Source organism: Dendrobium catenatum, unplaced genomic scaffold (assembly GCF_001605985.2).
Source record: "Dendrobium catenatum unplaced genomic scaffold, ASM160598v2 fragScaff_scaffold_898, whole genome shotgun sequence".
Taxonomy (NCBI): domain Eukaryota; kingdom Viridiplantae; phylum Streptophyta; class Magnoliopsida; order Asparagales; family Orchidaceae; genus Dendrobium; species Dendrobium catenatum.
The window spans coordinates 185,168-257,256 of record NW_021319360.1 but is presented as its reverse complement, the minus strand read 5'-3'; the positions used below and the strand labels follow the sequence as shown (position 1 = coordinate 257,256).

General features: G+C 34.1%; 2 protein-coding genes across 6 annotated transcripts in view; both read left to right on the top strand.

The window, feature by feature from the left end:
- The window catches only part of LOC110110491 (PHD finger protein ALFIN-LIKE 3), a 28,574-nt gene extending 4,681 nt beyond the window's left edge, over positions 1-23,893 (top strand). Inside the window, exons 4-5 of one of the 5 annotated variants that reach the window (XM_020841993.2) lie at positions 15,709-15,826; positions 23,320-23,893. In XM_020841993.2, coding sequence (XP_020697652.1) covers positions 15,709-15,826; positions 23,320-23,592 — 391 coding nt within the window. In that variant the 3' untranslated portion in view covers positions 23,593-23,893. Of the gene's footprint in view, positions 1-15,708; positions 15,830-23,319 lie in introns of all 5 variants that reach the window. The other 4 variants (XM_020841990.2, XM_020841994.2, XM_020841992.2 and 1 more) reach the window with 4 other exon arrangements.
- Positions 23,894-58,739: 34,846 nt separating this feature from the next.
- LOC110110502 (zinc finger protein 8-like) lies at positions 58,740-60,127 on the top strand. Its single transcript, XM_020842007.2, has one exon. It carries the CDS (start codon positions 59,318-59,320, stop codon positions 59,978-59,980), a length of 663 nt encoding a protein of 220 aa, XP_020697666.1. The 5' UTR covers positions 58,740-59,317; the 3' UTR covers positions 59,981-60,127.
- Positions 60,128-72,089: the final 11,962 nt, after the last annotated feature.

The window sequence follows — 72,089 nt, the reverse complement described above, 5'->3', positions numbered from 1 at the left end:
TGCTCCTCGAATCTAGGCGTACGCCCAAATGCCTTTTTAAATCATGGTCTGTACAGTACTAATGGTGGTTTGAACTTGATTACAAATCTTTTGTCTTTTCTTTTGGGATTTGATTATTTATTTTCCTCATTGATGATGATATCAATGTTCTTAGGTTTACCTATTAAAGTGTCCATCAAAAGTTTCTTTATATTAACGTCTATGAAGAAATAGCATAAGAATATACTTTTTTATTCAATTTAAAGTCATTTGTACTGATAATGCTTTTAGTATTGTCCTTAAATCACAATGTCTATATTCATTTTAGTAAAATGGATTGGTTGAGCATAAGCATTGACATCTTCTTAATATTGCTTAGACTTTAATGTTTTACATGCACGTCTCTTGATATTTTTGTGGAGATGATATTCTAACAACTTGCTATTTAATTAATCATGTGTTCTTTATTGTTTTGCGATGTGTTGCTCCATTTCAATTCTTTATCCTAACAAAATTCCTTTTCATCTTATTCTTAAAGTTTTTTGAAATAATTTTTTTGTTCTTTCTCTTCGCCCAAGTTATGAACTTTTACTTCACGCCATTCAGTGCATCTTTCTAGGCTATTCTTATGCTCATAAAGGTTATCAATGTTATGAACGTTCTGCACGTTGATTATAAGTCTATGTTGATAGTACCTTTCATAAGGCATCTCCTTACCTTCTCTCCTACTTCATCTCCTAGCAGTAGTGCTCTGTTAGCTATTCTACTGCCTATAGTTACTATATGTGCTCTTCTTTCTTTAAGGGTTTATACTTATAGAGCTATAAGGCCATTTTTGTCCTTTGTTTAAACACCCCTCCATCTTTATTCTATAAATGAGTATTTGCCTAAAGCTGAACTATTATATTTACATCTTTCTTTTGAACTGCAAAAAGGTAAACACCAATATATTGACCATTAGTTGCTTTTTTTGTCTTTTTATCATTTATCCTATTCCTTTCATCAATTTGCTCCATTGTCTCAATTCCCTGAAGATTTAAGAGGCTCAATTCCATTGTCTCAATTCCTAGGACATATTAGGAAGCTCTACTCTGACAACTTAACTTGATGCACACAATAGACTCTAAAATGGTTACTCTTATTAATAGTCATACTTGGGATTTGGTTACAACTCCATTTCGGGTTAAAGTCATTTTATATATTTGGATTTTCACTGTTAAGTTCCATCTTGTTGGATCTATTGAATATTACAAGGCTTGATTGACGGCGAAATGATATAAATAGGTCCATGGCATAGATGACTTTGAGAATTTTCTCCCTTGTTATTTGACTTATTTGTTAAACTTCTTCCACCTATTGCCATTAATCAAGGATGAACTCTTTCATCTATGCATTTTCTACAAATTATTTTCAGTTTTAAGTATTTGATCTTGTATGTTTGCGAGTTCTTTCATCTACATCCTTTGTATTTTTTTTTTTTTTTTTTTTTTTTTTTTTTTTGCTTAGTTTTAAGATTTTTAAAAATTTTATTGAAGCTCAGTTTTGTGTTGCAATCCTCAATTTTTATTAAAGGAAACTTTATTTATATGTTATTATTATTACAATAATATCAAGTCTTTATCCCACTACGTGGGGTTGACTACATGAATCCTTTTTCTCCATTGTGTCCTGTTAAGAATCAAATTGTCATTTAAATTTATATGTGATATTATTGGTTATAAATATTTTTAATTTGTGAAATCCTAATTGATCTTTTCTAGATGTATTGTGAAAATATTTCTTGATGTTGATTGTTTGAAAAACATTAGAGTGACATTGATGGGGACATCAGTTGGAAAGTCTACAGTCGACGTGGCCGTAAATCAACGGCCACGATTTACCCGATGTACTTTTGATTTTATTATTGTCTACTTATTGATGTAATCTTTTTATTTCAGCATTTTTCGTTTTTACCCTTGCTTGAGGGATTGAGTCTTGTAGCCCATTAAGGGTATTTGAGTCCATTTTGCTTTAAGTCATTGTATGAGGCTATTTATAGCCTTGATCTTGTTATTTTGTAGTTAATGAATGATTAAGAAAATTTTCCTGCATTTGTCTTCCTGCATGAGCTCTTGTGAGAGCTTGATTGTTTGATGGAGAGAGATCCCTAGGAGAGGGAAGCTTGCGCACTACCCACCAACCTTGGAGACGGCCGGGTTTGTGGTCTTTCTTTATCTTTGTCTTTGTTTTTCCTCCTTCCACCACCACCACCGGACATCTTTATATCCAAAACCCTCCTCCATCTCCAAGCAATCGTCACCCCCCAATCAAACTTCCCCTCCCACATTCTCCACCATAAGCCGCCGGTCACCTCACTCGACCCCTCCTCCTCCCTCAACCCACGGCCAACACTCCACCCGACCCCTCATACCCCTGGCCCAATCTCTAGCCGCCGGCCACCATCCACCTCCTTCTCCCTATTGAAATCCTTGCCAAATTTGGGTGATTTAATTTTGGACAGATTTTCAAAATTCAAATCCAACTAATTTGAATTTGAAATCTTTCCTAATTTGTCATTTTATGTTTGGAAAGTTCTTAAATCAATTCTTTTGAATTTCAAATTCAATTGAATTTGGTTAATTACTTTCCTAATTATAAATTTACATTTATGCAAGCATGACACCTCATCCCCAAATTCCCTCTTGCCCATTAATGCCGCCGGCCCCTTCATTGGCTTGGATTTAGATTTATTTCCTTAAGCTAAGTATCTCTTTTGGAAATATTTCAAATTCCCCAAATCTCCTCTTAACCGAATTTTCCCCAAAGTCCTAAGCCTTAATTTTATTTCCTAAAACCTTAAATCAGATTTTGGAAATAAAATTCCCTCTTCTCAATCCCGCCTAGGGGTGCAAGTGAGCCGAGCCGGCTCGCGAGCCGGCTTGGGCTCGACTCGTTTATGGGCTTGCGAGCCGAGCTTATCGAGCTCACGAGTCGAGCTCGAGCTCGAGTTCGAGCTCGTTTGGTAAACGAGCTCGAGTTCGAGCTTCTGGTGTGTGGGTTTACATCTGACGCCCGGGTGTGGGGGGGGGGGGGAGCCGGCTCGAATAATTATTAAATATAAAAATAAAAAAATAATATTAAATGTTATTCAACTCTGTATTTCAAAATTATCACCTCACCCAAAAATTTTTCCCGCGTGCCTCTCTCTTTCTCTTCTCTCTCATGATATAAACAACTGTTACAGCACTGAACATCTGACATTTTTTTTTGGGAAAACAAACAGCTGAATAATAATAAATGATGATGTAAAACAAACAACATTTAGTAGTTCTGCTATCTCTCTCTCTTTTAAAAAAGCTGCGCCTCTCTCTCTTTTTTTTCTCTCGTTTTAAAAAGCCGTGCCATCTCTCTCTCTCGTTTTAAAAAGCCACGCTACACTTGAATAGTTGAACTCGGTGAACCGGAGTTCGGACTGTGCAGAAGGTTAGACGAGCGGCTCGAACTCGATTATAATGGAACGAGTCGAGCTCGAGCTTGGTATTTGACAGTTGAGCTCGGCTCAAACACCCCCTAGCTCGAGCTCGACTCGACTCGTTTGCACCCCTAATCCCGCCAGCCCTCTCTCCCACCCATCTCCCCCCTTATCTCCCACCCGTCTCCCCCCCCTCTCTCTCCAAGCCCCTCTCTCTCACGTTCACCTCTTGCTGGAGGAATGCTTGAATTCCCCTTCCAATTTTCTTTACTCCTAAGCATAGAAAACTGAAGGTTTTCTCAGATTTTGGGCTCAGATTTTGGTTCCAAAATCTGAAACATTTTTCTGGATTTTGGAAGAACACTTGGGACGTAACCTCTCTCCGCTTATAAAAGAATATTCTTTCTTTTGCTATCATCCGAGAGGTGTATTAAGACGATTTTCCTTTCCGCAAAGGTGATACTCTTCATTGATTCGTGTACTTTCCTATTCTACTACCTTGTAGAGAGATTGTTCAAGTAAGAGATTTTGTTTCACTATCACCACTCATTAGTAATGTAGGATTGCTACTTCTTTGGTTTTAGACCTCTTGTTAGATCAAGGTTGTAATGAAAGCTACTTCGTACGCATTGCTTTAATTTTCTTAAATATTTTGACTTTGTTTAGTCTCTCACATAGTTTAGCCTAAATGGAAGTGACCATTTATTAGTTTTACTTTGTTGTTTTAATCGCTAATAACGAAAATCTGAAATTGTTCTTTAACTATTTTGTGCAAGCTTCCTACTTCGCATGTAGTCTTGCATCAGACATTATACTGTTTAATTTTTGTGGGCATCATTCATTACTTAAAAACAGTTGCATTAAAATGATTTTATATCAGTTTCGTGATATTTAAATGAAATCGAAGAATTTTTTGTCATTTAATGAACAGCTGCACTAATGCAGGAATCCTCCAATCAATATTTATTTTTCTAATTCAAAAAAATCACCTAATAAAGCTTTATTCGGGACAGTTTTTGCTTTTCTATTTTAACTTTTATAAGCTTCTTTCTCAACCACTGTTTCAAATATGCTTTCTCAAAAACAACTTTTTTAAGCCAACTTTGAAACTATGAAAAAGATGCATCCAAATGAACATTACTTTCATTGGCTGATTTTCCTAATAACAAAAGTAATTAAAAATTTATCCTAAATGATGCCTAAGTTGAATCCAAAGAAAAGCTTCAAAAACAACTTCTAAACTTAGCTTTTTCCACAACTGACATTGGGCTCGTGTAGGGCGGATCTAGTTTTATATTGAAGTAGTTGTTAAGTTGTTGCAGGAAGAGTAAATTTTTTGAAAATTTGTTGGTGCCATAAGTATTTCCATTTTTGAGAAAATTGAATAGTATCTTTCTTACAACTACTATGCTATAGTAGATTAGGTTATAAAAGCAACTTTCTATCATAAAATTTTTTAAAAAATAGCACAGAAAATAAAAGCCAAACGACAATGTTGCAACAGTCTGAAATGCAAATCAGTGAGAATGTTGCCTCAAACAAACCCTTTATAACCCGTCACTATTTCCCCAAATGCACTCTTAGCCAAAGGCTTACAAAACTTTTCTCCAAACAACATTTCATCTAGAGCAAGTGCAAATAATGCAAAGCAAAATTTTAATTTAGGGCATTTTTGTAAAGGTGGTTATGAAGCTATTATGAGGAAATTAACTTTTATGAAAGCTGATGTAGATAACTAGATATTATAAAGATATTCTTTTTTAAAAAAAATTGAACAACTGGTTTATTGAAGTCATCGCGCATTAGCAATTTTGATTATAAAAAGTAACTTCCCATTGTAGAAATTTCTGAAAAGCAATAGCCAAGCATAGTTGTAAAGCAAAATAGTGAGGAAGCTATCCCAAATTTCCCTTAGTCATGACCTAAAAAGTTAGTTTACCACAAACTTTTAAAGTTTCTTGCACTGCATGTCTTTCAATGCTTATAATTACGAGTGCCTTCATCAATGTGTTGCAATAACAAAATGTCCTTAATAGCATGACCATTGATCAAAACAACAAAGATAAAATCTATTTTTTTCCTCGAGCATATTTTAAAATAGGGATTTTTACATAACACTTAAAACAATTCAAATTACATATCTAACACCTAAACTATTATATTTACTTACATACCACTTAAAACTCTCTTTTACATCATTTCTAACACTCCATTAATATAGCGTTAGAAAATCACATCTTCCGTCTCCCTGCGACAATGGAGGCAGACTCCCAGTTGTTCGTGCACAAATCGTGTTCGGTTCCCCTTCGCGAGTTGTGGCATTCTCATTGAAAAAGCAATCAGAAAAGCATTTCAGAACTGAATGACCCACAGTTAAGGGTGAATCTCAAATCTACATACAATCACAAAAGCAAAATGACCTCCAATTACGGCACCCGCTTGCGATTTCTGCACTAGTCGGCCGATTAGACGAGTCCCATTCTCCGCCGAAATGAAACTCGACGCTGCAGAAGGAAGCCAAACCCAGCTTCTTTTCCGATTTCTCCTCCGCCTGGATCTTGCATTTGCCTATAAGCAGAACCCAAAGAAGACCCGACTCTTCCTCTTGCATGCTAACAGAGCCTCACGCCTTACCTCCCTCTCATTAATTCAAACGGACCTCACCAACAAGCCGCACGTCCGCCTGCATTCGTTCTGCCATTTCTTGAAACGTGGGTGAGCAAAGCAGCATAAGAGGCTATAACAGTCGGTAAAGTAAAATTATTGTAAAAAAGTTGTTTTTTGATATTGCTATATAGCAGGAAGAATTTAATATGGCCTCGCAGAGTAAGCTTTTGAACAGGACGCTTTTGATGGAGAAGGCATTTCCTTCGGACGGGAAGACAATCCTCGCCAAACGAACGGGAGACGAAAGGGACGAAAGGAAACCTCGCACACGAACGAGAGACTGAAGAATGAAAGGGCAGCTCGCACACGAACGGGAGACGGAAGATAACGCTTATTAAATAGAGTGTTAAAAATGATGTAAAAGAGGGTTTTAAGTGGTATGTGTGTAAATATAATAGTTTAGGTGTTAGATATGTAATTTGAATTGTTTTGAGTGTTATGTATGTAAAAATCCCTTTAAAATATGGTGCTTTTGTTGGATTCAAGAAAGAACAAAAAACCCTTTAAGGCGACTTGGGAATAAAATCATTTTGTTATTATTTTATTTCTGCATATCCTATGCTATACTTGTAATACATACTCATCATCCATAACACTTTTGTTATTAAACAATTAGTCTATTAGAGAAGGGGGGTGGGGGGGTGGGGGGCAAAATATTTTGGGTTTTAATTTTTGGTGAGCTTTTAAAATCAGCTCATTAAGGCTTGAGTTGTTGTTTTTCAGCTTATTTTATGGGTAGTTTACTTCCTTAAAAGCTCATAAAATTAGGATTTATTTGGTTCATCCCCCCTAGCCTTTGGCCCTTTGATTCCCTCCCCCTGGTTCTCCTTCCCGTGGCCTGTTCCGATCTCCCTGGCTGCTAGTTCCGATTCCCTGTGCTGCCCCTTTCGGTTCCTCCTTTGGCTGCTGTTCCGCATATTATTTTTGGGTGCTATTTCTGGATTGACTTATGGCCTTCTATATCCTCTATTTTAATTGGTTTATATGGAGGTTATGGTGGCTGTTTGGCTTCCCCCTTTTTTCCTATATATATGAGATGTTTTGTAATAAAAAAGAGAGCTTATGATGAGATTTTTGGAGCAAAAAACTGAGGGTTTTTCTTCCTTCTTTGAAAAAGCTTGCAAGCTTGTTTTATGCTTCCTCTCCCTCTAGGAAAGCTTACGAGCTTGTCCTCTCTTCGTCACGACTTCTAATCTCTTTCTTCTCTCCGCAAGTTCGACGCAAATTGTATCTTTCTTCTTAAGGAAATGCAAGTTTATGAATTTTATGTCAAAGTTTGTATCCGTAGTTTTATAATATGAAAATTGTCTTTTGTTCAAGTGTTGTGTAATTTTAGTTAAGTTTTTTGTGTCGTTGTATAGTTGTAAGTGTGAAAGTCTTAGTTTTTACTATTATTTTCTTGGAAGTTTAAATCTTGTAATTTGCTTGCAAATATTGGGGTCTCCCTATATTTTTGCTTGCATCAATTTGGTATCAGAGCCTAGGTTTGTGTTTTCCTAGTTTTTTTCATGTTTTTTTTAAATGTTTTAAAAAATGGGAAAGACAAAATTGCTTTGAATCACATTAATTTAAATTGCTTGAGATGGGAGGGCATTGCGTAATTAATTTAAATTAATGAGGAAAATTCAACCTCGTATTAATTTGAAATTCAAATTTTGAAATTCCTAAATTGCTTTGAATCAAATTAGGAAAGTAATAAAAGGATGATTGGGAATTGGAGCCTTGGAGAATTGGTGGGGTGGTCTACGGCTAAGCTAGGGTGCATGGCCGGCTGGTAGGGAAAGGGGAAGGGGATTGGGCCTGGGGTTAGGTGTGGGAATGGGACTTGGTCGGCGGTGGGGAATGGGTAAATGTTGGCTGGCGGTTTGAGGTGGCGATGGGGAGGACACCGACGGTTGGAAGAAGGGGAGGGTGGTGGCCAACGTTTGAGAGGAAAGGGGCTGGGCGGTAGAAAGCCGACGGCTAGGGGAAGATTTAGCCGGCGGTTAAAGGAGGAGGTGGGGAATTAGAGGAAGAAAATAAACCGTGAGCCCGGACACTTCTTGCGGCTGACGGGTGATGCGTTGTTCTTCACCAAGGGACTTCAACTACGAGCCCGGACACATCCTGTGGCTGGTGGGTATTTCATTGCCCTCACATAGGAATTCCACTCTCCTAAGAACTCCCATCGCTCTCAAGAACAAAGTGTAGAAACAATTTTTTTATTAATTCATCATTCATCTAATACAAGAGCAATGACCTCTATATATAGGCCTTAAAGGAAATTAAAAGACAACTTTGCCCCTTAGACTTACATAAGACAATACCCTTAAGTAAGGGTAAAAACGGAAAATGTATAATTAAATCAAAAATACAATTAATAAACTAAGATAAAATGATGGGATCTAAGCCGTCGATCTTCGTCTATTCCTTTGATTAACGTCCACCGTCAGATGTCCGCATCAATATCATAAGTTTAGAACAAGTGGTTGGTGAGGGGATTGGTTGTTACCCTCCTTTATGAGGATTGGCTGTGTAAGTGGTATGCTACATTATCAAGAATTTAAAATCTTCCTAATGTCTTTAACTTCAATATGTCTCCATATATATTATTTTCTTTTCACACTTAAGAAAAAAAAAAACGTTAAAGGAATGCAGATATGCTATGGGAAACAATGACCATTTTCTTGATAAGGAAAAAAGAGAAAATCGGAATTTATTGACCATTGTCAATTTTTTTTATTATCCACTGATAACTGATAGATCATAGATGATATCTCTCGTTGAAAATATGCGGAAACTAGCTTTCTTGCAAGTTTTAACATAAAGAAACAGACTTCTGGTCGCACACAGTTGATAAGTTTTGCTGTTGGGTCAATGAATTAGCAAAGGATAAATTGCTAGCGGAACAGTAAATAATCCCATATTTAAATAATATGAAGCTTGAATAAACATAGAAAACGTTATGAAAATTATGATGTTCTTTGTTGCCTATATCTTAGCACAGAAAACAAAAATCAAAGTGGTTGTTTGGGTCTATTGCATCTCATTTGCATTTATTTTAAACTTTTTGTCGTTTGGTTTAAGGCAAAGGAAACAGAATAAAATTTGGTGGCATTAGAAATACCTCAAAAGTGTCATTTATCTTAAAATTTAAAATCGTCTGATTGACAAAAATTTGGAATTCCATGTTTCTCCTGATCTTGTACCTCTGTGATTCTATTCCTCTGGTGATCCTATCATCCCATGTCTCTTTCCTGATCCCTTGCCTTTCTGATTCCTTTTTTCTTTCATAATCATATAATGCTAGTCACAGCTCCCATTGACACCATCGTTTCCTAGCCTCCTGACATCAATGTAGCCCCCATTACCGCCCTAGCCGGTCATCTATCAGCTTTGTTTTTTTTTTTTTTAATTTCTCTTGTGATGAAAACTATAAAGGTGATTGGCTATTGGTGTAGGATTTATAATCTCATCGATAAATTGAGGACCCTAAGTCTTTATTTTAATGTTCTTAGCATAGCAAAGCATTGCGCTAGTACTTGAAATCATCCATCAAAGTTGTAAAATACTAAGTGTTTATACCTTCGCTGAGAAATAGGTTCAAATACAGATTTGCAAGTTGAAGTGCCACATGAAAAGGGTATTTTTTAGCATTTCTATAAAACTTGTTAGTTTATAATCTAATAGATGAACACCTTGCTTACATTTGAATCTAAATCTTATTGTTAATGATGGTTTTATATTAGTTCAGATAATCTTTATAATAGATATTCTTGTTTTAAAAAATATTTTTTTCAATTACATGGGTGTGTAAAGATTATTGAGTGGTTACAAGATAATGAACGATCATCTGATTAGCATGAGTTTTGGAGTGACTCAAAATTAAGCAGAAACCAAAGTTATTCAATTGCTCATGGAATCATTATTGTTGGACTGTGTGGTATATTTGTATTGTTAGATGAATTAAAAAAGGAAAGATAACGTAAACCTGAACAAAATATCTAAAGTTGATTGTACCTCTTTAGAGTATATCTTGAAGTTGATCATGACTGTGTTTATATCGTCAAAATAAGGAGAGAACTTTTCTTTTTCAAATTATGTGATTTATAAAATCTAAGGAAATACCTGTAAACAAAATCAATGCAAACATTGTAGAACAAGAAGTTACTTAATAGCCTACTCATGAGTATAGTTTTCATAATTGGGTCATTCTATTTAACTTTTAACAATATAGAGAGTGCAAGTCAATGCTTCAATGTGTAGTTATATGCCATGAGATTATTAAGCATCCAATGCTGTGAACTCCATATAAGATACAATCAAACGATAAATTCATGGCTTCTTAAAATGAAACTCTAACTCACATAATTGTTCTTATTAATATAGTCTATAAAATTGGGATTGTGTTGGTGCTAAATGTGAAACTCACACCAAAATGAGGGTCCTTGGAGCATGAGTATGCTTTTAGAGGAAGAAAATCATACTCACATTAGAATGTGTTAGCATCAATGTAGTTTAACTTTAGATTCACATATGTCCTAAATAGTTGGAAGGACAATACATGATGCAACGGTGCTCCAAAATGCATTAGAACTACATGAAGCTTTACGTGTTTCAAAAGGTATAACATCGTCTTTGTCACGACCCGACCCGGATGCTCGACTTAACGAGGCGGGAACTCAAAGTTGGACGGTAGAATTAATTCAGTACAATTCATAAGCAATATAACATACAACTTTCTCGTTTTAATTGAAGAGCCACTATATATACTTAGTCCAAAAATCTATTCATTTCACCTTTTGAAAAAAAAAAACTTAAAATTAACATTAGTCGATTTACCTTTTTTTATTATTGTGTTGTCTTCTATAAATAAACTCTTCTCTTCCAATCATTTCTAATTCTGGAATTTACCTGAAACATTAATTTGGTGGGTTGAGTTTACTAAATAAATTCAGTGGGTAATTTTTACATATAAACAATTTAACATGGATAAGTACAATACATATAATCTTTGATATAGGTTTATTCATTTAACATTTGATATACATTTTCTTTCTTTGTTTCGTTTCATTTTATTTATTCATTTGTACATATCATATCACATTCATGTATAACATTTATAACACTTTAATACATATTCCTTTTCCACTTTAAAATGTATTCATTTTTCCAATTTCATTACTACAGGAGCAGCGTCTAAATATACCAAATGTACAACCATTTCTATTTTACGTGCATGGGTATGTTGCTTTCCCAGCAAGTATCATACGTGGGTGAACTCCTGTAATTTGCAATACTTTTTCCTTGTTATATTTATGTCTATTTATTTTCATATATGTATAACTTTTGTCTTTCCTTTTCTTTTTCATTTTTTCATTTAATCATTATTTATACATTTGCATATATTGCATATGAATATCTATAAATATTACCTTTCACTTTAATGAAACTTTCAAACATTTGTAACGAATGCAATTAATCAAAAGACTATATAATCATGAAATATTTATACCTTCAACATTTGTAATTTATGCAAATAATTAAATATTTAGAAGAATGTATGAATAAAATATAATCATGAAATAACATCATTTACCCACTTCAGTTTTCTCTTATAATCTTCGTCTTGTATTGAGGATATTTAATTGTTTAAAATAATATAATAATTTAATTAATATTATATCTCAATTTGAATGCCTCAACAAATATTTGATTCCTTCTATAAGATTACCTCACAACAATTTTGTCTTCCTTTCATGCAATTTCTTTCCTTCTCTATTGATCAATTGAACTAATGTTTACATTAATTAAATCCTTCCTACAATAATATTTTCTTCAAATAGAAAATAAGAATATAAATTCATATCTAAATCAAACTCAATTAATAGTTTACTTACTCGTTATTCCACTTTTAGAAGAAAAGATTATCGAATTCTTTCATCTTTCTTTCCTGATCTCTTCCTTTCCGCTTTCAATCTCTACTTTTATCTTCAATTAAGTATTCCTCATTGATTAGATGAATAAGGAGGGATTTATACAAAAAAAAGAGAAAGAATTAACAAACCTTCGTTTACTTTCCTCTCAGCCGTTCCTCTCGACAGAACTTTCTTCTTATTGCGTTTCCTTCCAAATCTCCACTTCTTTAGCGATAAGAATGAGGAGTTGGAAATTCTTATCCCTAAACACAATCAATTTCTAAAAATAGTGAAATGATTCTCCAATTCTTCTCCACGCATGCCCTTCGATTCCGCCTCTGTCCGTCTTCTGTTTGGTTCACGAATGGGGAGTGTAGTTACGATGGGGCGTATTAAAGATTGGCCGGCTCAATTGAACTTGCCAGACAGTGACCCAAACTGGTCTGTTACAGTCTTATTATGTATCATTTCATTATTAGTTGTGATATTTCAAACATACACATATGAATCAAACATCACAGGTAAATATTATTCAATGGATATAAGTTATTACTAAGAAGAGTTTTTCATTTACATATTCTGCTACAAGATATCATGATTTCATGGCATCCAACTTGCAAATTATGAGTTATTTAATCTTTGACATTCATTGATACACCATCGTGGACCATGCATTCAGCTCTTTAAAGAATTGTTTTACAATCATAAAGTATGATCCTTATTTTCCATTTGAAATCAAAGTTGATATTGTGCGTGATTTTTATATAGTTGGATTATTATAAAAGGTAGTGATGGTTTAATCCTCTTAGATGATGATTGGGAAAAAAGTCATGACATGAGAGGTAAAGAAAATTCAAATAATTCACAAGTATAGTTGGAAAAAAGACAACACATTAATTAGAGGTGTCAAAGTGAATTTTTGGGACGGGTTTGGATTTAACTCGAAAATGACCGGCCATTATTTGACCTGAAAACGGGTTAGAAATCTGAACTCGAACCCTACTCGACCCAAACCCGGATCAACTCGACCTAACACGTTGACTCAGGCGTAAAGTAGTCGAGCGAGGGCGAGCTATGGGGTGTAGGGTCTAGTGCGAGTGCGAGGCTAGTAGCGCATGCTGGTGTAAGGTTGGCAATGTGCGCATGGGCCTCTGGTCAAGCGCTGGGGGCCCCAGGGCGAGACAGGTCTTAGGCGAGGGTAGGAATGCGGGACGTAGTGCAGGTTGGGCTAGGGTTCGGGGATCCAGGTCATTTCTGGGTCACATTCAGGTTTTCGGGTTAGCTCGAACCCAACCCGTTTGCCAATCAGGTTAACCCGAACCCAGAATTTTTCGAGTCGGGTCTGGTTCGAGTTTCGGGTCAGATCAAATATTGAAACCTTTAACATTAATAATGTCATGTGGAATCATATGAATAATATTGTTTATTAATTGTCATTGTGATACTTTTTTTTTGTTATAGAGCCATATGCTGTATGTTATATATTTTTATGTATTAACTTTATAATAATTATTTATTAAAAAAGTACTAACTATGCTTTTTCACATGGTCCCATCACACTATGTGATATTTTTGCTCATTTGAACCCAAAAAATAGTATAAATAATACAAACATATAGTGCGTAAGTGATGTTGAACTAAAAAATAAATATGACGTTTTCAAGTTTACTACACATGCACTATATATTTTTACGCATTTTTCAATAAAATTTTTGTAATGTGAATAATATTTAATTTTTTGTTGATGATATTTAAGTTTTTATCTAATTTTATTTATTTATATAATATAAAAATAAACTTTTAATAATAAATGAAATAACATGAATTTATAGATGTAATTTTATAATATAAATTTTGTATACAAATTATAAATATAAATTGTATCTAAACCTATAACATAAATTAGAAATTTTTTATATTAAATTTATAAACTTACATGTAAACTAATTTTATGTTAAATATAAATTAAATTTAAAGATTGAATATGCTTATATTTAAAATTATATAATATATTATTTATGTATGTGTATTACATATTTTTTAGTCACGAATTTTATTATTGCATAATTATGATATTTATTACGTCATCCGGTTCAATTCCGGTCAAACCATTGAACCTTGAACCTCTTCTTATTCTGGTTCCATATCCGATTCGTTTTTCACAACCTTGGCTTAAATGTTTTGGCGATGTGGTGCAAGTGAAACTAAGCTTACATGGACTCACTTAAAAAAAAAAATTAAAAAGAAATATCTATCATTTGGTAAATATATGGATCAACTGCATGAAGAAGCTAAACATTATAAAACAGGTGAAGATGGTGTATATGAATATTATGGTAGATTTATGAGTCTTGTAGTAGGGAGGCACTATCAGTTTGACTAAATATCAGTTCTCTTAGACATGTTTGTAAGTAGGTATTTAAATTGCATAAAAAACTGTTTTTTTAGTTTGATTTTTCCATTGTCCATGTCCGCTATTAAATTTGGTTAGAGAACTATCTTGTAAACCTTGTGAGTTTCCTAAATCTTTGCACAATATTTGTATCTGTCGGAAACTTAATATTACATCTGAGAATTACGAATCTGTTGAAGATTGTGCATAAATCTGTTCAAAATCTGTTCAAAGAAGGTTTCATGGTTTCCGTGCACCTACATCACGAGAAGTTTCCATTAGGGCCGCTCAAGAAAATTGGAGCAGAAATACATGCTCGTACAAAAAACATGGAGCATTGGTGCAAATGCATACAAGTTGGATATGTGCATCAGTATCATCTCTTTTGAAGTTTGCTCTTGAAATCTGTCTTGACAATTTGTTACGAGCCAGTAGTAGGTTCCTTGAACTATCCTTCATCCAGTATTCTTGTTTCTGCATCCACATTTCTACCTCCGTCAATACCTCACTGGCTCACTTCTTCTACCATTCTAACAACATTGGTTGCAGACTGCACATCTCACTTCACCCTAACTCCACTTTGTCCCATAAGGAGTTTTATTTTGTCTTCGTATGTGTAAGTTTTATTCATTATTTGCATGTTCAAAATGCGAGCTACTTTTTAGCCCTTAATTGTATGTTGCAGTTCAGAAGTCCTTGCTGAACATGAGAAGTGGCTAAATGATGTTCTTCTGTGAAACCTGCAAGGGCCTGTGGATGTTTGGAAGACATTTATTCAGCAAATTTATTTTTATTTAATTTTTTTTCTTTCTTTTAGCTTCTCAGGTTTGCTATTTTGAGACTAGAGCTTAGAGCTTAGAGAGGGTGATTATTTTGATGTTAAGTGCAACATATAGTGCCTAATTAGTATTACCATGAGGAGCTTCCTTCCATGGCCCCAAACTTATCTCGTATGACTTTGAGTATAAAATTGCTTTAAAGGGACTATTCCTGAAGTGATTACCTTTTTATGATAAAAAATATCAATATAAACTAATTTCAATATAAGTTAAGAAAGGATATATATACTTCATCTTCTTTTATCTTCTTGTGTTTTTTCAATTGTCTTGTGTGTAGTTTACAATATGTTATGCATGTATTAATTTAAAAGAAATTCATAATCATTTTCATATGCATTTGCTTCTTGAGTTCTGTTCCTTTACATACCTCTTTTATAGCTTACTATTGTAGATTTTAGTATAGTTTGTTAGGATAGAGCTATCCCAACAGTTTGTATAAGGCTGTGGTTGCTGCTGCTGCTTCTGATGATGACTCTCATGCAGGAAGCGCCTGTTTAGCATGATAAACGACCTGCCTACAGTTTATGAAGTCATGAATGGGAAAAACAAAGCGGGGACATCAAATAACCACCACAGCACCAAATCAAAATCGAATTCCAAAGTGGTGCACAAGATATTTCCCTCTACATATTTGTGGTTTTTTGCTTTATCTATGTAAAATCTATGAAAGTTTCTGTATTCAATACCTTGGCCATATAATATCATTTCATACTTTTGTTTGCTATTTACCATTGCTAGATTTCTCAAAGCTGATTAATAGAATTGCCATATAGTATCATTTTTTAGTTTTTACATGTTCCATCTAGTATCATGCAAGTTTCTTTATCTTCAATATCATGGCCATATAGTAACATTTCATACATATTTCCTATGCTACCAATTACGGTTTTTTGGCTAGGCATCAACAATAAGCGATGCACCATAATTTAACATGAGCGTGATAAAAAAGTGAACAAGGGTTGTCTGGGGTGTGCGAGAACTTTTATTTATTACGATAAATAGTAGGCTAGGATTGTCTGAGGATGCACTTGCAAGTGGCATGCCACAATTTATGACCCAATTTTGATGAAAATATGAGCAAGGATTGAATAATTCTAAATTTAAGATTTGATTTAATACGTGAATTAGGGGATTTTGAATGTGAAGTCCATAGAATGGGTGGACAATAATTAGAAGAAGGCTAAATATTCTTATTTGCTATAAAGTAATTGGAGTGAAAAAAATCCAATGATGTTGAGGAATATTAGATGCTATTGTGTGTTTGAAATGTCAAAAATGAAAATGCTAAAGGGATAGTTGATATAGAGTTGAAAGGTTTGTTGAAGTTAATAGAATTCAATGATGGGGTATTTGCCCAAGTTTAATTATTGTTGAGGATATTATTATTGTATAGTTATTAGTTATGTTCTAAAGTTAGATTAGAAGGTAAGAAGTTAGTTTTGGGAAGATAGGGACTATCTATTATATTGTATACTTGAGGGAGAAAGGAAATTTTCTGGGTGACTTAAATGGATATATAGGCACAATAGGATAGATTATGAGAAGCTTTATGGTGGATATGAAATTAGAGATAAAAACGCAATTTGAGAAAACCATGGCTTGATTTCGTTGTAACCTATGATCTTGCAATAACAAATACATACTTTAAAGAATGAGAAAAGCCACCAAATCTCAAGTAGACATTTTTTTTTACTTAGGAGGAAATAATTTTTTGGTTTTTTAACGAATATTATAAGGTCATCTTTGAAAATGTTTGTCTACATCACACATAATATTTATGGATAATATAAAAAAATTATTATCTTTGGTAAGATGGTGGAATTTGAATGTTAGAAATTGTTAATCCCTTAGGATATGTTTCTCAGAGCTGCAAATTAGAATTCCATGTTTGAGTCAAATTGATGTAGGGATAAAATGACTAAGTCTCATTGAGAAGATTGCGGTAGAAGCTTGAAAAATCTAAAAATAGACATATAGTGATGAGTTTTGGTGGATTGATGTGGCATAAAAGGGCGTGAAGAAAAAATGTGCTTTTAAAAGATGAAGAAAGATAAATATTATTTGAGTTTTATTATGATTATAAGAAAGTTTTAAGTCTTGCAAAGAGGTTAGGGAGCAAATCTAAACCTGTAATATCTGATGACCTATAAAATATGCTTGATACTAAGGAAAATGAGATATATAGAATAGTTAAGGTAAAATATAAGTGCTTTATGGAATTTGTTAAAATCGGATGCATTAGAAGCAGAGAGAAAGATTTTAGTTAACGATGATGGCATTAAAGAAATATTAAAAATTGACTTGAGAAAATGTTAAATGAGAGCTTTAAAGAAATTAATTTAGAAGAGAATAATAAACAAAATGATGTGTTATATTATAATTAGATTAAAAAATGAATTGGAGTTTTCTATTAAGGAAATGCATAAGCATAAAGCTTTTATTCCATATGGATAAATATTGTGACTTTGATAATTTTGGGGATTACTAGATTGTTGTAAAATCTTTCAAATGAAAATTTGAACACTCAGTTGATGCCCTTGTAATTGAAAAATTATTTTGTTATCAATATTTAATAACATAAGAGATATTACTATTTTGATAATTATAGAGGAATAAAATTTATGATATATATGATGACGATATTGGAGTAAGCAATGAAGCGTAGTCTTAAAAAATTTATGTTAGTTTTAGGGAATCATTTTGATTTCATGATAGGAAGATTCACCATAAAAGTGAATTTTGTATTGAGCTGACTAATGAAAAAATATAGAAATCTGAGAAATCATCATATGTTTTTTATTGTTCTTGACAAGGTGCATATGATTTAGTATATGGGAATTGATTTAATGCGTACTAAGGAAATATTTGTCTTAAAGGTATGGTGAAGTTATTAAAGTTATGTGTGATGGAGCATTTGACTAATATTAGAGGTAATTTTGGTGTGATCACAAAGTTTTCAATTATATTAGGGTTTTTGTTAAGGATCAACATTGAGTCCATATTTTTTTATATTGGTTATTGATGCCGGAGCTGAGCCATTAATTGTATTAACTTCAGGATAGTTTAATCCATTTCATAATTTATATGGCTACATAGGATTAGTGTTTGACTATGTTGTCTATAGCCTAGTAGGTTGCTATGATTTGTCTATAAATACATAGCCATTAAGTGTAATGAGGGGATTTTTTAGAAATGAATAAAATTTGAGTTTACTCTCTGGTGAATTTCTGTATCCTAAGATTTGTTCTTAGGTGGTGGGTTCTTGCTCCAAGGAGTTCTTGGAGTGGTGTCCGGCAACCGTCACCGGATCGTCGACGTGGATTCGTCGAGCCCCTCTGGTTCAGTGTCATTTGGTATCAGAGACGGCAAGATGGCGGAGAGAATTTTGCCCTTTTTTTTTTTTTGAGAGAGAGATTTCTCTCTTCCTGTATCTTGAATTTATTCAAGTGGTGGTTTCTTGGTTTTACGTCTCTACCCAATAGGTCAAGAAAGGGAGGAGGCTTCCGGTTGTTACAAACATGTTTTTTGATTATGATTTTGATGATAACAAACAAATATTGTTTCACTACGACTACTTTTTTCTACTTACTTTTCAGGACTCAAAGATCGAACGGAAATCGGAATCAGCTCAAGATGGGGTAGATTAGGGTTGAGTCATTCTGTAATTTTATTTTTCCCTTCTTGAGTCAATTGTAATCTTTGGTGTGACTGATGCAAAGTAATCTTACACACACACACTTGAGAGACTTAGAATTTCGATTTTTACTCAAATCGGCCAGGACGATATTTACATCGGCCTGGACGATCGGGCTTAAAACAGGAAATCTAATCAGGGGTTCTTAATTAAGGCAACCGTCATTAGCCAATCGGCCGGGACGATACTTGTATCGGCCTGGACGATAGGCTCAAAACAGAAAGAAATTGCCGCCATAAACAATTAAGATATTCTGTATTTTTGGTAATCGGCCAGGACGATGTAGGATCGGCCTGGACGATATTCACAAATTATGCCTTAATTGATCAGACAATCAAGACAGTAATTAAGGATGATTGATACGATCACATCGTCCTGGACGATATCAGGATCGGCCAGGACGATCTAGTCAAAAAACCTTAGTTACTCTTGGACGATCTGAATCGGACAGCTTGAATTCTGGGCGATGCTCTGGACGATTTTCCTCTTATTTGAACTGATTGGCCGGGACGATCGTGAGATCGTCCTGGACGATCAAGCCAATTTTCAATCGTTCAGTTTGCATTCAGGGCGATGCTCTGGCCCATCTCATGGGATTTGTACTGATCGGTTACATATCGTCCTAGACGATAAAGTCGGCAACTTGCAATTAATGAGCTCCTTTGAAGCTCTTCTTTAAGAGCTCTTGTTCAACGTTTTTGAACATTCTTGACTGCTGTCTTGACCTGAGAAAACCTAAAGGAGAGAGAGAGAGAGGAAAAGAGAGAGAGGATCTTGTGAGGGGGAGCTTGTGGGGGGATTCACAAGGGTTGCTCCAAGCATTGTTCCACTTCTTCTTCCCTAGAGTCTCTTGTCCTTGGAAGAGTTGGGAGAGGTAAGTTCCAGCAAGCAATCGAGATTCTCTGCCTGCTTCAAGAGGAAGCAAAAGGAGGAAGGTTCTCTGCCTTGCCGGGTGTGGCAAAAAGAGGTGTTTGTAAAGGCTTCTCTGCCTAGCTGTGGGGCCTAAAGGAGAGTCATGATTGTAGTGCAATACTCGGAGGGCGCCTCCGGGGAGTGGACGTAGGTCGAGTTGACCGAACCACTATAAACCCTTGTGTTCTTGTTTTCTACTGCTTCCGCATTTATTTTCTTCCGCACTTATTTTTTGTGGTGATTTGGTTTGTATTCGTGCTTTGCCTAAATTAGTTTTTAAAATACCAATTCACCCCCCTCTTGGTTAGCCTTGGGCCAGTTATATAGGGCTTAACATCCCTAACGAACTTTCACCGGTGACATCCGTGACTGGAAGGCAGAATCGCATCACCGGCTAGGAGCGAGCGAAGGCGGATCAAGACTGGGTCGCTTGTTAAGCGATTGCACATGTCTGTAGGCGGGAGTCGGGCCTGGAGCGGACATCGTCGGCCTCGTAGCTGGTGCTTCTTGATTCAAGATTGGGAACAGATCAGAGATCTCAGGCCTTGTTCGCACAAAGTAGACCGAAGGCAGGGTGGAGCGGCACGACGCCAGAGCCGAAGTGGACGTGTACGGAGAAGGTGCAGTCCGGAGGCGTGGCAGGAGTCGCGGACATAGTCAGGATTCTTGTTCCCAGCAGCCAACCGTTTCCGCCCATGGAGACTTCTGATCGCAAGCCTGGGACGGTGTTCTCTCACGTTCTGTATCTTGATTCTTTTCATGTGGTGGTATCGCTACCTTGTTCTTGGATCAGCCAACCGTCTCAGCTAGTGGAGACTTCTGATCGCAAGACTGGGACGGTGTGAGGTGGTATCACATAATAGCATATCCAGTAAGAGAATTTCATAGAAGGAAGAATACAAAAGCTTCTAATTGGCTTTCAGACATTGATCTTGGCAGAATACAAAAGCTTTTAAAAGCAGGTGGCCTTTGTATTGGAAGAAATGACAAGGAAGCAAAAAGAATAAGCAGAATTTCTCCGCTCATATTGTCCACCCAAAGAAAAATAGAGCATGTTCTTCTCGATGGACGTTGCAGGGACCAATTCAAGAAGTCGAAATTGAAGATCTTCAACAAGAAATTATTAGACTCAAACAAATATTGTGAAGGCTTGAACGAAGGACAGACTGGAGCACCGTCAGCCAAAACTTTGATGGTTTCCAATCGTGGGATAATTATGCTTCCATGATGGATTCAAGATCCTTTGTTCCAACAAAATTCTTACGAACTGCGACGATGACGAGGGCATTGCAGATGATCAAATCTTTTCCACCCCACCCTCGATCGAGTTCAACTTCGAAGAATTTGAAGATCAGTTGCCGAAATCGTCGTCTTTGCCTATCTTTGATGAACCCGTGTATGACGTGTACGATGACGACATGTTCTTTGAAGTTCTTGATGTTGATACGCTTGTGAATAATGATTATAAGAGCAAGCCAATTCAAGAGGTCATTGTTGAAAAGAATAATGGTGGAGACAAATGCACGGGAAATGTTAATGCCATGGAGTTCTTGTTAAAGTCTCTTGGATTTGCAGATTGCAAGGACGCGTTGCCTGTTTATATTGGTGACGATCTAACAGATGAAGATGCTTTCTCAATCACAAGTATTCCATCTGCTTATGCTACTCTTGAGAGATTGAAGATTGGTAGGCAAGTTGATACCGGATGGACCTATCCAGACCGATTTAGCTAACCAAACCTGCCTCCTTCTTGTGGCCAATCGGACATCTTTCCACGAGCCTGAAGTTCCTCCTACCCCGATAAAATGACGCCGGAGCTGAGCAATTAATTGCATTAACTTCAGGATAGTTTAATCCATTTGGTAGTTTATATGGCTACATAGGATTAGTGTTTGCCTGTGTTGTCTATAGCTTAGTAGGTTGCTATGGTTTGTCTATAAATACATAGCCATTAAGTGTAATGATGGGATTTTTTAGAAATGAATAAAATTTGAGTTTACTCTCTGGTGAATTCCTGTATCCTAAGATTTGTTCTTAGGTGGTGGGTTCTTGCTCCAAGGAGTTCTTGGAGTGGTGTCCGGCAACCGTCACCGGATCGTCAATGTGGATTCGTCGAGCCCCTCCGGTCCGGTGTCAGTTATGTTAATGCTTGCAAATCATCTTCAAATTAAAATGCATTGGCATTTACTCATCACAAATGATATAGTTCTAATTGATGAGACATCTTTTAAAATAAGTAGAGAATTGGAACATTGGAGACATGTAATTTATTTACTATAAAATAGAAGATGAAGGCTTAGAATTACTAAAATAAAAGTTTAGTATATGTTATAATATTTAATTGACGTAATATTAAAAATTATTAGTCAATATAATTAGTAGGTAAAACAATATCTATATAAGTTTGATTGAAATATTTTTTATCCATAAGACAACAAATTAGGGATATAGATGATGATATAGCTTCTAGAGTTAATATTAAGTTAAAATAGAGATGTGTCTTAGCTCTATTATGTGATTCATGAGACTTAAAGGTGAATTTTATAAAATTATAATTAAACATGCTATGTTATTGATCCAGATATTGGATAGTAAATGGTTGTTGAAAACTTAGTTGAGTATGTTAAGATGCATGCATGCCATGAAAGATAAATTAATAAATGATTATATTAGAGGGATGGTCGGAGTAGCATCTATTGAAGATAAGATTATTGAAAAGTGACTTTAGGTGGCTTGTGCATGTCAACAAAGGGTAAGCAATGCATTTATTATATAGATCAATAAAACTAATCTCGAAAGATTACGAAGGAAAACCACTAGAAATTAAGTTAGCATGGATGGAAGTTTTTAAAAAATATTTGCGAAGTTTAGATTTAAGCCTTCTGGAACGAAAATGTTGATTTATCAAGTAAATTGTAAATAGTTGGGATGAGGTTAATGGTGATAATGTTGCTGGTTAAAGCCATATAAACTTTTATGTCCAAGTCAATTTCTGACAGGAAATTTGACTGATTGAAAGAGAGACTTCATTTATCTCAAAAATTTTATTCATGTTGCTTATTATGTTGAAGAAGTAATTTGTTAGTATTACCTTCCTCATATAATTATTTGTTGCTAGGTTTCACTTTTACCATTCTGGACATCATCATTTGCTATTGTCTAAACATATTATATGCTTCGATGCATTTACAATATTTTCACACCAGATTTAGGGTTCTTTTGGGACGGCTTTCTTATTGCTTCAAGAAAGCTGCTTTAAGAAGCAGTAAGAAAGCCGTCAAGAAAGCTGCTTTAAGAAGCAGTAAGAAAGCCTCCCCAAACGAAGCCTTAGATTGTGATCATGTTGATGTATTTTCCCTATTCAAATCAAGTGCACTCTTCGATCATGTAAATTCACTTGCTGGCATTGCCTGTGTTACTCTTTCATGCACCGGTTAACTACATGGTTCAATTTGTCATCCCGGTCTTCTTTATTCATGAAAATGTAGCAGAAACCATCTGAGTTTCAGTCCAAGTACCCAAATGAAGATCATACCAAGGAAGAGGAGGAAGGTTTGGCTGAAGATGATCATGGCGAAACTCTATGCGGTGCATGTGGAGAGAACTACGCAGCAGATGCTGATGAATTTTGGATCTGCTGCGATGTCTGTGAGAAGTGGTTCCATGGAAATTGTGTCAAGATCACACCAGCGAGGGCCGAACACATCAAACAATACAAGTGCCCCTCATGCAGCAGCAACAAGAGATCTCGGCCCTCCTGATGCAGAAATGACCAATCGGCAAGTATTTTTTTTTTTTCCGTCTTGTATTATTGTGGCCTTTTTCATACTTTGTAAGGGAGATTGCCGTCTTGCTCTCTTTAGCTTGTGGTTATAGGCTTAGGTGATTAGTGTTTGTTATTTTTAAGCTTTTATGTATCGCTGATTTAGTTGTCTATTATTTATTTATATATTCCACATAAATGCTTCAGATCACGCATAGGCTAAATGTGCTTATCATTTCGTGCTTCATAGTATCTCTTACTTTGATAGACAAGTTAAGGTTTTGAATTTTGATGTGTTACCAGCATTCTTGTTGCATTATATTATAAAAGTGTCCACTCTTTTGTTTGAGACTTAGGCCTCGTTTGGAATGACTTTCTTACTGCTTCTTAAAGCAGCTTTCTAGTAAAAAAATTACATTTTTTACTAGAAAGCTGCTTTAATAAGCAATGAGAAAGCCGTCCCAAACGAAGCTTTAGTCTTCGTGGCTTCGTTTGTGACGACTTTCTTATTATTTTATAAGTTATTTAATTTCAAAAATCTCATAAAATATTGGAAAAAAATAATGATATAAAATTGTTCCAAAGGAAGCCTTAAAATACTCATGACCAATAGAATGTTCTATTTTATCCATGTGGGCAAAAAATTACAGGGGATTTATATATTGAATACATAAAACGAACAACTTAAATATTTAACACATAAAACTTACTATTAATTTTATCTGCTACTCTATTAGCCTTGCCTCTTACTCATGCAAAAGATATTGATGAGACCACAACATGTGCAGAGTAGAAGTCATGAAGATTTCTTGTTAGCGGAAGGCCATTGATCGAACCGAATTGTTTACTTGTGTAGTCTCATAACTCTTGATGACAAAGAAGAGAATAGAAAGTTGCGGCGAGATCTTTATAAGTAGGCATCAATAAGGCTAGTAGTGTGTGCACCCAAAATCTTCTACAAAGAAGAGTTGAAAATGTATGAACAAATTGCTTTTTCGGAAGGGAGAAGACCATTGCTCATGTGTTTATGTCTTGATGATAAATGTGAGGAAGATTATGTTACTTCAAAAATTAAGGGATATGTGAGTAAATAGTAAAGTTTAGATGTTAAATATATAAAATATGAGAGTTTAAATGATATGAAACGTAAAGCTCCCAAATTTTAAATAGGCATAATGCTCATGAGGGTGAATTGGTTGCTTTAGATGAAAGAAAATGGTCTTTATTACAGGACGTTGAATGTCGTCTTAAAACCAACCAGAATGTGTCACGTCATTCCTTCGCTTAGTACTACTTAGTATCGTGATTTGATATTATTGATGTGACGCATTTTTTATTGGTCTTTGAACGATATTTTACGTTTGACCTTCACACATAATAATTTCTCAAAAGGCGACTCATAAGTGATGTATTTTATGAACTTTGTATTTTTTACTATTTGCTGCTCCAAAATCCATTCTGTTGAATTAGCTCTTGCGTTTTGATAGCCTCTCCAAACATATTAATACTTTAATAGCTAATCAATTTTATGAATTTGGTATGCTTTATTTGGTGGGAGACAGGAAATTCACCATTTACAGAAGTAGTAGAACAGAAATCGTACCAGAAAATGAGAAGAAAAATGTGGGGCAACGTGCTGCACATATGGTCCCAACCATGTTTTATTTTTATTTTTTTTATGATGAGGAAGCACTGTCCTTTGGTCAGTAAAAACTCCGGTCGACCTAGCATTCAGCCCCACATCAATTTACACGAGCCAACACTTAAGGCTTTTACTGCTTGCCAAGCCCCAACCATGTAAGTTTACGAAAGCTTTCACAACGCTCAATCGATTTAGGGTTTTGTTGTGCTATTTGTGGTGTTAAATCGAATTAGGAATTCCTCGGCGAATTGTTTCCCTAAATTTATGGGCTTTATGTGATTATTTGTTTTTTTTTTTTGTTCTTTTATTTTTCAATCTTTTTTTGTTTTGATTACATTTTAATATAAAATAAAATATGTTTGCTATTTAAAAATCTGTTATTTTTGTTATTTTTTGTTTGAATATTTGAATTTGTTAATTTAGGTTTTGTTTGAGATAACTTTCTTAATGTTTTTTAGAAAAATTTTTTTGTAAAAAAAAAAAAATCTTGAACTATTTTTTTTTACTAAAAAATTATTTTAAAAAGCATTAAGAAAGCTGTCCCAAACAAAACCTTTTTTTCATTATAATTTAGTGTAAAATAACTTAAAAAGCAATCAATTTTATTTGATGATGATGATGAAACAATATAAGTCGGGTGGCTGCGATGGGGTGATGGTCAAATCATAATAGTTTGATGATAATGATGAAGCAATATCGAACAAAATGCAACATTTAGGCGCGACATAGTTGAAGGTGGCGAGACAACAATTGTTAGATTATAGTAGATGGTCACCAACGATTAGATGATGATGATGATTGTTGGCTGTGATCATTAATATAAATGTTAGATATAGCTATAGAGTTCTTTGAATTTGTAAGCTTTCTTCAATTTGAAGTCAATATTTATTTAATGCAAAGAGTGCTTATTTAAAACTTTAGTGTCAATTTTATAAATGTAGTCAAAATTTTAGAACACTTTATTAGATGACTCATTCCGATTTTATTGATCATACATTATTTTGTTCAATATTTTATGCTACTTAATCATCACAAAATTGAGTGAACTTTGTTGTTTGTTGGAATCCTATCACTAATTTCATTATTTTGACTAGAAGCATGCAAAAATTAAAGATTATTTGATCCTTCAATTAAAGTTCTAGAGTTTCAGCTATACTTTTAAATGTTTTAATTGAGCTCATTGGGACTCGAATCATATTACTTTTAATGTCATTAGATTCGTTTTATCTAAATGTTCAATTTGATTATAGAATTAGTGAAATTAGTGTTTGAATGTTCATGAATTTTATTTCATATTCTATTGAATATCATTTGCCCCTTTTTTCGATCATGAAGATCTGCATCATATGAACATATGTCAGGTTTTGAAAAAAAACTTGCGACATAAAGTTATAATCCTGATTTTCAACTAATCTTCTTGTATGATATACATCGCACAATTTGATTAGTTCATCTTGTATTAATTATCACAATTAATAGTTTTAATTATTTTTTGATTAGCTGATCATATAATACGATATTGATCATACAATACGATTATTTTAGAAAATCTTTAACATTGTCACTAACTCACTCACTTGAGTGTGTGTGTGCATGGTTACCAAGCTTAGTATCCACCAAATATATGATTTGACTTAAAAAAAATAAAAATACATAAGAATTGAAGATACAAACTCTTCACGACATACTTAACCCTAGTCTACCTAATCTTGAGTTGATCAAACTTGCAAGTGTACGGTGGACCTGAAATGTTAGTGCATAGGAAAAACAAATATGCAATAATAGCAATTAACAAGAGATAATACAGTAAGAAATCCAATAATATTTGTTATCATCAAGATCATAGGACTTGAGTCCAGATTTGCAATATGATCTTTTAAGGTATAGGGACTCCAGTTTCTTCCTGACTTCTATGGGAGAACCTTAAATACTTCACTCAAGACTACATCACCGTATGATAATAAGATTACACTATGATCCTTCAACTTTGTATTCTTTACCCTTTCTAGATCTGTTACAGCACCAAGATCTTTCCTGGAAATCACCTCGGAAGTTCCTTGATGAACAAGGATGACCTTTTTCTTGATTCTCCATAGTACGAAGTCATTTTCACCTGTAAACTTATTGATTTTTAACTTTTGCATCAACATGTTCAAGAATCTTTAGCTATCAAACCTTCACCTGCTTCTGAATGCAACTCAAAGCCTTTACGACTCATGTGCTTTAACCAAATTCTTGCTGATCACAAATCATTATAATTCTGGTTAGTTCCTGAACCTAGCTCCACATCTACCTCTAGCCAAAGCCCAACCCATGCACCCCGTGCATCTCGCTCGCAGCCTTCGTGAGCTATCACGCTTGCGACCCGCCAAATGCAAATATAGTAGCCGCGCGCTCCACCCAAATTCGACCATCCCAGGTGCCCATATAGCCTTTAGGCTTGAGCAGCCTTTTTCCCTCGCGCTTAGCCGAATTTCATGCTTTGTGATCGTTTTTTTGCCCCTGCTCCTATATTTTGTATGCCCTCCCCTATGGTCCTACGAGCTCCGCCGCACACCTTCGCGCATTCAAACACTGTGCACCCATGCGCCCCTGCTCCTATAATGCGTATGCCCGCCCCTACGGTCCTATGAGCTCCACCTGCCGCCCTACAAGCACCATGACCTTCTACACTCCCCGTGTGCCTCATGCGCACTCACAACTGTTCTCCCATACACTCCTCTCGAGTGCTATTGACTACGCAAAATCCATCGTGATCGTCTACTTCAGCTCGACAATGGCACCGAGCCTCCCACCTTTTGAGTCATTTTATTTGGATAAGAAAACCTACTTAAGCTTAATCTAACTTTGATACCAGTTATAAAATCTTTGATGAGAGGAAGAAGAACTTTCTCTTGAGCTTCTTAAGAGAGAGGAGAGAGGGAAGAGGGGATAGATATAAACAAAAATCTAATTAAAACTTTATTTGCTTTGGCTTGGAATCATTTCAAACACAATCAAGCCTTATTTAAGAGCTTCTAATGGTAGCATAAGAAGCTACACAAGAAACAAAACAGGAAATACAAATTGCTACAAAAGAACCTAACTAAAAGAAATTACAAATCTTGGGCCAATCACAACATTTCACGCATTTTTTTTTCTATGGCCATTTGATTCTCATTTTTCTTTTCATGTACAAGTTTTATTGATATTATAACTTGATAGTGATAAGTTTTGTATATGTCGCAATCTTAACCAAATTTTTATGATCTGTCCTAAGAAGGTTCATGAAGAACTTTCTTTGATATTTTGGCTGCTATAGGTTATTAGAATGGTATATCAGCCGAAATCTTAACATGCGATGAGAGATGTATAAAGAAAACTATTTTTGATATATTTAATATTATTTGTTAGAGTATTACAAAATGACATTAATCTATGATGAAATATGTCAAATCAAATTCTCTTGGGATATATTATACGTTGATTGAAATAACCATATATCCCAAATTGAAGGTGAAAATTTTATTCTTCAGACTATTATCGCCCATTTGATAATGATCACTATGCCAAAACATAAGTTAGAAGGTGTCCCCATTGAAGTTCTTGATGTAGTGTGATAAGCTAAGAGTATGTTGAAAAGCTTTTCAGGCCAATGCTTCCGAAATGTTTTTAAGGCTTGATTTTTGTTCACTAAGAATGGGTTGCTTTGTGACTTCATGACAACCATTCATTTTAGGATGTGTGATAGCCATATGATCTAATTGAATATAAATATTTTTTGTAAAAATGATGTAAATATCTTTTTTTTTTAGTAAATTGGGCCTGAATACTAGTAATAACTTCATATGGAGTCCAACACAATAAATGACATTATTCCAAATAAATTATGTAGCATTAGCCTCAATAATTTTTATAAGTGGTTAAGCTTCTACCCACTTGGAAAAATAGTTAACATCTAAAATAATAATCTTTTGCCATCCGGTGGCTATTGGAAAAAGGTCTCATAATGTCAATACAATAACCTTCCTCGTAAGTGCACACTCATTTAAGCAAACATCTCGGTTAAGTACACAAAAATTTAACAAAAACTTAGGGTTCAATATTTATAACTTGAACATGTAATAAATGGTCATTTGATGTAAGTTTTGTAAATTTTTACGTTTAATATTGAGGGTTACTGCTCGAATATTTATTTAAAATAATTCAAATGATTTTCTAAGATTATCGAATTGACCAACTGATGCACAAATTTTTTTTCTTTAGTTTCTTTAGACATCAACACAAAGCGTTTAAGGATTTTCTCTCTACTATCCCACACCTTTCAGATGGAGCTTTCACTCATGCCATACTCTTGCGCCAGAGCATGTTTAATGGGAGTATTCATCTTAATTGCTCAGCTTTGAGATGATCTCACATCATTGAGACTCATTCAATCATTTTTTGTTTGGTTTATTCAACATCTTCCAAAAGATAGGATTCGAACTCATTTTTTGTTTGATTTATTCAACATCGCCCGACTGCCTGCCCGTGCTGCCCCACTACCATGGGATTCGAACTCATATCAAAAGAAACATCAAACATTCAAAAGAAACATCAAACATTCATCCATTTTGATGGGAAGGAAAATGCGTTAAAAGTTTTACTCTTTTATATATAAACTATAGTAATACAAAAATTTAAATTTACAACTTATTTAATTAAAATTTTAAAATTAGTAATTAATTAAATTAAGTTAGTTAATCAATAATTAATTAAAATAAGTTATTAAATTAATAGTTAATTAAAATAAATTATTGAATTTATAATTAATAAAAATAATGTTTTAAACTATATAGAAAAATACATAAAATTAATAATCAAGTTAAAAATGAAAATGAAAATTTATAATTAACTTATAATGAAAATTATAAAATAAAGTATTACAATTAAAAAATAATTAAATAAAATATTAACTTAATAATTAATTAAAATAAACTATTAAAATTACTAATTACTGAAAATAAATTTTAAAATAGTTAAATAATTTAAATAGTTAAATTTTAAATCAACAAAAAAATTCCTACATAAAGAAATTCGCCGGAAAAGTTATCTCATTGTATTCTATTGAAAAATCGCCGGAAAATTGACCGCCGGTAATAATTAATTATCCCATAGTTTATGTTTGTGTTAGATATATGCTAATTATATGATTGAAAAATATTGGTTGTGAGCAATAATTAAGGGGCTAAAATCTTTTGAGATTTTATATCAATGATTATTTTGGTACTCTTTAAGACATGTTCTGGTGGCTATGAGCTATGTTATGGGGCTTGAGGGCATGTTTTATTGCTAAAGCACAAAAGGGAAATATAAGAAACCAAAATCCCTTGAGATTTTCTTTGCGACTGATATATATATAGGTGATATGAGCTGTTTTTTGATATAAACTTTTCTATAATTTATTTGTCAAGTATTGTTATTTAAATAAAATTTATAATTAATATGATTTTATTACCTTTCAGTATAAATAATGATTTATTTGATTACATTAATTGCATTTAAATATTCAATAAAATATTTAATAAAATAAAAGAATTTAAAAATTTAGATTGGTTTGTGTAGCATGCTGAGCTGTGGTAGTTCATTGTGGTTTGCTTGTGATATTCAAGATCTGGGAAAGGCAAGTAGACTATCGATTAGCAGTTCAAAATCAGATATGAGATTATAGACATTTCTCTTTTTTGATTTTTATACATTCATTTTTAGTTTACTATTCAGTTATGTAGCTTCTGCATGTAGCAATATACTGTAGTATAGATATATATATATGTGAAATGAAAGAAACTCGGTAGATAAGTTTGTTTTCAGTACTTGAATGTTTTAGTAGTTATGTAGTTTATAGTTTAATTTAAAATAAAATTTGAAAAAAATCTAAAACATTTCAAAACTAGATTTTGGGAATAATTTGTCACAGCTCAACACGATGGGACATGTCCTGATCGGGTTAAGATGTGACAAGGTGTGTTCTTCTTGTAGCTTTCATTGAGCCATCCATTGAAGAAGGATAGCCTTAGTTAACAAGAACTGTTGAGGGAAGCAAATCATCTTGAGGCGAGTGCTCCTTAGGGTTAGGGGCTGTTGAGGCGTGTCAACTGGACTCCCAATATGTTATGGTTCCATATATTCAATTTAGGCTGTTAAAAGCAATGCCTATATATCAAACCTCTGGTGGCGTTTGCGACAGTGATGTCTAACGATGAAAAAGAAATCTCATTTTTGATAGAAAATGAAATTTCACCAAGTTTTTCATATGAGCGATTCTTCTGCAATTCCCTGTCATCCTCAATTATATAATGTATTAATGAAATGACGGTGATCTGTTCCTCTCTGTGATCCACCTCTTGATTGTAATAGAAAATCTGGATGGATTTTTCATGACAGTTGGTGACATTTTCCTCATTGATTTTAATGGATAGAAGCTGCAGTTGGTACGTTTTTATACAGCTAATTTAATGCTTCCTTTGTGTTAGTTTTTTTTGCTACTTTCTAAAATAGTTTTGAATACATTACCGGAGAGTTTTTCTGGTGGCTTTCCGTTTCCGGAAAAATATCCCTGGAAATATTTTTCCTATGCGGGTTTTTCCGGCGGAAAATTTGCCGCCGGTAAATTTCAAAACAGCCGGAAATGACCGATTGCTGCCTGTAATAAATGATTTTCGTGTAGTGCATAAGTTTTTTGAACTAAAAAGCTACTTAAAAAAGAAATAAAAAGGCTGTCAAAATGAAACTATAGGGGGGTCATGAAAATAAATTCTGAACATTTTTGCAGAATAGAAACAGGCTAGCTAGTCTTTGTTTTTGGTGGGTAATGGTAAAGGTTTATGGGGCCAGTCTCTATTAAAGATTCATTTTACAATGAAACATTCTTTCTAAGTTTACGTGGAACAAACTCTGACCCCAAAAAAGAAATTCTTCCTATGAAATATTTTGATGGTCTATTTTATGAGAATATTATGAGGGATAAGTATGATATTTTCAACTCTTCTATGATGCTCAAGGTCAAGTTTTCATAAGGTCTCATCAAATTGTAATTAAATTAATATAATCATATGGCAGTGAATGTAAGGGAAATAATCTTTGAACTATGTAAATTTTATATTATTTAATGATTTTGTGATTTTTTTTTTCATTTTCATTCTTAAAGAGTTGCAACATATTAGAATGATAAATTGAGAGGGGTTTAGTTTGTTGGAAAAATTGCAGAATAAATAGAAATATAATATAAATGGAATGTAACATATCATATAAATTTAAAATCATTTGGATGAATGTAAAATAAAATATTATGTTTACTTTTTATTGTTAGTGCAGTGTAAATTTCAATGACGATGGCAAGGGTGGTAAGGACGATGACAAGATGTAGCCGGCGGCGAGCGCAAAGTTAGCTTGTAGTGCATTTTAAAATGTGATAAAAATGGGCAATTTTTGAATTTATCACAATTAAACACAGCAATTTTAGAATTCACCAATATATCAATATTTTTGTAATACTTTTCGCTAGCTTTCCATCAAACCAAATAGCTCATGATAAACATATTGTAGCAAAGATAATAATTACTAGAAATAATAAATTTTATATGAATTTTACAAAATAAAAAATGGAGAAATATTTTCTTATCATTTTCTTTCCAATATCAAAATTATGGACCACCACTGATATTATCATTGGCAAGCAACCAACACAATTAATTATTATGTAGTTATATTTTATGAAGTCACTCTTCTGCAACCAAACAGTTCATAGCATAAATGCTAAGCATTATTAGAAAAAAAGAATTAAAACACTTACAGATGCATGCAATCATTAAACATGTAAGCAAAAATTTTTATGATAAAATACTAAACCTGCATGACTTAATTATAATAATTAAGTTTCAACAAAAGCACGTACACTAAACTATTTAAACAAAGCTTGCATTAACTGTTTTGAATGTAGATATAAACTGAGCTCTTAAGATAACTACCTGATTATCTTCTCGCGCTATAAAATTAGGCAAACCGCACAGATTACATTGAAGGCTGAAGGTGAAGTAAACATGAAACGAATTAATTCTTATGCTTATTAATTGATGATATTTTTGTCAAATAGATATAGAAATTTCATGATTATTTGACAAGTTTTACGCTGAGCCAACGTAAAATACTACACGAACCTGGCCCAAAAATTCTGAGTTAGGGTCAACCCGGACCCGAAACAGGTCGGGTTTGGTTTCAACAAATCTTTTCAAAAATCGGGTCGGATTCAGTTGTCCCAAAAATATGAAATTGATCTGTTTTTTACCCGAAAACCTGAAATTGACCCATTTTTTACCTGAAAATCGGAGATTGATACGTTTCTTGACCTGAAAACTAGTAATTTTTTGTTTGCCCGGGTCATTCGGGTCGTGACGGGTTGACCCGGACCCAAAGAGGATCAGGTTCGGATCCAAAAAATCAACTCGTTTGCAAAAGGGTTAGGTTCGGATTGACCCGAATAGTGCGGGGTAAGTTTCGGGTTCCACCCGAACCCAACCCATGACCCGAAATTAATTAATGCCCCACGTTGGCTGGTGACTACCTAACTCAGCCTTTCATTTTTCTCATCCAAGACTTAGAACTTGATAGCGACAGTGTTGACGACCCCACATTGTGGGATAAAGACTTGTTGTTGTTGTAGATAGGAAAAAGTGTGAACTAAACCCTAAACTTTGGATTTATTCTTTTATTTAATTATGGCTATAGGACCCATCCATGCATGAAAATAATAATAAGCAGCATGCATGTTTTTAGCTATTGCATGGCAGCAGTCTGCTTCCCTTTTAAAAGTAGAAGAGTTGAGCCCATAATGAATTAAGTAGATGAACAAAATATGATGCATTTCTACTCTTTTATATGTAATCTGGTTGTTGTTATTTCTCTTATAGTATATTTGTCTTCCTCAGCAAGCCTTAAACATAAAGATGAACTTCTCCTTTTTTAATCTGAAGCCACATCCCCTCCTTTATTGCTTTGTTAGAAATGGTTAAGGATTAAGGGGAAAACCATCTGTGCTTCTGACCCCTTGAGCTGTACCAAGAAGGGTGGATATGACCACTTCAGGAGCTACTGTGAAATTTAGCTCATTTAAGTGGACCACTAAGAGACTGTGGTCCTTCCTTTGATAGATTAATTTCTCTGTGAACTTTATTAGAGTTGTCTTGGCCCTATGAGGTTCATTATGAACACAGAGCCCTAGAATAGTAAGCAGCAAAGTTATAATTTTTGCATGAAAATAACAAGTACAGCACATGATAGCCAACCAACTCATTGATCACTCTCTATTATCAAAGATGTAATTAGGCTTTGTTTGAGACGTCTTTCTTACTGCTTCTTAAAACAGTTTTTTGATATAAAAATTAAAATATTTGTACTAAAAAATTGCTTTAAGAAGCAGTAAAAAGCTGTTCTAAACAAAGTCTTAGGCAATTAAACGAAATATTTACTTACATAAATTTAAGTTATTATCACAAATTACTTTATAAATAACAATCAATATTTAATTTTGGATAAATTATATATACTATTCTTCTTTATAGATGAAAAAAATTTACATAGATCTCCTATATATTTTTGCAAATAATTTTTATTTTCTTGAGTTTTGCATTTAACTATTCCATTACTTCTTATAATCTCTCTATATATAATTCGAAGCTCCTTGTACTCTCTTGAAGTCATCATCGTACTCATGTAGAAACTTCTTTTCCTCTTTCGACTTGAGTGCTATAGTTAACTGGCGGAGTGAGAAACCCAAGCAGGTATTTTGTGATGCTTCAATTTGTAGAAGAAGATGATAGAGGAATTATATGTGAAAGAAAAGGGCAAAAGTGCTTCATAAGAACTGGCAGCTCCAACTATCAAATGAGGGCACAATAGCAAAAGTAAAATATGCTAAATGTGCATTTTATCATCTTCCTAACAAGCTACTTGATAAATGGCAAATTAACATGTTGTTAGTCTGTGTGGAATCTGATTGTGTCGAACAATCAAGTTGCACCGTTACCTCAATTCAATTTGCCAGCTTGTGTTCGCGTGCTTTGCACATGATTTTTTTTTGTAATATGCACTCCCCTCCCAGGAATTTTATTTTTTGTCCCTAGCCGACATTTTTTTCACGCAATTTGCCCTTCAAAAATTGGAAAGCCTCTTGGCCTCCGGTTATTTTCATCCGATTATTTTGAGCTTCTCGAACACTAACAAATAAGTATGTGAAAAATGATTATTTGCAAAATAAATTGTTTTTGCATCATAATATATATTTTTATTTTTTTAAAAATTTGTCACTTGCTCCCCCTGAGAACTAAGGCTAGTTCCACCCCTGTTTCAGCTAATATCATATTTTCTTAATAATAATTAAATATATGTAGTGAATTTTTTTAATAAGATAAAGGAAAGAATTCCACAATTTAATACAAACAACAAAACAAGTAAAATAGAGTTTATCAATATGAAACAAACTAATAATGTGCTTTTTAGTTTCATTACTGAAAAAAGGCTGATTGTAACAAATAAAAAAAATATTATAATAAAATATCATAAATGATTACTTTGGCTTATATTTCCTAATAAAAATATAACTAAAATCCATATTTATCATAATTTTAAAATAAAAACAGCATACCATAAAATTCTACTAATATTAATTAATAAAAATGTTTATATGCTAAGTCCAGTGGACCACTAAGACAAATTTAGTTCAGTTGCTCATCATGATTTCACCAATTATGTGACCCTTAAGGTCCACCATCAACGTACCATCATCCAATTGGTGTGCAATGCAGTGAAGGGTCCACTTGTGCTAGCTATATTGCTAATAAATGATGATTCTGTTCTATCCAAATCCAACCACCAGATTGGGGGAAATGAAAAGATATCAAGGTATTGCTTTGCTTCTCTTTAAAAGGGCTTCTATAATAGGTTGAGAGGTACTCAAGGACTCAAGGTCACATGGCACAATAGTGATGAATCAATGCAACTGAATACTTAGTTGTTTGTTGCTCCACAGAGCTTAGAAAAGAAACAAGTCAATTGAACAACCTTTTTTTTTTTTTTGGGAGTAGAGATTGACTGGGAGTCATAAGGATATATTAACTCTCCTAAATCAAATAAAATCTTTTAATTTTATAAGATTTTAATGTGTAACTTTTGATATATTATATATTTAATCATTCTAAATAATTTTCTATGATTTATTGTATTTTCACTAGTTAAATATGTGTAAATTTTTTTTGGGTAAAATGAGTAGGGAAAGGATGATTGGAAATGAGTTAAAAAAATCATGTACTGTGATTTGGCATGATAAGATTATAAAATAATATATATTGAAATGATTGATATGATTGAGTTATGTAAGAATATAATATTGCTACAAGTCTAAATATGATATGATGTATGAATATTATATGCTGATATATGACATAATATTCTTAAGATCCACGTAGTCCACTCACAGAAGTCAGTGGATATGAGTCATAAAGAGTTTGAGATAAATGAAGTTATAAGGAGTCAGGGTGATTAATTCAGTGATTCAAGGGGAGTTATGAGAAGTTTATTAAATGAGAGTTAGAAGAGGCGATTGAATGGGAGTCATAAGGATAGGAGAAAGATCAAGATCAAGATACTCTCATCTAAACATCTAATTGAATACTAATTTTTGACTATTAATACTGATTACTAATCGATTACTTATTACTATTACTAATAACATTATTTACACTATACTGATGCTATTTAATATCAACACTATTACTATTGTTGAGATTGTTCATTGTTACTAATATTGTGACTAATATTGACACTGATTAATATCACTAGTATGGATCATTGTTAATGATACCATTACTGATGATATAATATAATGAGATGTGACGTGTTATAAATTGAGTTGGTACAGATGACCAGCATAAATATTAAGGTATATATTTCTTTATATAATTTACAACATATTATTTCTTTTCATTGCATTAATTTTAGTTGTAAGATTTTAGTTATTGCTGGACTTTTATGCTACTTTTGTGATTTTATATGTTTTTAGGAAAGGATAAGGTCCCTACGATGTGAGACTTCATATAGCATGTTTAGTTTTCCTTTTTGGCACTTACAGTTCATTTTGTAGTCATGATATATTTATAGTGATGTAGCTAATTTTTTGTATCATAACTATTATATATATGATATTTTTTGTTTGTAATAGCTGTACATATTGATGAATATAAATGCAATCATATTTCTTTCCATTTTTTATGTGAAGTACAAAATTTGTGGATTAAAAAAAGAAAGTAAGATAGATCCAAATCTTCTAGTATAGATCTAGGGCATGACAATATCACTTTAGAGTACAATGTTTATGTTACAAAGCTCTTTATAGATTTTCGATTCAAGCATTATGAATGATCTAAACATATTGTGAATCAACAAAATTTTAGGTGATTTTTTTTGCAGTCATTTTATTTTTTGTGTCACTATTTATGTGAGGAAGTTTATTGCCTTAAATTTATAGAAAAGTTCAAAAACATACATAAGTAGGCTACAACTCATAAGGGATTCAATTTTTTTTTTTATTTGGAAAATCTAGAAGAGAAAAAATATTATAGGATATAACCCAATTCAAATAATTTCATTATAAAGGTTGAAAGCTATAATGATTCACTCATCTCTACCATTAAACAAGATAGAATTATAAGATAAGGCAACATGCATCAGCATTAGTCAGTAAAGGATGACAATTGACACTACAGAAAAAACGTCATTTTCCGGCGGCCATTTTCGTCGGAAAATAGCCAAAATCCTTAGAAAAATGCATTTCCGGAGGATTTCAGATGGAAATATTTTCGCCGGCTCCACGCGGGTCGGAAAAGGACTTCCAACGCAAAATAATTCGTCGGAAACATTTTTTGCGAATTTCCGACGGATTTTCCACTAGAAAAATATTTCTGTCAAATTTTTAAAGCGCCGGAATGTCAAGAAAAATAATAATAAAAAAATCATTTCTAGCTGACCGGACGGCTGCTCCCCCATCCGCTCTCCACCCAAGGTCCCCAGCCCGCCCCGACCGCCCAGAAAATTGCATTTCCAGCGGATTTCCAATGGAAATATTTTCATTGGTTCCACGCGCGTCGGAAAAGGACTTCCAGAGCAAAATTATTCGTCAGAAACATTTTTGGCGAGATGCTCTCCCGACTAGATTTTCCACTGGGAAAAATATTTCCGTCGAATTTTTAAAGCGCCGGAATGTCAAGAAAATATAATAATAAAATGATCAATTTCCCAGCTGACCAGATGGCTCACTACCCCATCTCCCTCCCACCCAAGGTCCCCAAGCCCGCCCCAACCGCAGATGCTCGTGCCAGCTCGCCCCACCCCACCCTGACCGCCTTCTGCTAATGCCGTGCAACCCTGTGCCTTCGGCGGGTTCGAACTTGCCGCCACCCTCTCCTCTCGCAAGTGTTGCCGCGGCTTCTTACCATGTGTAGTCATGAAACCAAAAACTGTTAAATTTGTTACTTTTTTTATTTAACCTATTAGTATTAATTTTAAAACATTATTAATTTAATATTAATAAAGAAATTTAAAATTATTTAACTTAATTTAACAAATAAATAATTTTAAAATTTTATTATAATTAAGTTTAAATTTAAATCATATAATTTTTGTATTTAAACTTATTAATTAATATATTTTAATTATAATTTAAGTTATTAAATTTAATAATCTAAGTTAGTAAATTCAATAATTTAAGTTATATTTTAAAATAAAAAATATTTAATTTGACAATAAGTTATTACAATATAACTTAATTTTTTGATTTCAGTCAGAAATCCGCCTGAAAGTTCGTTGGAAATGCCCTCGAAAAAAAACCGTAAAAAAACCAGTCAAAAAATATGTCAGAAAAATCGTTGGATAATTTTCGTCGGAAATCCGCCGGATTTGTGACGAATTTACTTCCGCCGGAAATTCTATCGGAAATGAGCTGTTTTCTTGTAGTGTGATAGTGGTTTGTAAAAATGAGCTGTTTTCCTGTAGTGTGATAGTGGTTTGTAATATCATTTCATGGAAGTATACTATGGATGGTTGAAGTTAAGATCATTCGATGGTTGGTATTAACAATGACTGATGGTGGGCATTAATGCTGGACAAATATAGAAATTGGTATTTGATGATGGTAGGCATCGATAATGGTTGATAGTTGGTGCCATGGTGCTTGATGACAGACATCTGGTGTTGGTAGATAGAGCATTAGAACTATCTATAACATTAAATTATTATTTCTAAAATCCTCATAAGTGTAGGAGTAGCGATTATTTATAGATTTCAAGAAGGGAAATCCTAGTCATTTTTTTCATAATCATGGACACCCAATCTAATGATCTAGATGGATCTCTTTTGATCATTTAATATATTTTTGGACTTCTAAGTCATAGTAAATTCAAAATTGAGTAATATTATTTTCATAAATTTTTTCTTGTTTAGGTTCCTTTGGATTGGATCAATTTAAATCTATATCATCATAATATTTATTCGATAATAATTTGCTTAAAATAGAACTCTAATATTCTCTAACCGATTAACCGTTAGGTTTCGAGCCGGCTCAGCCGGCACACCATAGTGCTTGTCTTTTTATTGATTTTGACCATATATGTCTTTGTAAAGTTTTTTTGGGGAAAATAAGGGCAATGCTCGTATATTAATTAAATAAGAGTAAAAAGAGAGGCAAACACCTCCAATTACAAATCAGCTCGAAAGAGCACAAAAAACTATGGAGAAACAACAAAACTATACCAGTGGCCAAAAACACATAAAGCGGCTAGCTGAAAGTAAGAAAAGCCTTCCAACTAACCAAGGTATTGTGAAAAAGAATAATCAAGGAAAAAGATGAATCACACAAAAAAATTCTAATTTCCCAAAGCAAAAGTAGTGAGGACATCCAATGTAGCAGGCACCAACGAACCAAAATAACAACAGAGATCCTTAGAAGCAGAACCTATCAAAATAAAAGGAAGTAACAAGATGGAAAAATAGAAGAGGCGATGACACCCCATAAGCCAACCATAGCCAGGACTCAGTCTAGAATAAGCAATGATCGAAATATAGCAAACCCACGACCCCTGGTTGCCCGGAGGCCATCCAAGGGGTGCCTGAAAGAAGGGCACATCATCATCCAAGGCCAAAGCCCCCATCAGGTGAACACGAATGTGATAAACACAAAGCAACCGATAGATAGTCAACCAGATCAAGACCATAGTCCTTCCAGCATCATAAAAGAGCCATGAAAATGCACTGAATTTTTGCACTTGCTGATTTTAGAAAATACCACATTTTTAATTCTTAAAGAAACAATCACAGCACAAAGCATATTGTTTCCATATCTCCTCTCGTTTAATTCCTTCCAAATGTGGTATATAGAGTAGTAAAGAATAAGGAAGTAAAAGCATCTAGTGCCATTAGATAGGTTATCTTCTTAGAGATCCAGCTTAGAAGATGTAAAATACTTGGTTTGAGAAATAGGACAGAAGTGCCCGGGATAAGGCTTAAAAGATCCTCATCAGAAAAATTGCATTCAAAAAATAAATGAGAGGTACTTTCATTATGAGAATGGCAAAGAGGGCATCCTTGATTGATCTGAATATTCCTCAAAAGTAAAGTGTCAACCGTGTTAAGCCCACCAATTAGCGAGAGCCAAGCAAAGGAAGAAAATTTGAGCACATGCTTTTTGTGCCAGATTGGATTGTACCAGGAACAAATGAGGAGATCTTGGTAAAATTTCAAGAGGGATTTGGAGAATTTACCCTCGGTATTGCCTTCCCAAAAAATAGTGCTATGCGCGTGTTCAAAAATAGGAGTAGCACGAATAATAATAGTAACATCCACGGGGGTCAGCTGGGGAATAGACCAGTAATTACCATCAATCAACTCTTTCAGCTTGGCATTAATATCATAAAATTGCATCAAAGCATTACCTCCAAAAATACTTGAAAGAGTAGTGTTGTCACACTAGTGATCCCAAAAAAGGGAGATATTGCAGGAAGGATTGACCTTGAACATAAAAGAAGGTCTAGCCATAGCAACAGAAGAACACAAGGCCTTCTAAAAATGTGAGGCATAGAGAGGGGATGGCCTCCAGGTGAGTGGTATCTCAAGGTAAACCATCTGGAGAGGGGGGAAGAGCATTTATACACTCTACTAATAACCATGCAATTGAAAGCAAATCTAAGACCAGAATAGTCGGCAGCCCCAATCCACCATAGCATTTAGGCCTACTAACTTTATGCCAAGAAATCGTTCTCAACTTCTTGATAGCAAACATATCACTGAAAAATAGAAATATGGAAGAAATTTTCCTGATGTACTTAATAACATTTTTGGGTATGATAGAGCCCCTAATCCAGTAGGCAATGGTGTTTTGAATGATAAATTTTAAGTATTGAAGGCATCCGACAAAAGAGAGTAGGCTAGTTTTCCAACCATTTAATTTTTTATTGATACAGTCCATCAGAGGCATGAAGTCAGCCACAAGAATCCTTTGAAAGAAAGTGGAATGCCCAAATAAGTAATTTTGGGGTTATGGTTATAAATAGTTAAAGCGTGACAAATAGCCTATTGATTAACAACATTGTTAGGGATCATAACATAGCTTTTCTCAAAATTTACCTAGAGGCCAAAGGCATTGGCAAAACTAGACAGAATTTCCATGAGTTTTATGATAGTTTTCCACATTAGAGTTGCCAAAAATAAGAAGATCATCTGCATAGAGAAGATGAGTGAACTTGAAACCATCAATGTTAACCCCCTCAAACTCACCACTATCAAGTAATTCAGAAAGATCATCCATGACAATGCAAAAAGGATAAGGACTGAGGGGACAACCTTGCCTCAACCAAGCCGAGGAAGAAAAATATCCTTCCAAATCCCCATTAATCAGAATAGAGAAGTTGACATCTGTGATACACACTTTAACCCAATTGATGAAGTTGCTAGGGAAACCTTTTTGAACAAGCCGAGCAAGGAGAAACTCCCTAGAAACCAAATCAAAAGCTTTACGTATGTCCAAACTGGCACAAAAAAAAGACCACCTCTTTGTCTCTTCAAGGAGAGAAGCTCATTAGCAAGGATAATGTTATTAGTGGAAATTCTAGCCTTAATGAATCCGTCTTGGTTGTCTTTGATGATCGAAGGCATGACAGGTTTAAGTATATTGGCCAAGATTTTAGCAATTATCTTGTAAAAAACATTACAAAGGGCAATAGGTCTGAAATAAAAAAAAGAGGTAGGATGCTTAGATTTAGGAACGAGGGCAAGAGTAGTGGATTTAACACCACTCGGCAGATAACCAGTAGAGAAAAATCCTCCGATTGCCTTGCATACTAACGACCCCACAATGTGCCATCCAGATTTATAAAAGTGAAAATTATAGCCATCCGAACCAGGAGCAGAAGTGGAGGCCCCCAAAAATACAGCTGATTTAATTTTGTCATCAGAAACATACTGAGCAAGGTTTTGGAACATAGTGGTGTGATACAATTACCCATAGGAAAAATATGCATGTTATGAACTGTAGGCCGAGGAGGATTGAGCAAAGCTTTAAAGTGCTCAATGATAGCAGTGATAGTATCATGCCTAGATGAGAGGAACTTTTATTTGATCTGGTGACCGGACATAGAGCTACGTTCGACGAGCACTGATAACTCGCCACGTAGCAGGCACAAAACCGCGGACCCGACCCGACGAATAATGGGTATGCCGCACGTGCTTTTTTTAAATCTATAACAACCCAATATTGCTAGGTATTGCTCGGTATTGTTAGGTATTTATCAATTTTGCTCGGCAATAATGAGAAATACCATTATGTGAAGACAAATACCGAGCTATACCGAGTAATATCGAGAAATACCGAGTAAAACTCGGTATTACTCTATATTGCTTGGTATTGATCTTCACAGAGCAGTATTTCTCGTTATTGCCAATCAATGCCTAGCAATACCGAGCAAATACAGAGTAATACCTAGCAATACACGAACATAGAATTCCCGGGTTCCGTTCCGGGTCAAGTCGTCGGGCCGCGCGGTAAAGAGTAAGAGTACGTGGCGCGATCTCAGTGGTGACCAAATGTAGAGCTATGTCCGGTCACCAGACCTAATAATTGTTCAGATGAGAGGCTAATGGTGGATCCCATGCATATTGAGAACAACTTTATTAGAGCTTTGCCTAGCACAGATTTTAGCATATAGAAATTTCAAAGTCGTCTTCACCTTGAGATTGCCATTTAGCTTTTGCATGTTGAATGGTCCAGGAAGCTAGCATATGAGTGAAATCAGCAAGTTTCTAATTAATATCCTTAAGATTCATATTTAGCATATGATTGAGAGGATCAGAGTTGAGACGATTAAGGCAGTCAGATTACAAAATGTTTAAATCAGCCATGTGCTTTTGAATAATAGTGGAGCTAGCCCAATCCTTGCTTTTAATATTTTCTTTAGGAAGCCTAAGCTTACAAAAAAAATCCAAGATGGGATTACTAGAAGTGGGAGACGAGAAGACATGAAGCACCAAATCCCAATACCTATCCAACTTAAACATAAATATGTGCTTGAGAGAGTTAGGTATACTTGAGTGGAGAATATAATAGGGCAATGATCCGAGCAGGATGGGCTTTGGAGGGAGCAAAAAGAGTGAGGAAAAGCATATTTCCATTCCTCATTCACAAGAGCTCTGTCTAATTTGATATGGATAGGATTATCCAAATGTTTATTAAACCATGAGTAACGACTTCCAACAGAATTGAGGTTATTCAGTTTGACATCAAATAACAAATGGTTAAGCTTCAAAAGATTGTTTTTAGTCAACAAGGCACCACCTACTTTTTCATGAGCAAAGTGACAACAATTGAAATCTATCATGAGAATCCAAGGAGTAGGCTGAGTAGGCATAATCTACCTAATGTGATTCTTAAAGCACCCCTTTCCAAAGCATTGTTAGAAGCATAAATGATAGATAAAAGAAAAGAAGCAGAATTGCCAACATAAACATAACCAAAAATGTTTTGATCCTTGACAAGAATGGGGGTGAAAGTCAGCTTAGTAGGGTTCAATTTAACCCAAATGTGCCCATATTTGGATTTCTCAAAATTGTTGCAACTATCTTCTGTAGAAAAAATAGAGTGAGAAATACTGAAGAAAAGGTCTTGGAGAACGGCAACATGAATTATGTTCTCCAAAATACACACCATATCAAGCTTGAACTTGGAGGCCAGTTGTCTAAAATAGAGCACTTTATCAGGGTTATTAAAACCCCTGATGTTCCATACCGCAATGGATGGAACCAACATTAATGTTTAGGGATATTAGGGGGCTTTCGGCCCTTCCCCTAGAAGGTTTTTTTCCTGTATTGAGATTTGTAGGAGAATGAGTATGGCTTGAGTTTGAATGTCTAGTGACTTCCTCAATGAATACATCTTCTTGCAAACTGTCTTGTAAAGAAGCAAACTTGTTAGGAGAATGGAATTTAGGAGGGGATTGATGGCCATGAGAGAAAGAAGAGCTGGAAGTAGAAGTAGCATCCTCATTGGGAGAATTTAGGTTCGAGATCACAGGAAGAGTGTCCACTTCCTCAAACGTGGTTGTAGAAGGCTTGCTATTTAAATTTGATTCATATACAATAGCAGGAGCTTGAGAAGTTTTCGGGACACTATCAATAGGAATGGTATTTATATGCTGCTGAGGCTCAGGCGTGGGGGTTTGATTGTTGACCGAGATTATAGGATCCTGGGATGTTCAACCAATTATAGAATTGACAGTAGTGTGAAAAACTGAAGTGGAAGGAAGAGGGTTTAATGGTGTTGTTTGTGGAGAAGGTCGAGGAGTTCTTTTTTTATGCTTTCTGTTGGTACTCCTACCCTGAAAAGTAGTTAATTGGCAGCTTACCAGCTATAACAGATGCAGGAGTGGATTTGAAGGGCAGAGAGATGAGGTATGAACCAATGACTTGCATAACTCACAAGGAGTGTGCCGCCACTCATATTGGACTTTGAGACTAAAAACAACACCGTATAGAGAAATAGGGATTTCATCTGGATATTTAGCATCACAGTCTACTTGAACACACACCCTAGCATAAGTATGTTGAGTTTTTTGAGCTGTCAGTGTGTCAAAAGCAAGGGGGATGCCAACTTTGCTAGCTATTCTATAAATTCCTTCAGAGTTCTAACATGCAAGGGGCAAATCATGTATCTTAACCCAAATCAGGATATTGGAGAAATTATCCCTCTTAAGACAAAAATGAGGATGCGACTTTTGTAAAACAAAAGGTTTGCCAAGGAGGAACCAAACCCCTCTATTCCAAACCATGTAATAATCTTTCGTGGTAGTAAAACGCAATAGAAAGAATCCATCACTAAGTGATAGAAGTATTAACGAACCTTTGAGCGTCCAGGTTTTTCTGATGGCTCCAAGCAGCGCTTCATAAAATGGTCTCCTCCCCAAAGAGTAGCCAACAAGACACATGCTCCAATCTTGAGCACCAGCCAACAGCTTTTCCCCAGAAAAGGGAATCACCTCAGGTTCCGAAGGGAAGAAGGAAAGCTAGATGAGTTCGGTCGCAGCGTCAGACGGTGCAAAGATGTTATTCCAGTCACAAAGACATGAGGCAGCAGCACCGCTACTCCCATATGGGAGAGGTGGAAGTCAAAGGCATAGGTAGAGAGATTCATGGGAGGAGAGAGACCTCCGGCAGAGCCGGAGGAGGCGGTGGGAGCAAGAAAGCAAAACCACAAGGGAGAAAACCCTAGCAGAGCCGTCTTTGTAAAGTTTCTAATGCTTGGATGTAAAGAAGACCTAAAATATTTATTTATTATTTTTAAGAGTTTGTTCCTTAAACAAATACCGAGTGCTGACCTTTTTCCTTCTTCCTTGATGTCGTTGCTTTAGGAGGAGCTTTTTTAATTTAATAATTGAAATTCTTGGTGTAGCTATTAATAAAATATTAAATTGCTTATATGATTATGTTCTCATTTTTAATAGTATCTTGAGGTCGTGGGCCATATTTGATCTTTCGTATAACAATTAAAATAAAGGGGCTAGTCATTTTGTAGAGAGAGACCGCATTTTGCCTTTTTGATTTTTTTATTGCTAAACATTATTTTTAAAATAAGCAAAAATAATTTTATATTTATTTTAAATTCATTAATTTGGTTGGATATACTTATAAATTATTATTCTTTTCAATTCTTACCAATAAAAAAAAACTAATTAAACGATTATCTAAGGCTTCGTTTGTAACAGTTTTTAGTCATCGTTGTTTCGCAGCTTCCAAAAAATTTTTTTATTAAAAAATTGCTTTAGAAAACAGTAAGAAAGCTGTAACAAATGATATAGATTTATCTGTGCTGACACCAGATGCCGTCCGGAGACGAATTAGAGTGCATCACGTCATCGGGTACATAGTGGTATACAACCACGGTACACGGCAAAATGGTGACGTGGCCCTCTCTGATTTGACTCCAAACAACGTCCGGTATCCGCACAGAATAATTTTTCCACAGATGAAGCCTAAGTTCATATCATTTGTCAAATCTAAGTTCTTAATCTCAAAGCTATGTTGAGCTTCTTTTAGTCATCTCATTCTCCATCCATACAATGACATCTTTAACCATCCCATTCTCCATCCTCCATAAAGCAAAAGGCTCATATGTTAGATCAAAGTTTGTCAGTTTCAGTGTGATGTATTATGTCGGAGAGGGGACCATATGACAGATACATATATTCGAATTTAAGACTCAAACATTTATCATGTGAATATGTCTGACTTGGAGACCTAACAAGTTAAGAGGATGTCCATTAAATGTGCAAGTTCCAAGACGTGCAAAGTAATGAACCACTCATCAGTTTCTCCACTTGCTGCTTGTTGCTATTAATGATCATTTAGCAATTAACACCTCTGCTACATAGACTTAACACAAGTAGGAAAAGTCTCAAAATATCAGTATTTGCATAAAAATATAGGCTTTTGTCGAGGACTAGGGAAAAATCTTGGAGAACTAAAGATGATAAGATGCATAAGTGATTGAGATTGTGGACATTTTTTTTAAACTCTTTGTTTTAAAAGATGTTTTGATTGATTTTATGAGAGATTTAAGATTCGTTTGGGACAACTTTCTTATTGTTTTTAAATCAGTTTTTTAGTAATAAAATTTTAAGTTTAAAAAATTTTTATACTAGAAATTAAGCTGCTTTAAAAAAGAGAAAGAAATTGTCCCAAATGAAGTCTTATTCTGAAGAACTTTAACTCGTGCAACATTTTCTTACAAATTTAATGTTAAAATTAGATAATTATGCATCCTTTCTTCAATAGAAAGTTGCTTTTGATCAATATGTTTTCAATAAGAATAATGCTATAATCTTCATATCATAAAAAAAAAAAAAAAGAATACCAAGGCTATTGTTCACATTGTTTTTGAAGTAGGCAACCTTTGACTTATAATTGAGCTTCATAAATGAGATTCAAGCCTAAATGGCCTCTCTTCAATCCTTTGCCACTCAGTTGGCACTAAGACTTGTGCATATTAACTTGTGACTCATAACTGACAGTGTGAGTCATATATATATCATTATAAGGCCTATTTAACTGTTGAATACCTATTTTTTGAATTGTTTGACTAGTACCCTGTGATGCCCCAGAATCAAATATATAAACGATCGGCCTGGACGACTCCCAGAACTATTCTCAGGCTGATATTTTCTACAGTGCCGATCGGCCTGGACGATTTCCAATCGTCCTGGACGATCCTGAGAGGAAAAATCCAAATCAGAGAGGAACAGTAAGGGAACGATGTCTCACATACCCAATTGGCCTAGAGTCAAGATAGGATGACCTAAGGTTAGTTTGAACTTGAAAGGCCTAGTCAAACTTAAATAAAGGTAGTGAACCTTAGGTGAGGTTGACCGATCCAGTCAATTCCTAACGAGATCATATTGAATAGAATCAAGTGCAACTTTTGGCTAGCTAAACTTAATTTGATTGTCCCTTATGTTTAGATTAATTTAGGATATGGACTACTCACTAGTTGAGATCTACTACTATCATGACCCGACCCACATAACTTATATACTCTAATGGGTCATATTAATTCAATTTGGTGCCTTATCCTTTCCTGAAAGATGTAAATAAACAGAGTAAGTGTATAACTCAATATGTTACACAAAAACTACCACTATAATAAATGCAAGAAAATCAAATCAATATGTTTGTTGTTATTACTTTAATTGTGAAAGCTATTTATGTACTGAATCAATATCATTCTATTTTTATCCTTGTACATGTATTGATCACAATGCAAATATGATCAAGAGCATTATATTAGAATAATATGTTTATGTCTGTTTTAATGATCATCTCATATAATCAAATATGTCAGTCTGTTAGTACATGCAACCTATGTATATTGCCATCATGTATGCAATGGTATCTTCATATGTCTCATGCATATAGATATTATCATGCTCATATATGTAAATGCTATGTATCATATCATGTTCATCTTTATCAATACTATACATCATATCAAGTCAGGAGTATATTATTATATATATTAATATTGTGCATCATATCATATTGGAATCACTATTATATATGACATAATAATATTCATATAATATTATCAAGTATATGAGTATGCATGGTATGCAAAATATAGGAGTATGCTAGTACTCCTATATGAAACCATAGGCAACATATCATTATTATGTATGCTAGTACTATGTATCATATGAAACCATATCATGTAGAATTCGTTATAGTCATAGTTAGGTGGCATCATATAGGAGTGTCACCCCAATCAATGAAAGACCGTCAGACCACCCTCCTGCACATGATATCATATCATGTCTCTGCTAATCTGAATCAGTCTAATTCAATTGCTAGCCTTTCTTGCACACACACAATTCACAACAGATATACATATACATCAATTTCTTATGTATAGGCAATATCATATAAATTTTAATAACTTGTTCATGAATCAATACAATATATATATACATGCTTTATCTTAATAAATTATGTCATGTCAATTATGCATGTCATTATCATATGTTATGCTAATTATGCATTTCATGTCAATCTAATATACATGTCAATTATTTTATTTAATCTCAATGCAATAGTCATTTATTAATTTCATGCTTTATCTATCTTACTTTCCTTAAAGAATATGATCAAATATAGAAATACTTAATAAACATAAATATGATCATATCAGAATGTGTAGAATAAGTAGATTTACAACATATTGAAAGTCACTTGGTCATGAAAGTTCATTAGAAATCTAGGTATCACATCCTTTGCATATTTTGATCAAACTAAATCACAAAAATCTCATGAAATCTAAATCACTGAAAATAGATGTAGGATAATGATCACCTACTTGTAGATGAATACTTTTCCTAACTGGTTAGATGGATGGAATAAACCTTATGGCACTGAACCTGACTTTCGTCCCTTTCCTCCTATCTTTTATCTTTCCTTCTGTTCTTCTCCTCTTCTTCTCTCATTGCCAAATGAATGAGGGGTATGGGCTTTGGGGGAGTGGGTTTTGATATTTATATAAAAATTTTAAAATAATGCCACTCCACTATCATATTCAACACCACTGCACTTCCAAAGATTTATCATTTTCTGGAACCTTCCCCTAACCCAAGACCACAATGCCATATTGTCCCCTAGGGCTTCGCTTTTTCCTTCCATCATATATAGAGCTTAGTGTTGTAGCGCTCCCTACATCGAACATTACAACGCCCTCAAGGGCAAACTTGACTGTACACTATAGTAAAATGACTGAATTCTGACGGCCTTTTCCGTCAAAAAATGATCAATCTCCGTTGGAATAATGCATTTAAGGCGGATTTCAGACAAAAAATTTTACACCATTAAAAATGCATAGAAAAACAAATACTTGTGAAAAAAATTTGTCGGAAACATTTTTAGCAAAATTTCCGACATAACTTTCTGTCGGAAAAATAAAAAATTTCGATGAAAAAAAAAAAATTCTTGTCAAGCGCTTTCCCACCAACCAACTACTCGCCCTTGCCTACGATTGCATGCAGCCCACACTTACTTGCCCACGCCCGTGCCTACCTGCTACCAGCCCGTGACCATGTGAGGGTTCGAACCCAACTCTTTCGAGAGGATATATAACATCCATCCACTCCATCGCGAAGCTAAGTTCTTTAAAATTGTTACTCTTTTTATTTAAATTATAACTCATAGAATATTAAAATTAATTATTAATAAAAAATAAATATTAGTTAATTTAAATTGATTAATTAGTTTTAATTAATTATTTGATTAGTTAATTGAAAGTATATAATTAGTTGATCTAAATTAATTAATATTATTAGTTTATTTAAATTGATTATTTAGTTAATTATTCTTTTTAAATTATAAATATATGCTTATTTTTTAGAAAGTTTTAAAACCCTTCAGAAAATCTGTCGGAAATAATTTATAGGAAATTCGTAAGAAATCTGTCAAAAATTTCGTCGGAAATATGTTTCCATCATAAATTCCGCTGGTAATTAAAATTTTTCCTATATCATTATCAATTTTCATTCCAGATTCAATTCCTAAATCTCTTTTCAATCTTTCAAATATAAAAAAAAGGCTATTCACACTTATAATTATCATAAGATACTCTTCTAATCATGCATTATGAGTTCTACTGTTTTTTAGGTGCATCAGTAAGAACCCAAAGCCCTATAATCTTCTTCATCATTGTGAAAATTTCTCCTCTTACTCTTCTGCATAATGAATGCAATCTATAAAATTGAATAGCTATAAAATTATATGTTCTCTTCAATGATGGATTTGAATTAGTTAAATATAATTTCTGACTTCAATTTAATTTTAGATTTAGCCACTGAAATCATATCGAATAAAGTGGATTTTAGCTTCGTTTGGAACAGCTTTCCTACTGTTTTTTAAAGCAGTATTTTGGTAAAAAAATCTAATTTTTATACCTAAAAGTTATTTAAAAAACAGTAAGAAAGTCATCCAAAATAAAACTACATAAACAGTAGTTGTAAAGGGATAACTGGAGATTATTAAAAAATCTATCCGCTAATAGTCTTTTCTACAGAGGAGAGTCTGTGTCACATTCTGGTCCGCACACGAATCCAGTTTGAGGACAACAGTGACTGCCAAGTCCTCTCTTTTAGTTAGGTCTACGTTTCACTATTTTACTTGAGAAAACTAATGGTGAGGAAGTAACGAAAAAGAAAGGAAATGCTGAATCGACTACAGCTTTCTTTCAAATCCGTTAACATCTATTTACGTCCATCTCATGAATCACTTAATCGAGGCTGGAAGATCTCCTAAAGATTCTTTTGGCAAGGAGTAATGCTGCACCGCTAAGAGTCTTAAGAATTAGGCTTCGTTTGGGATAGCTTTTTTATTATTTTTAAAATAATTTATAAAAAATTTTATACTAAAATATTGTTTTAGAAAGCAGTAAGAAAATTCTCCTAAACAAAACCAAAGTTTCTTTATGTTGATAATTAAGTTGGCAGTACAAATTATATGAAATTATCTACTTTATCTCTCCTTTTAATATTTGAACTTTTTTTTTTTGAGATTTATGGAGTGGGTTAATTGGTGCAACGCTTTTTCTCTATCTTGCTCTTACATTTATATTTATCTAAATAAAATTATTTTAAAAGGTATAATAATTTGAGTGGAGGAATATGCAGGGGCGGATCCAGCTTCTTTTTTCAGGGTGGGCAAAATTTTTTTTTTGTGAGGGATGGACAAAGATGCTTAGGATTGATTGATAAAATTATGGCAAAAAATATTTTTGACGGGGGAAAAATATCCAAAATATTCCAAAATATCCCCTTTAAATATTTTAAAAAAATGTTTGAGGGTTGCCCACCCCGAGTCCTTGGTGGATCCGCCTATGAATATGAGGTTTAAAGAATATGATTGAGAAGGGCAGGCATCAGTTTTGATTAGCGAATTTTGACTTTATATGTATCTTAAAATTTGTAATTGGAGAATGGATCTCCTGCTTATTTTTTGGGAGAAATATGTTCGAAGATTAAAAAGTTATGTGCAAAGCATGATAATGACTAGTCATGACGGTACACAAATCAAAAGAAAAAAAAAAGATGTACAAACTCAGATGAGATCCTAAAACAGCTACTCAAGTAGATATTTCTCTTTCCCAAGATAGAAAAAAAAAAGAAGGCGAAATGACTATGAGTTAACATAACTTAGTAAGCCACATTTACCCATCTAATTAATTTCTAAATAAATTTTCTTCTTAAGCATTTAACTGAATGTTTAAAAGGAATATAATAAATCACTATATATGCTGAGCAGAATAGTTGCAGTCATCAAGAATATAAATAGTAATATTGAGAAAATAAATAAAAAATATTCCACATTTCATAGTAGAAAGTAACATCAGACATTGTTTAGATAATTCTACATCTTATGCCTCCTAACTGATATAATTCAAAGAATTCTATCCCTTATGCCTCTCAATTGATAGAATTTAGAGATTTCTGAATAGTGAGTGCATACAACATTAGAATGTATCTTTGGCACCATAATGTAGATTTAGCACCAAAATAAAACTCCCTCCATCACCTCAAATCTCCACAAAGCCCCCCAATTCAATCAAATAAGCACATAATTCTTTACAGTACAATAATTCAAATATAATTATAAACTCATTTTAAAATTTCACGAAATGCTATAATGACATGCAATAGAATATACTACTGAGTAGAAATCACTATTTTAGAATATAATCAAATTACAAGAGATTGTACACAATACTGTTTTGAGATGTTAATCGTATTACAATATTATTTTTTAGAGTAAGGATTATTTTATAATAAATTAAATTAGCATAATTTCATAAATCCATGTTATTAAATTTCTAGATAATATCTAAATGTCTAAAATCAATGGTTCTATAACATACACAAAGATATATAGAAGAAGTTTTGTAATTGTAAAGTTATTATCATTTTTGCAATATAAAAATATAAATTAAATAAAAAATTCTCAAAATTTTATATTTTTGAAAACTGAGATAGAAAAAATATAACATACCTTAAGTCGGATAACTTTTGAAATTAACGCAGTAGTTGATAACGATCTAAATCCAGTTTTCTCTCACTAGATGGGTACCCTAAATGAAACGAATGAAATTGAATAGTAGAAAAAGATATTTTAATTAAAAAATTTTACCCTAGTGTTGTGGTACCCTACAGTGCTCATCGGAGTACTCCCTCAGAGAGTCCACAATGTTGTAGCATTGTTGAGCTAAATTATTTTCCAAAATTTTAGAGAGTTCAGCGCCGCGGAGCCACGAACTCTAGCGCCACAATACTATTTGATTGAAAAGAAGTTGAAAGTTTTGAAAATGTTTAATTATCTTTGGGACAAATTAATTCTAATATTTTAGTCTTAAAATCGAATATTTCATTAAAATATCATTCCCTAATAGGTTCATATTACAAAACTTTGAATTAATCCTGATTATCATAGTCAAACTTAGGGAAGGACAACATATGATCCCAGAGGATTAAAATGATATTTGATCGAGTGTTTGAATATAATAAACTTGCTGATAAGAGATCATTAATTTCATGATCAAAATCATGATAATAGAATGATATATTTTCCCGAGGAAAGAGAATATCGTCTACTATCAATCATTTGAAAATGACGATAATGATTATTGACTTTAATTTTTCCAAAGATAATTAATTGAATTTTTCAAAACTTGATTTTGAAAATTTGATCTGCATTTCTAAATCTTCTACGAGTGCAAGCTCTCATAGTTAATTACATTATAGGAAAATTAAAGTGTACTATGAATACTCTCAATTAAAATAAAGGTAGAAATTTCAATTTTTTTTTATTTTTAAATATTGATGTCAATGGAGTGCGATTTAGAAATTCAACTGGGATTATATCAAATTAGAACACTTATTTTCGGAGGTCAACGAATTAGAGGTATGAGGTATTTTGAGATTTTGAAATACTTCAAAACACCCAGACCAAACTATCCTAAGTATTTCTAAAGTATTTCAAAATTTAACTTGAGTTATCAATTTTATTAAAATGTTGAGATTATATTTCTATAAGGTTGAGGTGTTATAGTCTGAACCTATCTCAAAATATAAATCTAAATAATGTACTAAAAATTAGTAGCCTAAACCTACTTAATGTAGTGCAAATATGGACATATCTCGGTATGGATTGGGAAGCTAGCTAACCACCTAGTCAATTAAAATCAATGCATCCGATATTTAATGAAAGAGTGGTAGGGATGTTGTTTAGTTAAGTTTGAAGAAATGTGTTAAAAATAATTTATCATTCTCCTAAATCTACTGAGGTATAAGAGACTGATCAAAACCAAAATCAGGAGTAAAATCCTTGTTGAAAGTGTTATGAAAATAATTAATACATTAATCGTAAATCATTTTAGTATCATCTAATACAATACCACTAGGTTGAGTGATTTTATAAATGTAGTTAGAAACTTTTTTGTGATTATCAATATTTTGAAAATATTTAGTATTCTTATCCCCCTCAACCAAAAATTTAGAAGCAATATGTTGTCTCCAATAAGCTTCTTCCTTAGCTTGAAGATTAAAAAGATTCTTTTTAGCTTCATTAAGATTGCACAGATTCTCAATAGAAGCATCCAACATATAAATATTATCTAAAGAGGTAACCTTACTTTCAGTATCCAGAATGTTAGAGAATTTTTTTTTTTTGAAAATAGCCTTATTCCACAGCTTAAATTTTTGTTTAAGTCTTTTAAGCTAAAGTAACAGTCTAGATATGCCACTAATGTTATCATCAAGATATAAAGGAGCATACAAATTACTTTCTAAAACTTGAAAAAATCTGATCAAGAAGCCCCAATCTTCTCAATTACTTTAAAGATGACATTGAAATCCCCCTCAACCAACCAAGGATTGATAACAATAGAAGAAAAATCACAAAGTTGCTTCCAAAGAGAAGTACTCCTCCCTTTTTTAATGCTAGAAGCATAAACAAACGAGCCATAACATAAAAAACTGCTGGCATTCAATTTTTGTATGAACAATTTGCGGGAAGTAATAGACGATATCTAAGTTGATCGACATAAAGATTCAAGAAAAGTCATATTTTATGCGTACAATTCACAAAAACCTTGTTGAAACCTAGAAATTTCCTATTAGACTCAAGTTTTGAGATAGAAATTAAAGACTCTATTAAAAAAAAGATATTATGAATCGACTCCATTAAAAAAATGATATTATGAATCCAACAAAAAGTATTCACTCTATCCGTAAAGACAGAATAGCCACCCCCCCCCCCTTTCTTTTTAAATAAAACTGAAAAAGGGCCTACACGTTGATATTGGAAAATTGTTACAAGTCTTTAGAGGGATCGATAGCTCACAAATGCTAAATGAGCAACAATTAAAAAAATAAAAAAAGGTCCTACGAGCCAAAGATCCCTATCTAAATAAATAAATTTAAAAAAAAAACACAGTCAGCAAGAAGCCCAACCCATGAGCAGCCCCCCAAAGCTTAGATATACATTTAGCACAGCAAAAAACATAGATAACGATCCAGGTACAGCTCGTCTTCAAGACCAAAAATAATAGAGCACCAAAGCCCTCCAACAAGCTAAGACCCCTGCCAAGCAATTTCAAAGAAGAATCAATAATGTGATCTAGGATAACTAAAAAAACAGCTATATGAGTGCAAGGATGAATCCTGACAAGTAGCTGCTCCACCGAAAATAAAATCCACAACCCATCATAAACCTAGAAAAAGAACAGAGCATTAGAGCCTAATAATCAAGCCAAAGCCCCTGTCAAAAAAATACAAATAACAAACAACAAAGGACTAGCATAAAAGCTACTAAATAAAAAACCTAAAATGGTCAAAAATAGAACCCAGATAATCAACAGCTCCACAAATAAATAAAAACCAACACCCATAATAGTGACAAACAATAGCACCGATAACAAACCCCCCAAATCAGGTCCTAACAAAATAGAACCAAATAAAAGAAAAACCAAAACTCAATAAAAAAAATAATACAAAAGAGGACCCCAAACTAAAGCCCAGACCCAACCACCCCCAAATTGCTAGGATCAGAGTATGACGAAAAACATACCAAAACAAAATAGAGGGAATGAATAAGAAAAGAAGAACAAAAAACCATTAATATATATTTGACATTGCAATTGGGAAACCAAGCTTATTCATTCTCACCAAACTTTTAAGTATATGCAAATCAGAGAGGGAAATATAAATATCCATATTTTGAAGATATGCACCTTTTCTAGCCAAAAGATCAGCACAAGAGTTTCCATTTCGGGGAATATGGGAGATAGAAAATTCAATCTGGTTTAAAAGATTCATAATACTTCTAAAAATTTAAATTAAAGAAGCATTGTTACAAACTTTACTATTAATGAGATTAACCAAAATCAAGGAATCGTACTCAATCGAAAGATTCCAAATCCCAAAATGTAAACAAAGGTTAAGACCAATAAGAAGACCAGAAGCTTCAGTAAAAAGAACATTACCATAAAAAACTTTATCTGCAAAAGCAAAAACCATATCACCCTTAGAATCTATAAGGATGCCACCGCAACCACCACCAACCTTAGAAAGCGAGCCATTAACTTTAAGCTTGAACTTGTTCACAACCAGATTGATCCAATACACGACACTAAAAAAATTTCTAATGTTGTTCTTCTAAAAAGAAATTTGAAAAAATTTAGTCCAGGAAATCACACCTTTAAAATGTTTAGGCTTCAACAGATCTGCATTAATCATCTGATGACTTTTCACCTTTAGGCACATAATGATTTTTTCACAACTAATTTTGACACCCATATGTTTACTATTATTTCTCTCAACCCATAAAAGTCAAAAAAATAATCATAGGGATAATAATCGCAATATGGCTAGCACGACATTTGACACAACAGTTCTCTAAAAAGCAGATGCAATTAATCATATTTGTATCAAAGGGATAACCCAAAGCAATGAACAATATGTTCCAAACTTTGTAGGTTATAGGCCCATACATAAAAACATGATTGATTAATGGTTTCCACCTTGAAGCAATATTGACATCTAGAGACAATATTAAAACCTTTAGATAAAAGCCTCTAGTCAACCGGAATGTAGCCAGCTTTAATAAGCCTCCAAGTGAAAATCGAATAAACAGTGGGAGTGTTATTACTCCAATTTTTATCAAAAATCGTGGAATTATCAACTTTAAGCCTTTTGGTGTTCCATACATCTTTTGAGCAAAAATCCCCATCTTTTGAATTCTTAAAAATCAAAATGTCATGACAGTTAATTTTCAAATGTATGCTCAAAATCCTATCAGCCACCGTAGGGATAGCATCAATCAAACGATTATAATCTTAGTTTTCATTACTAAGAAAATTAGAAACTATCAAATTAGAGACAGAATGAGTGTGAAGAATCTCATATAAAGATCAAAAGCTTGACCAATTGTTTTGCCAAAAGAAACAATTTTCCTTGCCAAGGCCATATTGTAAAAAGGATTCACCCAACCATTTGATCTTACACAATCTATGCCAAACATGAGATTGGTCGTTCTTGAAGAAACAACAAGATGAATGATTCGAATTGCAATACTTCTTATTCACAGAATTAGCCCATAGACAATTGTTTAATCTAAACTTCCACCAAAGTTTAATAGAAAAATAGTTAACCATATCTATGATAGAAAAACACCAACCCCCTTTATATTTCAAATAAGGGACTTAATCATTAGCATTGTTCGAGGAATTTGAAGATGTGACAACCCGTGGGGAGAAGGCCAGGATTTCTTTAATGTTATTACTCTTCTTTTTGTTATTAACCTTGATAAAACCATGAGAAAGTCTTTTTATACACAAAGGTATGATCATAAGTCAGAAGCGCTTGTTACATAACCTGTACTTAAATAGAATCTGCTATTCTATTTAAACACCAAAAAAAAAAGTCTATAATTTATGAGAACAAATATGAACATAACAAACTTTCTAACAGACACCAATCAATCTTTTTAAAATATCATCTTAGTAGCTGATATTCTGATATGTAAAGCCGTGGTTTTTCATAAGCCAAATCTGGAGACCAAGTTCAATAAGAGTATGAAAAGGATGTTGAAGCTTCGTGAGCTTGATTCCTCACTCTTGCCTCATTGAAGATTCTCTTCTTATTTGTTGAGGTCATATGTAATGGAGCCTACAAAAAAATTTCAGAAGTAAATTTGTGAAATATTTTGGTTTCACAATGAATACTGCACATGTACAACCTAATCTCTTCTTAATATAGTATATATGGTTGTTTAGGTGAGAGGTCTCCTGGAAAATATAAAGGGTAGATGTGGTAAAAACTAAAAGCAGGAGACCGGATAGGCCCCTTCATATTTGCCCGTTTGAGCAATCGTCCATCTAACAAGGACCACTGTCCTCAAATCCTGTAAGGCCAGCGCGCGATATAAAGAAACCCATCTTCTTTAAAGAAACGCGCACAGCATAGCCATTCCCCTATCCCTCCACAGTCACTCTGAGATATATACGCATCCACAAACACAGAAAGCTCGTCGCTTGCTGCGCCATCTGTACAGTGATGGCTACAATGCGTGAAAGCTAGGTAGGGATGTAAAGAAGAAAGCAAAGCAAGCAGAAAGCACAGATCCACAATCATAAACGCAGAGAGAGAGGGAGAGAGAGAGAAGAGACAGGTTATGGTGAGTAATAAGCAGCAGCTGCAGCAGTACTGGTACTTTAGCTGTTCTTTGAAAAGCCAAAAAGCTTCCATCGGTTTCAGTATAGTAGCAGAAGCAGCCTTGCCATGAGGTTCAAATCACACTATCCGTTCCCAAAAAACCACAAGCCTCTCTTAACAACAATAACAATCATTACCGTCATCCCGAAACTCCTACCTTAGCTTCCTCTTTTTACTATTCCCTTCTCTCTCTCTCTCGCTATCTTTTCCTTAACAGAACCATGAGCGAGAGAGAAACCCAAGACTTCTTAAACGTTGACTCCTTCTCTCAGCTTCCTTTCATCCGCAGAGATCATAAGCCACCTAACGCACCCATCCGCCTCTTCGGCTTCGACTTCCCACCCGAACCTCCCACTTCCATCGATACCAACAAACGCCGCTGCTACCCCGCCGACGAACACACCGGAAGCCCTTCCGACGCCACAGAAATCGCGAGGAAGTTCGAGTGCAACTACTGCTTCCGCAATTTCCCAACCTCACAAGCGCTCGGGGGACACCAGAACGCCCACAAGCGCGAGCGCCAGCACGCCAAGCGCGCCCACCTTGCGGCGGCGTCGGCTGAAGGGCACTTGCACGGCATGATAGGCTACCACCGGCTCGGTTTGCAGTCATCAGCAGTGCCGCCGCCACCGCCGCCGCTGCACTATAATTCTTGGAGTTTGTCGGCTGGAAGCGGTGGAGGAGTGCGGTTCTATGGCCGGCTAGGATCGGTGGCCCAACCCATTAATGGAAGCCCGATGTTGGGGTCTTGGAGAGAGCCGGCAGCGGCGCCTTTGCCTTTGTTTAGCGGGGATGAGGAGAGGAGGACAACGTCTTCAGCGCAAAGGGAGCGGCATGGTTATAATGAGTCTAAAGATGGTGTGAGTCTGGATCTTCACTTGTAGTTTTTCGTTGTCGAAATTGCAGGTGTTAGTTTCTGAACTTAAATTACTTGCTTTTAAAATCTTACTCGACTTCTATGAGTGGTTTCTGTGGTGATTTGCAGAGTATTTTGGCTAATTGATAGATGAGAAACTTTATTCTCATTAAAATTTTCTTTTTAATTCATGAGCACATCACTTATATAGCTGGAATTGTATAGAGTTAAATATATCTATTTAGTCACATATTCTTTAATTAAAATATTATTAAAATTTTGGATCACTCAATTAATTGTTATGCTTCACCTAAAATGTGACTACAACATTAATCAATATTTTAAGGGTAATTATGTGATTAAAGCATAATACTTTGTCATATTTTCAAATAACTTGTGTTTGTTCAAATTTATAATATTAATTTCTTTTATAATTGATATGCTTCATGATATAAAAGGTGTAGATTTTATGACTGAAATAAACATTGCTTTTGATGTTTAAATCAAAGTTTAATAGAAGTAGATTTTTTTGTTAGGAAAAAATTATATTAGGGTTTTCTCATGAGCATTGATTAGAAATTCAAGATAATTATATTACCCCTAAATAGTAAAAAAGGAGAATCTGTGTAATTACATGATTATGATTATATAAATTAAACATTACAAATAATGCTTTTTTTAATATATCTAAATTGCAAGATGGTTCTATACATGGTGTTTTCTTGCACAACAAAATAATTTTTTACTTTATTTTATTTTTTATTGTATAAAGTTATTACCTACTTCTGATATATATTTTTTCTTTTTTATTTTTGTTATTTGCTACGTTTAGTCCAGGAAACATAAATAGCATTGGCTCTTAAGCTTTAGCAATAAATAATTACACTGTTTGATGTGCAGGCCCTTTGCTTCTCTTGGAAAGGGCCGTTACGTAATTTTTTGTTTTTTCAAAATTTACAAACTATAGAAAGCCTTTTTCCGATACTGCTTCTCGTTAGAGGATGCCAGATCGAGATTGATCATTATGCCCTCGATGAAGACCTACAGAAGAAGAAGACAGTAATTTTGGCTCTTTGCAACAGTAGCATTCAAAGTCTCTTTCTGTCACATTACATATGTATATTACCCAGACCACATATATTTACACGTATATATTTCTATGTTGTCAAAGTTTAGAGTACTTTATAGCGTAATTTATGCCATACATTTCTGGGCTGCTGTAACCAGTAGTATATCTACTAATATTTCTGGGCTTCTGAAACCTGTTTGCTCTGGCTGGCCCTAGTATCCTTGCTCAAGATTCCTATCGCACTTCTCGCTAATCTTGTTGGTGCTCCTACATTAGTAGCTATTGGTGTCCCATGCTTGTCTTAGCTGATTTTTCATCTCAAGAAATTGCTTATTGCCATTCTTCTTCCCCGAAAGTTGACCCTATCCCAACACTGTTCTATGCCCAGGCATTATGGACCCTAGTCTCTTTTTTTTTTTTTTTTCCAAAAATAAGACTTCATTAAACTTAAAAAAGTATACAATCAGGACTCCCCCCATAAACAACAGCGTTACAAAGCTAAAACCACCAGTGAGAGAAACGACCAGAAAGGGAAGAATGCGGAAATAAGAAAATCATAGCTAGGAGAAGGGCGAGTGCCCTCCGGACTCAGGTATGAGGTCTCGCACACCCACCCTGAGACCAGCAAGGACCTTCCATTGGATGCAACACAGCAGGAGCCTAAACAAAACACAACACATACAAAACCCAACAAAAGTCGCACCAAACCGCGAGGAAAGACCACAAAGGTTGTCATCATGCAAGAAAAGGAGGTAGCGAACATAAGCCTCTTCATCATTGTCCAGAAAATAATGGACCCTAGCCTCCTCATTCATCTAATCCATGGTTAGGGTCAACTATGTGAGTCATTTTCCTTTAAGATTGTTGGCCTATCACCTTCATCTTTGATTTATCTTGTATTATCTAGGCTGTACCCTAAGTCTGGCTAGCACCTAATGTGTTTATGGTGCTTCATACATGGATTACCTCATGCAAGGCATTTCACTTTCTTTGGTTCAACCATCTTCTTCTCATCTTCTTGGCTACCAGTTGCGTCTACCTTGTTTCAATTTGTTCCCCTCAAATTTAGTTTATTTCATTCTTATAAAACCTTATATCATAATATTTGGCATTGGATTGTCTTCCTACTCCTGTCCGCATGTTGGTATCTAATAGCCCACGCTCTTATTTATTTTTCTCTTCATATAAGGGTTAACTTATGTTGCTGGATAATTATATGGATAAATAGGTATCCCCTTTAATCTTTCACTTATATGCAAATTCTTGGATAAATGACAAGCATTTCATGCAATTAGAAGTTCTTTATAGGCTCATTGCTCTTGGGGTTGTGTTCCATCTCCTTACTTTCGAAAGAATGTGTAGACGAAATTCAATAAATTATTGTCGAAGAGAATATAATATTTTTTCTGTAAATGCTATATTGGTTTTATTTGGATTTCTTTTCCAAACCTGACTGCTCATCTTTTGAAAAAAAAACCTATAATGTTTACATTGGCTTTATTATTCAACAAATCTCTTCACAACAATGTGCTAGCTGATTGCTATTATTTGTAGATGATATATTGAAGAGATATGAAGAAATTATTTGTAACTCACCAATTTTTTAAATCTATATGGATTAGTTGTAAGAAATGTAGTTATAATCAAAGACTTTGAATATCAGCGTCAAAAAACCCTAGCCGTCTCTGGCGATTTGGAGGCGATTTTCTGGCCGCGGTGGTTTGGCTTCATCGTCTTCGCTCTGTTCTTCCAGCTAACCTTTGGTTCTCCTTCGCTTAGTTGGTTTTGAGATAGTTCTTTTCCCTGCTCTTTCGCTTTCGGTGGTTTCTCTGTCCTTTTTCTCGGATTCGCCTTGGCTTTTCTCCTCTGGTGTTTTGTTTTGTTTTAGGGTTTTCGTTGGGTGGGGGGTTGATGACGTCTCCGACGTCGTCTTCCCCGGCGGTCCCTCCGACCTTAGCTGGTAACTCTCGGTCTTTTTTTATTTATTTATTTATTTATTTATTTGGGCATGATGATTCCATCTGTATATGTGTTAACAATCATATGGATTTTTATTTTATTTTATTTTATAGAGACTCGACCTTAGTATAGTCGGATCCTATCCCTAAACGGAATACTATAAATATGACAATATCGTGCATTCTCCTTCTTTGTTATCAAGCCAATTTTCTCTTTAAAGGACTCAATTGATAGTTCTATACAAAATCAAGTTGATCAAAGTGATTCGGAGATCCCTAATAAGCTCTCTTATATATGGATCATAAGCTAGGTACTATTCCAAATATATGTATTGTAACACTTGATGAGGATAATTTTTCATTGGGGTTGTTCTTTGTCCTCTGTCCTCAAATTAGAGCACAAATTTGTAGAAGTTTAGATTATTTGGCTCATCTAATTAGAAATTATCTCTCTCTCAAAGACTTCATGGATATCATAATTTCATCAATGAATAAAAATATCACATTTGAAGATGTTATTCCTATCGACTCTTTTATTTATTTCATTGTACATTTTCAAATTTATGAGTCAAGAGAAAGAATAAACGTCATATTTTACCAAAGCATCAATTAGCATCTTAGTAGTGATTCATCTAAATGAAAATTAATTGTTGTTAATTTAGGCTTTGTTTGGGATGACTTTCTTACTGTTTTATAAAGCTACTTCAAAGTACAAAAATCTCTCGAAAGCAGAGAAAAAATAGTGGTCTAAATTATTCCAAACGATGCCTTAATTTAGTGCTTTGCCATGGTGCTTGTATTTTTTTGTGATATTTTGATTTTTTTTATTATTATTTTTTTTTTATTAGGTACTAAGATAGCCACTTCTTTTTCAAGTGATGTAAATATCATCTTTATTGTTTTAAAAGAAATTTATATGAATTTTTTTAAGGTGAATTTTTTTTCTGCAATGCGAAGTTTCAACTCTAAAATTCTCTCAAATGGAATGATTTCATTCTTCACATGCAAAAATAAATGAAAATTAAATCACAAAACTTCAAAATTATTTTAGAATGAGATTATTTTCAACTGCACAATTGATTAGAAATTTATGATTAGATTTCTTCCATTTAAATTGATCAAATTAATTTAAAACATAAATAACATTTTAAAAATGTGACTTAGGCTTCATTTGGTACAATTCAAAAAAAAATTGTACTAGAAAAATGCTTTAGAAAGCAGTAAGAACGCTATCCCAAATGAAACCTAATTCTTTGTGAATTTTAAGATTCATTTGGGATGTCTTTCTTATATCTTCTTAAAAGCAACATTCTCATATAAAATTAAATTAACCAGAAAGCTATTTAAGAAGCAATAAGAATATCATTCTAAATGAAGCATTAGTTTTTATTCTATCAAATTATTGTGCCACGAGGTACAAGAACTAATAGCAGCCACTCAAGAAAAATGTGGCTGAGGATCCAAAAAATACATAAGATGTTGCAAATTTTTGTCTTCATACGGGGAGTAATGTAGCATCACTGGCTAGCTATTATGGCAATATTTCAAAAACGTCGATATTCTATAACTTCTTGTTTTTAGCATCTTTCTAGAGTTTGCACAAAAAGCATTTTGTAAATGCCTAATAGCAACAAATTTTGAAGAGTTTTTCCATCATATCGTAGTTTTATCAGATGCTCCATAGAACATCATTTGAAAGCGAGTGATCATAACTCATAAGAAAGATATCTCCTTTATGATATTATTGTCAGCCGGATTAGTTTCCTTCATAAGACCAATAACGTCATTAAAACATTCACGGGGAATATTATACTCAGTTTTAATACTTAACATCCTCACTGCAATGGATAATTCTGAATGCGTACTGCAACCTTCCCAAATTGGCTTTTGGGCTGAATGTAATAACTCAAAGAATTTTTGTGTCTCTGCATTTGGTGGCTCTTCCACATTAGACCTTAAATTATGACCTGCTACATCAAAAATAAGGTCTTCATAGGGTCTACTCATTTGATTTTCATGAAATGTTTCATAAGCTGTAGATGAACCAGCATGAGCATCTCTATGTGGCTCGTACTCGCCATGTGATGTCCAAATCCAATAGTTTGGAAGAAATCCCCTACGATATAAATCAAGCTTCACATCATCGGGCTTTAGGAATGCTAGATTTTTATGCTTCGAACACGGACATCTAAACATTTTATCAAGCTGAAAGGAAGGCAGTTGAGATGCAACTTGAATGAAAGTTTCAACTCCCTGTATAAATTCAACTGTCAATCCTTTTCGACCCGGTAACAATCTATTATACATCCAATATCTTTCTTCTTGGATAGTCATTTGCACGTTGAAGTAAACGTACCCTACATGTTGGAGGCATAAACAATCTGTTATACATCGAAATAGATTTTTATGCTTTAAAAGTCACCTCTAATAAACCAATGTTCCTTATAAGAATTCTCAAGGTCAACAAGCCATTGCCAAAGAGGCAATCTACCAAGTCTTGTGCAACTAAATAAACTATATACCAATATTATAAATATTAATATCACTTTTACAAAAAACCCAAATTTTACTGGAACAATTAGCGAAGGAAAAAATCAAACTCTAGGTGTCTTTAAAAAGTGATGATTTTAGGAAGAATCAACCATGGGCTCTAAAAGGACTAAAAAAGAAATATTAAGATTTCAGTATAAATTGTGGATACGCATACAAGTTTCACGATAACCAACACATGTAATATTCGCAACCATATAACTAATCATTAAGATCATTTTTTGAAAGAAGTGTTGTATCTTGTGATTCTAGAATCAGCAGAAGATCCAAGTAATTACTTTTTTTTTTAGTTTTTCTTATAACTTTTTCAGAAATCATCTTTAGTAACATTAACTAAACTTATGTCCTTAAGTTTATCAACAAACTTGTGGTAATAATCCTCATTGGCAGAATTTATCTCGCCCTCCTCTCAATTGCGAGGAGAAGGACAAATACCTTATGATTCCTCACTAGATTGCTCAGTAAAAACCTCCTTTCCTTTCGAAAACATGTAGCATAAAAAAGTAAGCTAGGTTTTTCTCTCCTAGTTGGGCCAAAACTCTTCATCTAAAATCACTCAAGCATAGTTAAAAGTTAAACCCAACTGTCTAGATTTGGAGCTTAATAACTCAAGCATTAATCCAAATTGATTTTGACAAACATTAGTATCACACCTAAACCTATGCACCATAACTCTCTCCCACTTTTTTAAAGTATAAAACATTAACTAACAAGATAATATCAACAAATAATCAAAGAAAAACCATTAAAATTAACCTTAAAAGAGAAATCGGTTTGTTTGGGGTCGGAATCGGTCGGCGGTCGGGCGTCGGAGTAAAGGGGTCGGCGGCGGTCGGACTGGGGATGGCGGCGGTCGGACAGGGGTCGGCGGCGGTCGGAATGGGGTCGGAGGCCGGAGTTCCTTCGTCGGGGGCTGATCGGACGAGCGGAGGAGCGATATGAGCGAGCGGCCGAGAGAGAGAAGGAAACAGGGAAAATGAAATGAGCGGAGCGAGGGGGCTCGTATTAGGGCTTTTACCGGCGGTTTTCCGGCGGTTTAAACCGCCGGTAAAAAATCACTTATCACCGTCGACTAAAACCGCCGGAAAACCGACGGTTCGCGTCTATATCCGGCGGTTTACCGGCGGTTCAGACACCGTCGGTATTACCGACGGTTTATCGTAGCTAAGCCGTCGATTAAGCCGTCGTTATCGTCCGACGGCGTAACCGCCGGTTCAGCCGTCGGTAATACCGACGGCCTCTAAACCGCCGGTTCAAACCGCCGGTTTTCACTGTTTTTCCTGTAGTGCCTTTGGGTGAGGGGATTCACAGGGGCTTTGAAAGGATTGTGACTTGGATAAAACCTACTTTTTCTTTTGTTAAATTAAATTCTGATGGGTCTGTGAGAAATTTTTGTGCTGGTACTGGAGGTATTCTCCGGGATCACCAGGGGAAGGTTTTAGCAGCTTTTGCTGGCCCTTTGCAGCATTGTAATGTCATCGCTGCTGAACTTACTGGTTTATCTTATGGAATTGATATTTGTATTAAATTGGGCTATGTTAATATTTGGATTGAAGTGGATGCTCAACTTGTGGTTCAGATTCTTAACAACCAAGTGTTGGGTAATCCTCAAAATTTTTATTTGATCAGGAAAATCAAGAAGTCTCTTTCTACTATCAATTATTCTATTTCTCATATTTATCGTGAAACTAATACTTGTGCTGACTTGTTGGCCAATTTTGGGTGCCATCTTGATAGTTATCAGGATTTGAACATCAGTAATTTGCATCCGATTTTGAAAGGTATGATTACCCTTGATAAATATGTTCTTCCCTATATTAGACATGTTTGAATTTGTTGTATTTTCATTGCCTGTTGTCTCCATTTTGGTTCCCTAGTTGGATTGCAAGTTTTTCCTGAAGGTTTCTGTTTTCGGATGCTTCAGGAGCCTGGCTGTCTTTTTTCAATAAACCTGCTGGTTTTTTGTGCCTTTTTGTTACTGTGAATGTTGGGTTAAAATTTTCGGGATGGCTTTCTATCAGCATTGGTTGTTGGAGGTTGTATGGTATCTTTACTTTTTTGATGAATTGTTGTTGGGTTATGAAAGTTAAGTCTTGTGTTGATTTTGTTTTCAAGGATATTGAGGGTTGTTCTATTGAGGTTACTTATGCTAGTTTTTTCCCTCTATAGTTCGGGGCATTCGGTTGCATATTATGGTTTTGATCAATTGTGATGGCTTTCTGGTTCTTAACACTCATTTAGTTCACATTATTTTTTGTTGTGCGGAGTCGAGAGCTAAAACCCGCTTTGTTCTATCCTGGAAGATCTCCTATAAGCTTAATAGTTTCTGGAAATTGCATATGGTAAATTTGCTTCAGGTGGAGTTGCACAAGGCCGGTTTTTTTATTTCTGTTGGCTCTGATAAGGAGGGTGATTTTTCTCTATTCCTCACTCATAAGGGCAAAAGTCTATATTTGTTTTATTACTGTTTTCATCAGTATGTTATGTTTCTTTGCTCCTTTTGTAGTATCTTTTTATGCAGATTCAAGGGCTGGACGTGTTCGACGTTTGGGTTTTCGTCTCTGCACAAAGTTTTGGATAATTGTGGTTTGAAACACTTTTTTGGCAGGAAGATCGTTTCTTGCAGTTTCACGGGCTGGATACGTTTGATGTTCGTGATCTTGTTTCTGTACAAATTTTTGGGTATTAGTGGTTCCATCCACTTTTTTTGCAGGAAGACCGGGTTCACTATTTATCTCATGCTCTTCCTTTTTTGGGTACTGTCGTCTTGCAGCCCTAGATTGTTACTAAGTCTTTTTGTAACTGTTAGAACTAGGAAACATCGGCTCAGAGGTTTTTTTCTTTTGTTTTTGTAGCTCTGTCGAGTATTAGAGAGCTGAAGGTTCCTATTAAGGACTTTGTAACTGTTTATTTTATATTAACGCGTAGGCCCCTCAGTAGGTTTAAAAAAAAAATTTAAAAAAAAAAGCATTGTAAAGTGTAAACAAAAAGAACAAGCATACAATTAAAGGAAAAAAAGAAGTTTTACAACAATCTCATGAGGCACACTACAAAAGACTCATTGTACAAGAGAACTAGCTGTAATTGATTTGAAAGTTTTTCAATGAGATGATCTTGTTTATCTCGAGCAGAGGATAGGAAAGGAGGAGGTAAAAAATTGTCTCATTTTGAAAGGTTTTATAATGCTTAAATATGAGAAAATCATTTACAAATTCTCTATGAGGATTGTAACTAAATATGGCTACTTAATCATAGATATGATTAGATCCGAGGAGAGATTCAGATTATTATCTCTTTTAATGAAGGTATTATCTTATGATGGGAAAAAATATCATTATCTGTTGGGTGGAGGCCTCTTTAATAGCATTAGAAAAAGGTTGAAAATTCATAGGAGAAGAATCTATTGTATATTTTGAGCCACTTGATCAATTATAGTGAAATCTCTTTAAGGTAAAGAGGAAGAAATTCTTTATCCATATCAAAAAGCTTGTCTCTTTGAGTCGTTTTCGCCCTAGCCGCCTCCGTTGGCGATTTTAGGGTTCCTTGCTTTTTTCCCCCGTGCGATCGTTGTTTTTAGATTAGACAAATAAGCTTTACCTTACTTCAGACATATCTAACCCTATCTTTGTCTTGGCTTCTTTTCTCATCTCCTAGGCCTTTTATTTTATTTATTTATTTATAGGATTGAATTTTCCTGGAGCCACTACAGGAAAATCATACATTACTGATTGTTTTCCAACGGAATACAATGAGATAACATTTCCAGCGGCAATTTCCGGCGAATTTCTTTCCGTTGGAATTTTCCGGCAGCCATTCCGGCGGATTTAAAATTTTACTATTTAAATGATTTAATAAAAAATAATTTTAACTGTTTATTTAAATAATTATTATGTTAAATATTTTATTTTAATTAATTTCTTAATTTTAATACGATGATCTGATATATACATTGCTAGTCTGAGTTTCAATCCACTTCTTTCAAATTTTATAAATCTCCAATACCTCACTTTTACGTCTAATGGTATATACCCAAATATATCTGGAGTAATCATTAATAAAAGAGACAAAGTATCGTCACCCATCAAATGATATTTTCTTTATCAAGCCCCAAACATTTGTACGTATGAATAGACTCCAATATATCCTTTGTACTATGGATGATAGTACCAAATGATATATGTGTCTTCTTGTCAAACACACAATATTCATAGAAATTGAGCTTGTAGGTGGTTACTCCTTCGATTAATCATTATTTCTTCAAAGCTATAAAAGAAACCTCTCAAGTATGAGATAGTCGCATATGCCATAATATAATGGCACCAGAAGAATCATAAGCAATAATAGTTGTTCTAATCACTATTTATCCCTAAAGATAATAAAGATTATGATGAAGAACTCCCTTAAAAAATAACAATACTATATGATATATCTTCAGAACTCTTGCTTCAATGATTACCTTGTAGCCTTTGGTATCTAAAGTCCCAACAAATGGTAAGTTTTTCCTTATATATGTAACATGCTTCACGTCAGTTCTCTTACAGTACCATCATATAAATTGATGAAAATACTCCCTACAATAGTATGACAGGCATGATCATTTCCCATTATCACAACACCACTATCAAGTTCCCTATAGGAGCATAACCACTCTCTATTAGGATAAATATGAATGGTAGCACCAATATATATAACCCAACATGAATCATCGGTATATAAACTTTGAGAAACTACAAATAGTGATGCATTTGAATCTTTGTCATGCTCTTCCATGCTAAGGTTTAATTTGCCTAAGTGAAAAGTTACTTTTCCTTCTCCTTCAGCCTTAGGCAATCTTTCTTCTAATGAACAATCTCTAAATAGAAAGAAAATAGATTCTTCCCAAGACTGTGTCCACTAGACTTTCCTTACTTATCGTTGTCTTCACTTTTATTCTTCTATTTTTTAGATCTTCCACATTGGAGTGTGAGAGCCTCAGCTAAACCCATCTTTGCAAAATCTTTATCCCAACACTGGAACTCATGAATCAGCAATGCATAAGTCACCTCACCATAGTTCAAGACCATATTCCTATGAATGAGTGCCGTCGTGAAGTTTTTGTACTCATCTGATAGCGAATTCAAAAGGAGCACCTTTTCTTCATCTCCAACATCTTATTCATCCATATTCAAAAGATCTTCTAATAGCTTTGTGAAGTCATTTAAATACTCATCAATCTTATATAATCTCATGTCTCATCAAAACCTGTAGATTGGTAGCTTCATATGGAGACGATTCTCCATGCTCTTCATCATATACTTATTCTTCAAGGTCTTCAATAACTTTACAGCATAAGATGTCATCATCATCACATACTTGATCTCCTGAGATTGAAAATTTCCAATCAAGCCTAAGCACTCTAGTTCATCTTCAGCCAATCTCTCTATGAAATCTCCTAAGGATGTTTATCGCTCTCCAGAACTTCCTCTATATTCAAAGAGCACAATGCATCCATCACTTCACATCTCCACATGCCAAAGTTTTCTTTGTTGTCAAATTTCATCACATCAATTTTGATAGGATGTGCAACCACTTGATAAATCGACGCCTTCTCCACTGTCGAGGTGGATGTATTCATGGCTCCACAAGATCTCAACCTCAAAAAATTGTAGCTGTCTCATGTAGCTAGGATTACATCAATCTGACTCTCTTCCTTCACCTGGACGAACCACATGAATAGAAAGTTCTTCCCTTCTTCACATAGTCACTGAAAAATTACTGAAATCTTGCTCTGATACCAATTGTTGTGCAATAAACAATTCGAAAATAATAAGTCACATAACAAACAACACAAAGAACATGATAATTTACTTGGTTCGGTGAAGATGCCTATATCCACTGGGAATGGATGATAATTTCACTATATTAGATAACATTATGGATTACAATAGGCTCTCAAGCTCTCTCTTTTGCTCATGCATGCATACAATATAATAGCCCTCAAGCCCTATTTAAAGATTTGAAACAAACACAATAAAAAAAGCCTAATCAATAAGAAATCGAATCATGTCATAACTAGATTGCCTAACCAAAGCTTTGCTAATCAATACATAAATCAAATCTCCAAACTAATGCAATAATTAGATTCCTAATTAATGCATCAATCAAATCTCCAATCAACTCTTTAATCATATCATCTTAATTAAGAAAATAATCAACTCTTTAATCAAATAAATAATGAGACATTAAAGCACATTCAAAATAAAACTTATTTGTATTTGAAAATAATTCCAAATCAACATTGATGTCGTTCATGCACTGACCCTAAACTACATAGCAGCTAGCGTAGATCGAGTTAGAAGGAAAACCCAATAACTGAACCATTAAGAGTCTAGCTACGAGATCAGCACAACTAATTCCTTAAAAAATTAAAAATTTTCCAATTGGGATATTCATCAATCGAAAAAAAAAAAACATTCATTGTCTTAAAAAATAGTTCGCTGAACAGCCTTTTAATCTTCGGATTGTGCAATTAGCCAATGAAACGTAATCCTTTATATAAATGTTTGCTGTTGGGAGAAAAA

Coding starts and splice junctions, on each gene's coding strand:
- LOC110110502 (XM_020842007.2), top strand. CDS start 59,318: ATGAGCGAGAGAGAAACCCAAGACTTCTTAAACGTTGACTCCTTCTCT.